General features: G+C 44.5%; 2 protein-coding genes and 1 pseudogene across 2 annotated transcripts; all 3 read right to left on the reverse strand.

Moving 5' to 3' along the window:
- Positions 1-18,313: 18,313 nt before the first annotated feature.
- LOC119302358 lies at positions 18,314-20,162 on the reverse strand (annotated as a pseudogene).
- Positions 20,163-26,162: 6,000 nt separating this feature from the next.
- LOC119302444 (cytochrome P450 71A1-like) lies at positions 26,163-31,601 on the reverse strand. Its single transcript, XM_037579510.1, has 3 exons — positions 30,413-31,601; positions 27,158-27,528; positions 26,163-27,092 (listed from the first exon to the last, which is right to left on the reverse strand). Exons 1-3 carry the CDS (start codon positions 31,352-31,354, stop codon positions 26,831-26,833), a joined length of 1,575 nt encoding a protein of 524 aa, XP_037435407.1. The 5' UTR covers positions 31,355-31,601; the 3' UTR covers positions 26,163-26,830.
- Positions 31,602-32,267: 666 nt separating this feature from the next.
- LOC119280211 (probable magnesium transporter NIPA4) lies at positions 32,268-36,408 on the reverse strand. The gene is made up of 9 exons (XM_037561143.1): positions 35,920-36,408; positions 35,122-35,178; positions 34,931-35,021; positions 34,671-34,831; positions 34,437-34,564; positions 34,184-34,321; positions 33,925-34,017; positions 32,954-33,059; positions 32,268-32,849 (listed from the first exon to the last, which is right to left on the reverse strand). Exons 1-9 carry the CDS (start codon positions 36,083-36,085, stop codon positions 32,641-32,643), a joined length of 1,149 nt encoding a protein of 382 aa, XP_037417040.1. The 5' UTR covers positions 36,086-36,408; the 3' UTR covers positions 32,268-32,640.
- Between the last annotated feature and the right edge of the window lie 35,681 nt (positions 36,409-72,089).

Raw genomic sequence — 72,089 nt, forward strand, 5'->3', positions numbered from 1 at the left:
ATAATTGTGGGTTTAGCAACATCTAGGGTTTTAATTTCTTCAATCCCACTTTTATCAAATTTAGCATCAAGATCAACAAATTCCGAATTCTTAGAACGCCTTCTAGGTAAAGGTGGATCATATTCAGACCCATCATTATCAAGATTTATATTGCAAAACAAATATTTAATAGGGGACACATCAATAACTTTTAGATCTTCATCTTTATTTTCATAGGAACAAGAAGAACACGCTCTTATAAAGGCATCCTTCTTAGCACGCATCCTAGCGGTTCTTTCTTTGCACTCATCAATGGAAATTCTCATGGCTTTGAGGGACTCACTGATATCATGCTTAGGTGGAATAGATCTAAGTTTCAAAGAATCAACATCAAGAGAAATTCTATCAACGTTCCTAGCCAAATCATCAATCTTAAGTAATTTTTCTTCAATCATAGCATTAAAATTCTTTTGCAAAGTAATAAATTCTTTAATATTAGATTCAAAATCAGAGGGCATCTTATTATAATTTTCATAAGAATTGTTGTAGGAATTACCATAATTATTAGAGGGATTACTAGGATAAGGCCTAGGATTGAAATTTCCTCTATACGCGTTGTTACCAAAATTGTTCCTACCAACAAAATTCACATCCATAGATTTATTATTATTCTCAATCAAAGTAGACAAGGGCATATCATTAGGATCATAAGAAACACTCTTATTAGCAAATAATTTCATAAGTTCATCCATTTTTGCACTCAAAACATTAATTTCTTCTATCGCATGCACCTTTTTATTAGTAGATCTTTCAGTATGCCATTGAGAATAATTAACCATAATATTATCTAGGAGTTTAGTAGCTTCTCCTAAAGTGATTTCCATCAAAGTGCCTCCCGCGGCCGAATCTAAAAGATTTCTAGAAGCAAAATTCAATTCGGCATAATAATTCTGAACAATCATCCACAAATTTAAACCATGAGTAGGGCAATTATGTATCATTAATTTCATTCTCTCCCAAGCTTGCGCAACATGTTCATGATCAAGTTGCTTAAAGTTCAGAATATCGTTTCTAAGAGAGATGATCTTAGTGGGAGGAAAATACTTAGAGATAAAAGCATCTTTGCACTTATTCCATGAATCAATACTATTTTTAGGCAAAGATGAAAACCAAGCTTTAGCATGATCTCTAAGCTAAAAAGGAAATAGCTTCAATTTAACAATATCATTATCCACATCTTTCTTCTTTTGCATGTCACACAAATCAACGAAGCTATTTAGATGGGTAGCGGCATCTTCACTAGGAAGGCCGGAAAACGGATCTTTCATGACAAGATTCAGCAAAGCAATATTAATTTCACAAGATTCAGCATCGGTAAGAGGAGCAATCGGCGTGCTAATAAAATCATTGTTGTTGGTATTGGTGAAGTCACACAATTTAGTATTATCTTGAGCCATCGTGACAAGCAAGCAAACTAACACACGAGCAAACAAAAAGCAAGCGGGCAAATAGAGGCAGATAGAGAAAGAGAGGGAGGATAGAGAGAGAGAGGGCAAATAAAATGGCAAGGGTGAAGTGGGCGAGAGGAAAATGAGAGGCAAATGGCAAATAATGTAATGCGGGAGATAAGGGTATGTGATGGGTATTTGGTATGTTGACTTTTGTGCAGACCTCCCCGGTAACGGCGCCAGAAATCCTTCTTGCTACCTCTTGAGCACTGCGTTGGTTTTCCCCGAAGAGTAAGGGATGATGCAGCAAAGTAGCATAAGTATCCCCCTCAGTTTTTTAGAACAAAGGTATCAATCCAGTAGGAGGTGATGTCTACTACACAACCTTCTTCTTGTAGACGTTGTTGGGCCTCCAAGTGCAAAGGTTTGTAGGACAGTAGCAAATTTCCCTCAAGTGGATGACCTAAGGTTTATCAATCCGTAGGAGGCGTAGGATGAAGATGGTCTCTCTCAAGCAACCCTGCAACCAAATAACAAAGAGTCTCTTGTGTCCCCACCACACCCAATACAATGGTAAATTGTATAGGTGCACTAGTTCGGCGAAGAGATGGTGATACACGTGGTATATGGATAGTAGATAAAGGTATTTGTAATCTGAAATTATAAAAACAGCAAGGTAACTAATGATAAAAGTGAGCGTAAATGGTATTGCAATGATAGTAAATAAGGCCTAGGGTTCATACTTTCACTAGTGCAAGTTCTCTCAACAATAATAACATAGATAGATCATATAACGAGCCCTCAACATGCAACAAAGAGTCACTCCGAAGCCACTAATAGTGGAGAACAAAGGTAGAGATTATGGTAGGGTACGAAACCACCTCAAAGTTATTCTTTCAAATCAATCCGTTGGGCTTTTCCTATAAGTGTCACAAACAACCCTGGAGTTTTTACTAGAATAACACCTTAAGATACAAATCAACCAAAACCCTAATGTCACCTAGATACTCCATTGTCACCTCAAGTATCCGTGGGCATGATTATACGATATGCATCACACAATCTCAGATTTATCCAACCAACATAAAAGTACTTCAAATAGTGCCCCAAAGTTTCTACCGGAGAATCAAGAACGTGTGCCAACCCCTATGCATAGGTTCATGGGCAGAACCCGCAAGTTGGTCACCAAAACATACATCAAGTGGCACGTGATATCCCATTGTCACCACAGATAAGCACGGCAAGACATACATCAAGTGTTCATAAAAGACTCAATCCGATAAGATAACTTCAAAGGGGAAACTCAATTCATCACAAGAGAGTAGAGGGGAAGAAGAAACATAAGATCCAACTACAATAGCAAACCTCGGGATACATCAAGATCGTGCCATAGATGGAACACGAGAGAGAACACGAGAGAGAGAGAGAGAGAGAGAGAGAGAGAGAGAGAGAGAGAGATTAAACACATAGCTACTGGTACATACCCTCAGCCCCGAGGAGAACTACTCCCTCCTCGTCATGGAGAGCACCGGGATGATGAAGATGGCCACCGGAGAAGGATTGCCCCCTCCGGCAGGGTGCCGGAACGGGTCTAGATTGGCTTTCAGTGGCTACGGAGGCTTCTAGCGGCGGAACTCCCGATCTAATCTCTGTTTTGGAAGTTTTAGGGTACGACGGTATATATGGGTGAAAGGAGTACGTCGGTGGAGCTACGGGGGCCCCACGAGGCAGGGGGGCGCGCCCAGGGGGGAGGGCGCGCCCCCACCCTCGTGAGCAGCTCCCGTATCTTCTGACGTGGGGTCCAAGTCCATCAGGTGGGTTTCCTTCCAAAAATAACTTCTCCAGTTGATTTCGTTCCATTTTGACTCCGTCTGATATTCCTTTTCCTCGAAACACTGAAATAGGCATAAAACAGCAAATCTGAGCTGGGTCTCCGGTTAATAGGTTAGTCCCAAAAATAATATAAAAGTGGAAAATAAAGCCCAATATTGCCTAAAACAGTAGATAATATAGCATGGAGCAATCAAAAATTGTAGATACGTTGGAGACGTATCAAGCATCCCCAAGCTTAATTCCTGCTCATCCTCGAGTAGGTAAATGATAAAAAAAGATAATTTTTGATGTGGAATGCTAGTTGGCATAATTTCATTGCAATTCTTCTTACTTGTGATATGAATATTCAGATCCGAAAGATTCAAGACAAAATTTCATATTGACATAAAAATAATAATACTTCAAGCATACTAACAAAGCAATCATGTCTTCTCAAAATAACATGGCCAAAGAAAGATATCCCTACAAAATCATATAGTCTGGCTATGCTCCATCTTCCCCACACAAAATATTTAAATCATGCACAACCCCGATGACAAGCCAAGCAATTGTTTCATACTTTAACATTTTCAAAACTTTTTCAATCTTCACGCAATACATGAGCGTGAGCCATGGATATAACACTATATGTGGAATAGAATGGTGGTTGTGGAGAAGACAAAAAGAGGGAAGATAGTCTCACATCAACTAGGCGTATCAACGGGCTATGAAGATGCCCATCAATAGATATCAATGTGAGTGAGTAGGGATTGCCATGCAACGGATGCACTAGAGCTATAAGTATGTGAAAGCTCAACAAAAGAAACTAAGTGGGTCTGCATCCAACTCGCTTGCTCAAGAAGACCTAGGGCATTTTGAGGAAGCCCATCATTGGAATATACAAGCCAAGTTCTATAATAAAAAATTCCCACTAGTATATGAAAGTGACAAAATGAGAGACTCTCTATCATGAAGATCATGGTGCTACTTTGAAGAACAAGTGTGGTAAAAGGATAGTAGCATTGTCCCTTCTCTCTTTTTCTCTCATTTTTTTTGTTTGGGCCTTTTCTCTCTTTTTTATGGCCTCTTTTTTTCTCTTTTTTTATTTTTCGTCCGGAGTCTCATCCCGACTTGTGGGGGAATCATAGTCTCCATCATCCTTTCCTCACTTGGGACAATGCTCTAATAATGATGATCATCACACTTTTATTTTTCTTACAACTCAACAATTACAACTCGATACTTAGAACAAAATATGACTCTATATGAATGCCTCCAGCGGTGTACCGGGATATGCAATGACTCATGAGTGACATGTATGAAAGAATTATGAACGGTGGCTTTGCCACAAATACAATGTCAACTACATGATCATGCTAAGCAATATGACAATGATGGAGCTTGTCATAATAAACGGAACAGTGGAAAGTTGCATGGCAATATATCTCGGAATGGCTATGGAAATGCCATGATAGGTAGGTATGGTGGCTGTTTTGAGGAAGGTATATGGTGGGTTTATGGTACCAGCGAAAGTTGCGCGGTACTAGAGAGGCTAGCAATGATGGAAGGGTGAGAATGCGTATAATCCATGGACTCAACATTAGTCATTAGTCATAAAGAACTCACATACTTATTGCAAAAATCTATTAGTTGTCGAAACAAAGTACTACGCGCATGCTCCTAGGGGATAGATTGGTAGGAAAAGACCATCGCTCGTCCCCGACCGCCACTCATAAGGAAGGCAATCAATAAATAAATCATGCTCCGACTTCGTCACATAACGGTTCACCATACGTGCATGCTACGGGAATCACAAACTTCAACACAAGTATTTCTCAAATTCACAACTACTCAACTAGCATGACTCTAATATCACCATCTCCATATCTCAAAACAATTATCAAGTATCAAAGTTCTCATAGTATTCAACACACTCATAAGAGAATTTTATTATTCTTGAATACCTAGCATATTAGGATTTTAAGCAAATTACCATGCTATTTAAGACTCTCAAAATAATATAAGTGAAGCATCAGAGTTCATCTAATTCTTCAAAATAAAACTACCACCATGCTCTAGATATAAGTGAAGTACTAGAGCAAGTGACAAACTACTCCGAAAGATATAAGTGAAGATCAATGAGTAGTCGAATAATTATGCAACTATGTGAAGACTCTCTAACATTTAATATTTCAGATCTTGGCATTCTATTCAAACAGCAAGCAAAGCAAAAGAAAATGACATTCTAAGAATAGCAAACATCATGTGAAGAAGCAAAAACTTAGGATCAACCGAAACTAACCGATAGTTGTTGAAGAAGAAAGGTGGGATGCCAACCGGGGCATCCCCAAACTTAGACGCTTGAGACTTCTTGAAATATTATCTTGGGGTGCCTTGGGCATCCCCAAGCTTGAGCTTTTGTGTCTCCTTAATTCCTCTCATATCACGGTCTCCCCAAATCTCAAAAGCTTCATCCACACAAAACTCAACAAGGACTCATGAGATAAGTTAGTATAAACCATTGCAAAAACCTTATCATACTCTACTGTAGCAAACCACTAAAATTATTATTCAACATTGCATACTAAATGACTCTGCATATTTAATAGTCCTATCCTCAAATAGAATCATTAAAGAAGCAAACATATGCAAACAATGCAAACATAACAGCAATCTGCCTAAATAGGATAGTCTGTAAAGAATGCTGCAACATCCATACTTCCCTAGCTCCAAAAATTATGAAAGAAAATTCCCAATGTAGTAAATTTATCAGATCTTAATATGCAAAAGGTTTCAACATTTTATCACATTCTGAATTTTCTAGGGAATTATTGCAACAATGGTAAACTTTCTGTTTTCAAACAGCAACACGTGGACTTCTAAAATAGGCATAGTAAAGGCTATCAATGCCACTTTCATTGAAAGAAAAGATGCAAAACATTGTTCTAAATAACATCAAGAAAATCTTAACAAAATAAATTGACGCTCCAAGCAAAACACATATCATGTGGCAAATAAAAATATAGCTCCAAGTAAAGTTACCGATGAACGAAGACAAAAGAGGGGATGCCTTCCGGGGCATCCCCAAGCTTAGGCTCTTGCTTGTCCTTGAATATTAACTTGGGTGCCTTGGTCATCCCCAAGATTAGGCTCTTTCCACTCCTTATTCCATAGTCCATCGAATCTTTGCCCAAAACTTGAAAACTTCACAACACAAAACTTAACAGAAAACTCGTAAGCTCCGTTAGTATAAGAAAATAAATCACCACTTCAAGGTACTGTAATGAACTAATTATTTATTTATATTGGTGTTAAACCTACTGTATTCCAACTTATCTATGGTTTATAAACTATTTTACTAGCCATAGATTCATCAAAATAAGTAAACAACACATGAAAAACAGAATCTATCAAAAACAGAACAGTCTGTAGTAATATGAATCAAACGTATACTTATGGAACTCATAAAATTCTCAAATAAATTGCTGGACCTTAGTAATTTATCTATTAATAATCTTCAAAAATAATTAATTAAATAGCACTCTCCAAATAAAAATGGCAGCAATTCTCGTGAGCGCTAAAGTTTCTGTTTTTTACAGCATGATCAACAAGACTTCCCCCAAGTCTTCCCAAAGGTTCTACTTGGCACAAACACTAATTAAAAGCATAAAACCACATCTAAACAGAGGCTATATAGATTATTTATTACTAAACAGGAGCAAAAAGCAAGGAACAAAAATAAAATTGGGTTGCCTCCCAACAAGCGCTATCGTTTAACGCCCCTAACTAGGCATGATGATTTCAATGATGCTCACATAAAGGATAAGAATTGAAACATAAAGAGAGCATCATAAAGAATATTACGAGCACATTTAAGTCTAAAATAATTCCTATGCATAGGGATTTTGTGAGCAAACAACTTATGGGAACAAGAATCAACTTGCATAGGAAGGTAAAACAAGCATAACTTCGAAACTTTAAGCACATAGAGAGGAAACTTGATATTATTGCAACTCCTACAAGCATATATTCCTCCCTCATAATAATTTTTAGTAGCGTCATGAATGAATTCAACAATATAACCAACACCTAAAGCATTCCTTTCATGATCTACAAGCATAGAAATTTTATTACTCTCCACATAAGCAAAATTCTTCTCATGAATAATAGTGGGAGAAAACTCAACAAAATAACTATCATGTGATTGAAAATTAAGATCAAGATGACAAGTTTCATGGTTATCGTTATTCTCTAAAGCATACGTGTCATCACAATAATCATCATAGATAGGAGGCATGCTTTCATCATAATAAATTTGCTCATCAAAACTTGGGGGACAAAAAATATCATCTTCATCAAACATAGCTTCCCCAAGCTTGTGGCTTTGCATATCATTAGCATCATGGATATTCAAGGAATTCATACTAACAACATTGCAATCATGCTCATCATTCAAATATTTAGTGCCAAACATTTTATAGATTTCTTCTTCTAGCACTTGAGCACAATTATCCTTTCCATCATACTCACGAAAGATATTAAAAAGGTGAAGCGTATGAGACAAACTCAATTCCATTTTTTTGTAATTTTCTTTTATAAACTAAACTAGTGATAAAACAAGAAACTAAAAGACTCGATTGCAAGATCTAAAGATATACCTTCAAGCACTCACCTCCCCGACAACGGTGCCGGAAAAGAGCTTGATGTCTACTACACAACCTTCTTCTTGTACACGTTGTTGGGCCTCCAAGTGCAGAGGTTTGTAGGATAGTAGCAAATTTCCCTCAAGTGGATGACCTAAGGTTTATCAATCCGTAGGAGGCGTAGGATGAAGATGGTCTCTCTCAAGCAACCCCTCAACCAAATAACAAAGAGTCTCTTGTGTCCCCAACACACCCAATACAATGGTAAATTGTATAGGTGCACTAGTTCGGCGAAGAGATGGTGATACAAGTGGTATATGGATAGTAGATAAAGGTATTTGTAATCTGAAATTATAAAAACAGCAAGGTAACTAATGATAAAAGTGAGCGTAAATGGTATTGCAATGATAGGAAATAAGGCCTAGGGTTCATACTTTCACTAGTGCAAGTTCTCTCAACAATAATAACATAGATAGATCATATAACGAGCCCTCAACATGCAACAAAGAGTCACTCTGAAGCCACTAATAGCGGAGAACAAACGTAGAGATTATGGTAGGGTACGAAACCACCTCAAAGTTATTCTTTCAAATCAATCCGTTGGGCTATTCCTATAAGTGTCACAAACAACCCTGGAGTTTTTACTAGAATAACACCTTAAGATACAAATCAACCAAAACCCTAATGTCACCTAGATACTCCATTGTCACCTCAAGTATCTGTGGGCGTGATTATATGATATGCATCACACAATCTCAGATTTATCCAACCAACATAAAAGTACTTCAAATAGTGCCCCAAAGTTTCTACCGGAGAATCAAGAACGTGTGCCAACCCCTATGCATAGGTTCATGGGCGGAACCCGCAAGTTGGTCACCAAAACATACATCAAGTGGCACGTGATATTCCATTGTCACCACAGATAAGCACGGCAAGACATACATCAAGTGTTCATAAAAGACTCAATCCGATAAGATAACTTCAAAGGGGAAACTCAATTCATCACAAGAGAGTAGAGGGGGAGAAGAAACATAAGATCCAACTACAATAGCAAAGCTCGGGATACATCAAGATCGTTCCATAGATGGAACACGAGGGAGAACATGAGAGAGAGAGAGAGATCAAACACATAGCTACTGGTACATACCCTCAGCCCCGAGGGAGAACTACTCCCTCCTCGTCATGGAGAGCACCGGGATGATGAAGATGGCCACCGGAGAAGGATTGCCCCCTCTGGCAGGGTGCCGGAACGGGTCTAGATTGGCTTTCGGTGGCTACGAAGGCTTCTGGTGGCGGAACTCCCGATCTAATCTCTGTTTTGAAAGTTTTAGGGTACGACGGTATATATGGGTGAAAGGAGTACGTTGGTGGAGCTACGGGGGCCCCACGAGGCAGGGGGCGCGCCCAGGGGGGAGGGCGCGCCCCCCACCCTCGTGAGCACCTCCCGTATCTTCTGACGTGGGGTCCAAGTCCATCAGGTGGGTTTCCTTCCAAAAATAACTTCTCCAGTTGATTTCGTTCCGTTTTGACTCCGTCTGATATTCCTTTTCCTCGAAACACTGAAATAGGCATAAAACAGCAAATCTGGGCTGGGTCTCCGGTTAATAGGTTAGTCCCAAAAATAATATAAAAGTGGAAAATAAATCCCAATATTGCCTAAAACAGTAGATAATATAGCATGGAGCAATCAAAAAATATAGATATGTTGGAGACGTATCAGGAGGCTACGCGCGAGTCCCTCGTACCTGCACAAAACAAATAAATCCTCGCAACCAACGCAAATAGGGGTTGTCAATCCCTATAAGGCCACTTACGAGAGTGAGATCTGATAGATATGATAAAGATAATATTTTTGGTATTTTTATGATAAAGATGCAAAGTAAAATAAAGGCAAAGTAAATAGCAAAGGAAATAACTAAGTAGTAGGAGATTAATATGATAAAGATAGACCCGGGGGCCATAGGTTTCACTAGTGGCTTCTCTCACTAGTGCTGAACCGGGCAATAGCACCGGTTCGTAAAGCCCTTTAGTGCCGGTTTGGTAACCGACGCTAAAATGTAGGCACTAAAGTCCCCCCCCTTTAGTACCGGTTCAGCACGAACTGGTGCTAAAGGGCAACCACGTGGCACGAGCCATCTTCAGGGGCAGGGAGCCCTTTAGTACCGGTTGGTGTCACCAACCGGTATTAAAATGTTGGGCGGGGGTTGGGTTTATGATTTCTTTTTCATTTAATTTTGTGTTTTCCATTTAATTCTTTTTCGTTTGCTGGTATTTTATGATACTACATATTGTACACGTTATGCATATATATAAATAGAATTTCTAGTAGAACCGATCATAATACATATATATCATCGAATGTCTCACAACCACCATTAATTAATTCACACATATATACACACATGTATATATATATACAATTTCTCCTAATTGCTGCCTTCGGAGCCAGTGGCATTAGCCTAGCTAATTGGTGCCTTCGGAGCACGATAACAATTGGAAGTGGTTCATGGGGGCGGTAGCGGGTAATAGTATTCTCCTTTGGGATCTATGACCTGGTCGAGCAAAAATCCCGCTATTTCCTCTTGAATTGCTTTTATGCGGTCCTGTGCTAGGAGCTTGTCCCGCACCTCTTTGAACTGTTAAGAAGGAGATCAATATGCATGTGTATTAGTTGTGTGACTAGATATCGATAATGGTGTAAAAATTGTGAATAGTGTTCTGACAATCGATATCGTACCCACTCCTGTCTTTGAGATTTGCTCCTTTCGGACGCCATCATGCGAATGTTCTCGCAAACGTAGTATGCACATAGATCATTCCCTGGCGCCTGCTTCAGGGCCTTTAGGAGAATGGAATTTTGATCAGATAATAATTAATCAAGCATGATAATTAAAGAGATGGCAGCTAGCTAGTACTACTTAATTACTTACCTTGGGTCGATACCATTTCAGACTTTGTTTCCATTGGCCTGGAGTGACCCTGATGAACTTTGCCCAAGCCCTGCCCGCCGACAAAGAAAATGAATAAATGGGTTATTAAATAGTTGTTATCAGGAAATGATGAACTAATTAAATAGGCCGAGATATAGTTAATAATGATTGAAATTACCTGCCGACTATCCCCTTCATGATGCTGTAGTCACTTACTTTCTTAAGTAGCGAGTCTAGTACTTCAACTGTTCCTTCATCAACTTTAATGATTAACAAGATCCAGTGAAATCTACATGCACACACGTTTGCATGTCTTAATTAAGCGGGTATATATATGTAAGCGAAAACATGTAGCTATAGCTAGTAGGGAAAAACAGAATTTGTAGTACAAGACAGTGTGACTCACTGGAAGTTGTAAGGAAGTAGTATATCTTCATTGTATTTGAGTTCCTTGAAGAACTGTAGCATGCTTTCCTCTACACATTTTGTGTGATATGGATCTATTTTCCATGTGTATTCATTAATGGTATTTGGGTCAACGAACCCAATGCCATAGCGTCCACCTTTTTTCATTTCATAAATCTTCATCCTGCATAATACCACAGAAAAGAATATAGTGAGGATAATTACAGGTAATGATTGATCAAAATGATCAGCTAGCTTGAGACTTAAATTGCAGAAAGAAATCACTTACACACAATAGCAACTGACGATAGATTTGTCGAGTGCGTCTTTATTGTATAGCTGAAAAAGTTCTGAATACTCAATGGTCATAGCTTTTTTATGGTAGTAATGCTCCTCGTTGACATTCACCATGAGAGACTCTCAATTGGAAATCTTGGTAATGTCCATGTACCATTGATGCAATGCATACATTCTCGTTGGGAGCTTATTGACCTCCTCTGGCTCGACCAAAGGTTGGCCCCGGGCATATTTCCGTTTTATTTCCTCCTCTCTAGTCGGAGACATGGGCTCGATATCGAGGAGTTGTCCAACAGTGATCCCGATCGATTCAGCCTGCGCAATATGCTCCTCGGTTATTACCACATCGCCCAGCCCGGGAACGTTAACGGTTTGCCCACAATAATATTGGGCACGCCTACTCTCATGTGTTGTTGGCACAACAAGCGGGGGGATTAATTGCGCCGCCTGTTCTCCCAGCTGGGGAACGGTTTTACCGCATTTTTTGCCAGCTGATTTGCTCGAGCTTGATCTCGCCTCTTTCTGTAGACGTGCTCGATTTAACTTCCTGAGGTGGCACTCATAGTCTGTGTCAACGGGCTTGGGAGCTGGTGGTCTAGCCATACGAATGAAGTGGTCAATCTTTTCCACAGGCACTTTCTCCCTTGGCGGCGGTGGCGGTTTCGGTGCAAAATGGGCTTCCACCTCGGCCTTCGATATGGCTACGTTTTCCTCCTCGGACTTGTCGTAAGGCCTCTGGGGAAGAGGCGCGAGGCTTGGACCATATTGAAATCGCTTGCCTTCGTCTGTACCTGCAGTACTACCTCGACTTGTACCGCTACGCACCATAGCTGAGGCGGCTCTCTTCCGTGATTGCTGAGGCAGCGAAGACGGCTGACGTGGCTGAGTTGGAGGAGGAGGAGTGGCCTGAAGCTGTGCCGGACTTGGAGGAGGAGTGGCCTGAAGCTGTGCCGGACTTGGAGGAGGAGTGGCCTGACGCTTTGCCGGACTTGGAGGAGGAGTGGCCTGAAGCTGTGCCGGACTTGGAGGAGGAGTGGCCTGACGCGTTGGTGGACTTGGAGGAGCGGGAGTCTGCTGACTCGGTGGCGGACTGCGAGAGGAGTCGGATGATGCGGTGTCGGTGGCCTTCGAAAGATGATGCAATCCTTTCTCCATATGATGATACGATGGTTGGCCTCTCCTAGTGTGTGCTCATCGTCACCTCTAGGAATGTCAAGCTCTAGCCCCGAATATTGGTCCACCACCTCATCAACCAAGACACGAGCATAGCCCGCTGGAATCAGGTTGCAATGGAAGGTTGCCTCGGGGGGATTTGTAAAAGCAAGGGCGTCCGCCACCTTCATGGATATGTTCTTCATTTTGAAGTGTAGCTCGCAGTTAGTGTTCTCCATGATGTCATCCACTGGGTAGCTATCCAGCAATGCGTCGCCCGGGGCGGAATCCACGCTGCTTCTCGGCATGGATGGGACGGTGCTATCCATTGGTGGATCATCCGCTAGCTGCTGAGACCCCCTTTGCTAGCTAAGTGAGTCGATCTGCTCCTGCTGCCGCTGGAATTTGATTGCCAAGTCCGCGTGCGCTGATTCTAGGCCTTGAAGGCGTTCATAGTCTAGCTTCCTCTGCTCCTCCTCCACCTTCCTCTTCTTCTCCTCCGCAATCTTCTTTCTCGCACGGGTTCTGTAGTCGGCGTTCCAGTCCGAAAACCCCTCATACCACGGAATAGCGCCCATGCCTCGTGTTCTTTCCGGGTGTTCAGGATTTCCCAGAGCACGCGTAAGCTCATCGTTCTCTCTGTTGGGCTCGAACAACCCGGATCGAGCCTCTTCTATTACAACAAGTAGCTTATCTTCGGCTCCGTCCAGACATGCCTTCTTGGAAACGTTGCATGTCTTCGGGTCCAACTCCCCCCATGCGCATAGAACCAAGTCCTGCACCTGGGGGGCCAGCTCAATGTTTCTGGAGTGACACCTGCATCCAGCATCTCTTTCTCAGACTTATCCCACTTAGGCATTCCCACCGCATAGCCACCTGGCCCCAGCTTATGGAACTTATCCTTTTTTGCGTCATTGGCCTTGTTTATTCTCGACCGTTCCTTAGATAATTCCAAATCCTTGAATTTCACGAAATCGTCCCAATGAGCACTTTGGTTCTCTAGTGTTCCCTCGAATACTGGAGTCTTCCTTCCTTTGTTGACGTACTTGGCCCATTCACAAATCTTGTGGTTCTTGAATGCAACCGCCATCTTCCTAAGAGCAGCGTCCTTGACTTTCTCCACATCTGCATTTGTGAAATGATCTGGTAGGGTGAAATGTTCCATGAGCATTTCCCAAAGCAACTATTTTTGTCTGTCATCGACAAAAGTAACTCCTGGACGTGGCTTTGATGGCTCTCTCCATTCTTGAAGGGAGATCGGGAGTTGGTCCTTCACAAGAACTCCGCACTAACGAATGAACTTGTCCGCAATCTTCTTAGGCGCGAATGGTTCGCCATTAGGTCTGATTGCCTCGATATTGTACTTTACGCCCTCCTTCAACTTTTTGTTCGGGCCTCGTTTCGTCCTGTTGCCTGAAGATTTGCTCGATCCGGATGGCTGAAAGAAGAAAGATCGATTCGTTAATATATCTTCAAGTCATTTAAAACATGTGATGATCACCAGATGCCTGCTTATATAAATATATATACCTTGCCGGTCTTTGTTGTTTCAAGATCAACATTTTCTTCGTCATGTTCATAGTTCACGACTTCATCAATTCGGTCGTCGCGATCGAATATCATATCACCCTCCCCGGTGTTGTTTACATATTCGGAGCCGTCATAATCTTCTTCATTCTGATCATCATCTGGCCCGCGAGGATTGCGTATGATATTGAACAGGGCCTCTTCTCCCTCTCTGCCGGTATTGTCCGCCATAGGTTTTGTTTAACTAATCCAAAAGAAATATATTCAAATTACAATGCATCGATGCAATCAATTAATAAGGAAAAACTAAATCAATCATAGTACATAATAAGCATCATTGAATATAATCTCGAATACGTTGTCTCGAATAATAGATATAATCTCGAATACATCGTCTCGAATAATAGATATAATCTCGAATACATCGTCTCGAATAATAGATATAATCTCGAATACATCGTCTCGAATAATATATAATCTCGAATACATCGTCTCGAATATTATATATCGAGTACATCACTGGCTAGGTAGCTAATAAAGATCGAATACTACAGAAGAATCTAGGACACTCGTGGTTCCTGCGGCGCGGGCGGTGGACACCCAAAGAGAAGGAACCCTCACAGGATCATAGCTGAAGTGAGATCCCTGAAGAAACTGCCAGGTATTGGAGAACCTGCCGCTCTCTAACGCAACCATGTAGCGATGGACGTGCTCGTCCTCCTCCCTGACACGGCGACGTATCACCTCCGGCAGGGCCGGCTCCCTCCGCACCGAAACTGGCCCACGCGAACGTCACCAAACGAGATCAGGGTCGACGACGGGACCCGGGGCCAGGTTCCTCATCAAGCGGTGCGCCCCTCTAGGCAGCACCTCCCAGTGCCAGCCCGGCGGAGCCCAGTCCCGGACATGGGTCAGCCGGACGTCGTCGCGGACGGGTCGACGGCGAGGATGCAGGCCGGGCATCGTCAAGAACAAATACTAGCTATATGCCCGCAAAAAGTAACATTTATTTAATGATTGGATTTTGATAACTAAAATTTCTAACATTTCTATATAACTAACATTCCTATAACATTTCTAACAATGCTATATAACTAACATTTCTATAACATTTCTAATATTTCTATAACTAAAAAACAGAAGAAAAAAAATTATAACATTTCTATATATATAACTAACATTTGTATAACATTTCTAATATTTCTATAACTAAAAAAAAGAAAATTTTCTAACTATTTCTATAACTAAAAAACAGAAAAGTTCTAACAATTCTAACTATTTTATAACTATTTCTATAACTAAAAAACAGAAAAATTTCTAACAATTCTAACATTTCTAACAATGCTATATAACTAACTATTTCTATAACTAGAAAAAGAAAAATTTCTAACAATGCTATATGTGTGTGTGTGTGCTCACCGGTGAGGCGAGAGGCGACGGGGGGCGGCGACTGGGACGGCGACGGGCGCGGCGACGACTGGGATGGCGACGACGGGGACATGGACAGGGCGACGACGGGGACGGGCCGGGCGGCGACAACGGGGACGGGGCGGCGATGACGGGGATGGGGATGACGCGGGACGGGCCAGGACGACGCGGGACGGGCCGGGACGGCGCGGCGGTGACGACGGGGATGGGGACGACGGGGACGGGGGCGGCGACGAGGGTTATGGATATGGGGGCGGCGGGCAACAGGGCAGAGGAGAAGAATCAGAGGAGAAACTGAAATTTTTGAAGTGTTTAGTTATATAGGATGGACCTTTAGTACCGGTTGGAGCCACCAACCGGTACTAAAGGCCTGTTTTGGCCAGGCCAAGCGGCGGGAACCGCACCCCCTTTAGTGCCGGGTGGTGGCTCCAACCGGTACTAAAGGCCCCCCCTTTAGTACCGGTTGGTGCTACCACCCGGCACTAAAGGGGGTGCGCTGGCGCAGGTGCGGTGCGAAATGTTTAGTCCCACCTCGCTAGCCGAGGGGCGTCCGCACTGGTTTATAAGCCCCGGTGTGGTAGCTCCCTCGAGCTCCTCTCCAAAGCAGGCCTACTGGGCCTAAATGTTCTATGCTGCCCTGTGGGCCTACTGGGCCTTTGCGGGCCTGCATCCTGGCCCAACAACAGGTTGGGTTTCTAGTCGTATGCAGGCCGTTGTGGCACAGTAGGTGGGCTTTTTTTCTTATTTATTTTGCTTTATTTATTTTTGTTTGAGTTATTTTTTTTGCTGTATTTAGAGTTTCTTTGTGAATATTTTTGCTTTAGGTACAAAAAAATGAAATGCCTTTTGTAACGGATGAGTTTTCGTCCGAAACCCTGATACTTCGAAAGAGATTGTCCATTTAGTACACGAAGTGCATCCAGTTTTTGCGGTAACCCTCTCTACTTTTTTGCACATTCTATGTGGGTGAAATTGTGATACCATGCCAACTTTTAACCTTTTCTGAGTTCATTTGAAATGCTTTTCAATTTCAGGGTCATTTAGCTTAAAAAATCAGTAAAGGCATGAAAGAAATTGTTTGCACACAAAATTTCTTCGCGTTTTAAATGTCAAAACACATAACTACCCTAACTATTATAGAGATGCCCTCCTGGGTGTGAAACACAGAAGAAAGTGATGATAGTGAAGCCGATCACATCCCAGATCTTTGGGTGTGAAACTTTTTCTTCGCGTGTGTCCCTTTGCGCCGTAACCATGGAAAATTTTCATCATTTAACGGGATGCTCGGGTCAATATTCACTGTGAGTGGAGCAATTTCATCAAACTTTTCATAATCTTCTGACATGTCTGTCTTGTCATCCACTCCCACGATGTTTCTCTTCCTAGAAAGAACTATGTGCCGCTTTGGCTCATCGTACGATGCATTCGCTTCCTTATCTTTTCTTTTTCTTGGCTTGGTAGACATGTCCTTCACATAGAAAACATGTGCCACATCATTGGCTAGGACGAATGGTTCGTCTACATACGCAAGATTGTTGAGATCCACTGTTGTCATTCCGTACTACGGGTCTTCCGTTACCCCGCCTCGTGTCATATTGACCCATTTGCACCGAAACAAAGGGACCTTCAAACCACGTCGATAGTCAAGTTCCCATATGTCCTGTATATAACCATAATATGTTTCCTTTCCTGTCTTGGTTTCTGCATCAAAGCGGACACCATTGTTTTGGTTGGTGCTCTTCTTATCTTGGGCGATCGTGTAAAATGTATTACCATTTATCTCATACCCTTTGAAAGTCATTATATTCGAAGATGGTAACTGGGACAGCAAGTATAGGTCATCTTCAATAGAGGTGTCATGCATGGTACATGTCTGCAACTAGCTGGCGAAACTCCTGGTTTGTTCACGTGTAATCCAGTCATCAGACCGCTTCGGGTGTTTGGAGCGTAGCAAATTCTTGTGTTCATCCATATACAGAGCCACCAAGGCGGAATTCTGTAGAACTGTGTAGTGTGCCTCAGTGAGAGAATGTTTGTCCATACATATTATTTGGTCCCCTCCTAGCGTGCCTTTTCCATCCAGTCTGCCCTTATGCCACGATTCAGGAACACCAATCGGCTTAAGGTCAGGAATAAAGTCAATACAAAACTCAATGACCTCCTCATTTTCATGGCCCTTGGAGATGCTTCCTTCTGGCCTAGCACGGTTATGAACATATTTCTTTAAGACTCCCATGAACCTCTCAAAGGGGAACATATTGTGTAGAAATACAGGACCCAAAACGTTAATCTCTTCGCATAGGTGAACTAGGACGTGCGTCATGATGTTGAAGAAGGATGGTGGGAACACCAACTCAAAACTGACAAGACATTGCACCAAATCATTCTCTAACCTTGGTATGATTTCTGGATCGATTACCTTCTGAGAGATTGCATTGAGAAATGCACATAGCTTCACAATGGCTAATCGAACGTTTTCCGGTAGAAGCCCCCTCAATGCAACCGGAAGCAGTTGCGTCATAATCACATGGCAGTCATGAGACTTTAGGTTCTGGAACTTTTTCTCTGCCATGTTTATTATTCCCTTTATATTCGACGAGAAGCCAGACGGTACCTTAATACTAAGCAGGCATTCAAAGAAGATTTCCTTCTCTTCTTTGGTAAGAGCGTAGCTTGCATGACCTTGATGTATGCCGTCTTTTCCGTGCATACGTTGCTGGTCCTCCCGTGCCTTAGGTGTATCTTTTGTCTTCCCATACACGCCCAAGAAGCCAAGCAGGGTCACACAAAGATTCTTCGTCACGTGCATCACGTCGATTGCGGAGCGGACCTCTAGGTCTTTCCAATAGGGCAGGTCCCAAAATATAGATTTCTTCTTCCACATGGGTGCGCGTCCGTCAGCGTCATTCGGAACAGGTTGTCCACCAGGACCCTTTCCAAAGACCACCTTCAAATCCTTGACCATATCATGTACATCAGCACCAGTACGGTGGCGAGGCTTCGTCCGGTGATCCGCCTCACCGGAGAAATGCTTGCCTTTCTTTCTTACGGGATGCCTGCTCGGAAGAAATCGACTATGTCCCAGGTACACATTCTTCTTACAATTAGCCAAATATATACTGTCGGTATCGTCCAAACAGTGCGTGCATGCGCAGTATCCCTTGTTTGTCTGTCCTGAAAGGTTACTGAGAGCAGGCCAATCATTGATGGTCATGAACAGCAATGCCTTTAGGTCAAATTCTCCCCCCATGTGCTCATCCCACGCACGTACACCTGTTCCATTCCACAGTTGTAAGAGTTCTTCAACTAATGGCCTTAGGTACACATCAATGTCGTTGCCGGGTTGCTTAGGGCCTTGGATGAGCACTGGCATCATAATGAACTTCCGCTTCATGCACAACCAAGGAGGAAGGTTATACAAACATAGAGTCACAGGCCAGGTGCTATGGTTGCTGCTCTGCTCCCCAAAAGGATTAATGCCATCTGCGCTTAGACCAAACCATGCGTTCCTTGCGTCATCTGCAAACTCCTTCCCGTACTTTCTTTCGATTTTTCTCCACTACGACCCGTCAGCGGGTACTCTCAACTTTCCGTCTTTCTTACGGTCTTCTTTGTGCCATCGCATCACCTTGTCATGCTCTTTGTTTTGGAACAAACGTTTCAACCGTGGTATTATAAGAGCATACCACATCACCTTGGCAGGAATCTTCTTCCTGGGACGCTCGCCCTCGACATCACCAGGGTCATCGTGGCTGATCTTATAGCGCAATGCACCACATATCGGACAAGCGTTCAAATCCTCGTACTCACGGCGGTAGAGGATGCAATCATTAGGGCATGCATGTATCTTCTGCACCAGACAACCTTCTTTGCTTGGTATGTACTCTCGGGCAATTCGTTGTCCTTTGGAAGCATATCCTTTATCATTACCAGCAACTTTCCAAATCCCTTGTCAGATACACCATTCTCTGCCTTCCATTGCAGCAATTCCAGTGTGGTGCCCAACTTTTTCTTGTCACCTTCGCAATTCGGGTACAACAATTTTTTGTGATCCTCTAACATGCGCTGCAACTTCTTCTTCTCCAAATCACTTGTGCAGTTTCTCTTTGCATCGGCAATGGCCCGACATAGATCATCAACGGGCCCATCCGATGCCTCTTCTTCAGCTTCTTCCCGCATTGCCGGCTCAGCTTCTTCCCGCATTACTGGCTCAGCTTCTTCCCTCATTGTTGTATCATCGTATTCAGGGAACCCATGGCCAGGATAGCTGTCGTCGTCCTCTTCTTCTTCATTGTCTCCATCATAACCCCTCTTTCTCCATGCTTGGTCCAAACATTATAGTGGGGCATGAAACCGGACTCAAACAGGTGGACGTGAATGGTTCTTGACGTAGAGTAATTGCGACCATTCTTACAGCCAGCACATGGACAATGCATAAAACCATCCGCTCGCTTGTTTGCCTCAGCCGCAAGCAGAAAAGTACGCACGCCATTAATGAACTCGGGAGAGCATCGGTCATTGTACATCCATTGCCGGCTCATATTCAATACAGAGCACCGAAAACATCAAATTAATACAATACATAAAGTTCATACATAAAGAGCATACAACACTTCAATGCAACAAACAAATAACTCTCTAGCTAAAGAATTTCAATGCAACAACAAATGCGATCAAGATCGCAACTAAGGTAACAATTGATCCAACAGCATAATGATACCAAGCCTCACTATGAATGGCATATTTTCTAATCTTTCTAATCTTCAAGCGCATTTTATCCATCTTAATCTTGTGATCATCGACGACATCGGCAACATGCAACTCCAATTCCATCTTCTCCCCCTCAATTATTTTCAATTTTTCCTTCAAATCCTCGTTTTCTCTTTCAACTAAATTTAACCTCTCGACAATAGGGTCGGTTGGAATTTCGGGTTCAACTACCTCCTACATACAAATATCTATGTCAACTTGATGGGCATAATTTGTCATAAACACGAAATGCAATGAATAGTTTTAAAAGAGAATATACCACATCCGAATCATAACCCGGACGAGGGCCGACGGGGACGGATATCAAAACCATGGCACTATGCATAACAAACAATGTATGGGTAAGATAATTATACGAGTAACTATATATCCAAATCACACAAACATCATTTTTTATATAAAACTTCATGAACAAGAGGCTCACCACAAGGTGGTGCCGGCGACAGGACGTCGCGAGCGATCGACGGTGGTTACGACGGAGATTTAGAAGGTACTAAGTAAACCACACCTACATATGCAAAACTAAGTGTTATTTTTGACCTCAAATTGCATATAAATCAAATACTAGCACATATATATAATTCCTCCCAAATTACTAAACTCAAAAATCAATCACTATATAAAGCATTGCACGAGCTAATCTAGCAATGAGAGCTGAAATGAAAGAGTTGCTAACCTTTGTGATCATTTGAATGGATGGGGGCCTTCAAATCTTGGGCAAAATGTGTGATGAGCTTGAGAGGAAGAGGGGAAAGAACAAAGAGGAGAGGGGAAAGGGGAAGAACAGAGCGAGCTCGGGTGGACGAAGGGTCTATGTAGGACGACCTTTAGTACCAGTTCGTGATACGACCCGGTACTAAAGGTGCTGGAGGGGCCCCGGACTGACAACATCCTGCCACCACTCACTTTAGTACCGGTTCGTGGCACGAACCGATGCTAAAGGTTCGCCACGAACCGGTACTAATGAGAGCGGCCCGGCTAGCCGTTGGAACCGGCACTAATGTACACATTAGTGCCGGCTCAAATTCAAACCGGCACTAATGTGCTTCACGTTTGACCCTTTTTCTACTAGTGTCTCGAGAGCATAAGTATTCTACGGTGGGTGAACAAATTACTGTTGAGCAATTGACAGAATTGAGCATAGTTATGAGAATATCTAGGTATGATCATGTATATAGGCATCACGTCTGAGACAAGTAGACCGACTCCTGCCTCCATCTACTACTATTACTCCACTCATCGACCGCTATCCAGCATGCATCTAGAGTATTAAGTTAAAAACAGAGTAACGCCTTAAGCAAGATGACATGATGTAGAGGGATAGACTCATGCAATATGAAGAAAACCTCATCTTGTTATCCTCGATGGCAACAATACAATACGTGCCTTGCTGCCCCTACTATCACTGGGAAAGGACACCGCAAGATTGAACCCAAAGCTAAGCACTTCTCCCATTGCAAGAAAGATCAATCTAGTAGGCCAAACCAAACTAATAATTCAAAGAGACTTGCAAAGATAACCAATCATACATAAAAGAATTCAGAGAAGATTCAAATATTATTCATAGATAGACTTGATCATAAACCCACAATTCATCGGTCTCAATAGACACATGCAAAAAGAAGATTACATCGAATAGTTCTCCACAAGAGAGGGGAGAACATTGTATTGAGATCCAAAAAGAGAGAAGAAGCCATCTAGCTACTAACTATGGACCCGTAGGTCTGAGGTAAACTACTCACACTTCACCGGAGGGCTATGGTGTTGATGTAGAAGCCCTCCGTGATCGATGCCCCCTCCGACGGAGCTCCGGAACAGGCCCCAAGATGGGATCTCGTGGATACAGAAAGTTACGGCAGTGGAATTAGGGTTTTGGCTCCGTATCTGACCCTTTAGTACCGAGTTGGAAGTGTCTGCTCTTCCTTCCAACCATGCTTCCCGGCTATGTTTCGTCGTGACCAACATTCTGTATGCCGAGTGAACCGAGAAAATCCTGTTCGTCTCGTGTGTCCATGACCAAAAGTCCTCTATATGCCTGGTGCACAAAGGTATGGAGAGGATGGCCGCAACATCAACTGGTAAGAACACCTCCTGGATAGTAGTCTGATCCCAGCTAGCATCCGGTAAGATCAACTCCCCTACAAGATGTGGAGGGTTTGGGATTCTTCTTGTGATCGGGCTCATGTTGTGAGGCCGAGGGAGCCAGTTGTGTTGCCAAATTTGTGTCGTTTGGCCATCACCAATGCGATGAACCAGGCCTTGTGTCATAGTGTCGCGCCCTTCGAGGATAGCTCGCCACACCTGCGAGGGTGCCGATCCAAGTTCAGCATGCAAAAGGTCACTCGAAGGGAAGTATTTGGCTCGCAAGATCCATGCACTGAGCGACGTAGAGTCTGTCAAAATTCTCCATGCTTGCCGAGCAAGTAAGGCTAGGTTGAAGAGCTCAATATCGTGAAACCCTAGTCTTCCACAAGCCTTGGGTCTGGTCATGGTGCTCCAAGACACCCAGCTTGGTTTTCTTTTTCCTTCCTTACTCCCCCACCAAAACTTGCGAATCAACGAGTTTAGGTGCTCACAAAGGCCACGAGGAAGCTTGAAACAAGACATGGAGAACACTGGAACTGCTTGTGCAACCGATTTTATAAGTATTTCCTTCCCTCCGACAGACAATATTTTCTCCATCCACCCCTTGATTTTATTCATCACACGGTCTTTGAGGAACTTGAAGGCGCCATTCTTACTGTTACCTACATCAGAGGGCAAACCCAAGTACCGCTCCGATAAGGATTCGTTAGTGATGTTCAAGGCACCCTTCACCTCCTGCTTCAAATTGTTAGGACACCCTTTGCTAAAAAATACTGAGGATTTAGACAAATTCACACGTTGCCCTGACGCCATGCAGTAGCGATCAAGCAAGGATGACAACTCATTTGCTCCATCAACATTGGCCTTAACAAACAGCAGGCTATCATCGGCAAAAAGCAAGTGGCTTACCGGCGGGGCCGTTGGAGCTACTTGTATTCCTCTGAGGTGCGATGATTCATTTGTAGTTTTTAAGAGGCACGAAAGGCCCTCCGCTGCTATCAAGAACAAATATGGAGAAATGGGGTCCCCCTGACGGATCCCTCTTGAAGGCATGAATTCCTCAAGCTTTGTACCATTAAAAATGACAGAAAACTTTACCGAGCTCACCATTCTCATGACCAAAGCTACCCACGTTGGTGCAAACCCCAGCTTGAGCATTATAGCTTCCAAATATTCCCACTCAACTCTGTCATATGCTTTCATCATGTCAAGCTTGACTGCGCAGAATCTGTTCCTTTGAGCCTTGTTTCTCTTCATGAAGTGCAAGCATTCATAAGCAGTAATAATATTAACTGTTATCAGCCTTCCCGGCACAAAAGTTGACTGCTCCTCGGATATGATTTCTGGCAGTATAACTTTGAGTCTGTTGGACAGAACCTTGGAAGCAATCTTGTACAGCACATTACAGAGACTAATTGGCCTGAATTGAGTAAGCTGGATTGGATCCTTTACCTTGGGTATTAAGACAAGTATGGTTTAATCACCTTCGGGCTTTCCTCACCCCGTAATATGCGCAGCACCACATCCGTCACTTCGGTCCCACACAGAGCCCAGTGCCTTTGGAAAAAGTGTGTCGGGTATCCATCAGGGCCTGGAGCTTTAGTGGGGTACATTTGGAATAATGCGGTTTTCACCACCTCGGCCGTGTACGGTGCTAGCAGACCCTCATTCATATCTGGAGTCACCTTGGACGAGATAGACTAAAGTACTTCTTCAACCCCAGATGTGCCTTCCGCCGTAAACAGACTCTTATAAAAAGAGTTTGTCAGGCCCGCCATCTCAGAGGGATCATGCATTGTTGATCCATCTCCCCTCGTCAGCATTTTGATTTGGTTCTTTCGGCGTCTCATACTTGCTCTGTGCTAGAAGTACTTGGTGTTTTTGTCCCCGTCCTTGAGCCAGTCGACTCTCGATCTCTGCCGGTGTAAAATTTCCTCCATGTGATACAACTCCACAAGCTTATCAGAAATTTTGACCTCTGCATGTGAAGGCGCCACTCTCTGGGGGTCATTCTGCAAATTTCCCAGGTCTCTTCATAGCTTTTTGATTTCTTTAGTGACTTGACCGATCGTCGCCCCGCTCCACTGTGTCAAGGAGACCGACAGGTTCTGCAGCTTCTTATTTAAATCAGCGACCGTGCCAGCACCCGGCTCTCCTGTCCACAAATGATCAAGAGCCTCCTTGTACTTTGCATGCTTTTCCCAATACAACTCATATCTGAATATTTTCTTGTTGTTTTGCATGGTGGTCCGGGGCTCCAGCTGCAACCTGATCGATGCGTGATCCGATGTTGCTGCTGTCTCGTGGAAGAGCGTTGCATGGGGGAACAGTGCACTCCAGTCATTATTGACCACGGCGCGATCGAGGCGAACCCGGCAGTAGGCCCCTCCTGACGTTTTCTTTTCAAAAGTCCAAGGTCTCCCCTGGTAACCCAGATCCTCAAGCGCACACACATCCAGCGCATCTCTGAACCCGGCCATCTGAGCTTGCCTTCTTTGTCCCGGTCCAACATGCTCATGTGCATATAACACTTCGTTAAAATCACCCAGACACAACCAAGGTAAGGAGCCAAGGATTTTAGAGTATCCCAGGTTTTGTATCTTTCTCCCACTTGAGCTTCGCCATACACACACGTGAGACGCCAATCTGGGCTATTAAGTGAACTAACAGTGGCATCGATGTGGTACTCTGAATAACCTGAAATGTTTATTTTTATTGCATCATTCCAAAACAAACCAAGGCCACCACTACGGCCCGAGCTACCAATAGCATAAGAATGAGTGAACAATAATGTATCAGAAAGGTTCTCGACCCGTGCTTTAGAAATTTGATTCTCCACTATGCATAGCACGGCTGGGGCAAATTGCTTCATTACGTCATGAAGCTCTCGAACTGTCGCGGCTTTGCCCGCACCGCGACAGTTCCAGCATAAGATATTCATTGTGCCCAGCGATCCTCCTCGCGGGAGGTCGCCGATCTTGCATCGTTGGGTTTGTCGAGTGCTCCACCTTTCTTCATGGCAACTTTGTCAGAGTTCGTGCGATGTCTCTTCGGGTCTTGCTTTGGCGGAGGGCTTGTAGACACAGCCGAAGACGGAAGAGGAGGGGGGTCCTGCGAGGACTGCAACTGAACTGGCGTAGCATCGCCTTGGGGATCATCTGGAAGTCATTTGCGATTGCCATCCGCTTCCTACAAAATCCAATCACGATAATTCATGTCATCCGACTCTTGTGCCTTGTTGTTTTCCCTCTCACCGCGACTAGAGCGGCCTCCACGTCGTCCTCCACGACGGCCCCTTCCACGACCCCCTCCTGGGCCAGTCCCGACATTCGTGCTCCAGGACGCCCTAAGGTCCTTGAAGTACAGAGCGAAAGGAGGACGGATGCCATCGCCATGCTCCTTGTACACATGCCCTAGGTGCCCGCAGACCGCGCACCAGTCGGGGAGGAGTTCGTATCTCACGCGGTATATCTGCCTTTTCCCGTCTCGGATCATGGACACGGCATTTTTAGGGGCTTGTGTACATTGATCTTTACCCACACGCGGTAGAAGTTGCCAGCAAAATCTTGCGTGATTGGCTCCGAGAACAAGACTTCGCCAACCCTTGCTGCAAGTGGATTAACAAGATGTGCATACAGGTCCAGGACATCATGGATCTAAATCCATATATTGATGGTGTCTAGGGCGACTTCAGTGGGTTTTGTGATTCCATCATATGGCTCGATCACCACCGCATTACCTCTGAAATTCCACAGGCCATCCTGCATCACGCGTTCCCAGTCACCTAAACAGAAAAATTGCATAGTATAGAGGTTGTCCTCCAAAGGGCGAAACTTCACATCATGGGCCAAGTCCCAGGCAGCACGCATGTTCTTGAAGAATCAGTATTGACTGTACGGCTTGTCGATGTGAACCCTGGCCACCGCCATCCATCTCACAGCTACTGGTGGCGCTTGCTTTTCATCAAAGACGACATCGTCGAGGTCCTCCTCACGAAGCCCTAACTCAGCCATCATCTTCTCCACCTCCGATGCGGTGTTTGACCCAGACGCCTTATCCGCCTTGGATCTCATCCCGCAGCCAATCTTGAACCCTAGTCCGAAAAACAGATCGGACCTTGCGAACCAACCCTAACTCTCCTCTCACCCCTAGGTGTCGATCAAGGCCGGGCAGCGATACCAGATCGCCCCGTGATCAGCCCGAACCAACAACCGAGGGGGATCGGAGGAGGGAAGCAAAGATCTCGACGGCGGCGATAAAATCGCCTCCGGGAGGAAAAACCCTAGCGAGAGGGTGTTCTTGATTCATTCATGAACTCTAGTTTTGCACGTTGCTTGCTGGGCCTAGTCCTGTTTCATGATCCCACTCGAACGGGCCTCGCGACGAGCCGGAGGCCCACCCGCCTTGGCGTGGTCAGCCCGGGCGCGTCCGACATGTCGAGCTCCTCCGGCGCCATGCCGTCCGGCAGCTCCCAGTCGAACAGGCGCACCAGGTTGGCGAGCGCGAGCTCCACGGTCGCCAGCCCGAACTGCATCCCGGGGCAGATCCTCCGCCCGGCCCCGAAGGGTATGAACTCGAAGTGCCCGCCCCTGAAGTCCACCTCGCTCTCCAAGAACCTGAACACACGGAACGGCTAAGAAAATTGACACTTCTGACGGAATACAGTGCCGAGGTTGCTCACCTTTCGGGGAGGAATTCTTCGGGCGCGTGCCAGGAGCCTGGGTCGCGGTTGATGGCCCAGGCGTTGACGAACACCCGCGTGCCCTCGGCGACGTGGTAGCCCAGCACGGCGGCGTCCTGCATGCACTCGCGGGGCAGGAGCAGCGGCACCGGCGGGTGAAGGCGGAGCGTCTCCTTCACGACCGCCTTCAGGTAGGGCGCCGTGGCCGCGCCGAGCGCGTCGGCCTTGGCGATGCCGCCGGCCGATGCGGCGGCGGCGGCGCTGCGCACCTCCTGCTGTAGCCTCCGCATCGCCGCGGGGTTCCTCATCAGCTCCGACATGGCCCATTCCAGCGCGATGTATGTCGTTTCCGTTCCCGCCGCGAACATGTCCTGCAGCGCGTGAGCGAAATCCATAACCACATCGTAGATGATGTGTGGCACAACCATCCTGAATGTTCCCCACCGCTGGAATATGCAGCTCAGCGGCGTGAAATGCTGCTCTGGACCGGGCTCCGGGCAGCATGTGCTCAAGAGCTCCAAATTCGAGCCAAGGCTAAGGGTGTTTGTTTCCAAGGACTTATTGGTTTAGGGACTTAAAAAGGTCCTTATAAGTTCCATCTAAACCAAGCAGGAGAACTTATAGGGACTTAAAGTGGGTATTTGAAACTTATGAAATAAGACTATCAAGGAGGGACTTATAGTTGTAATATAGTCTTTTAGTTCATGTTAAGTCCAAGGAACCAAATAGATAGGGACTTTTTAGGGACTTGAGATTTATATGTTGAGACTCAAAAAGTGTTAGGACTTATGAACCAAACATGACCTAAATAAAGGTGTCTGAGTTCAGAGTTCTGTCATAGGTTCCAGTTTACCACGGGCTGAATATTTTTTGAAGAAATTGTTAGGGTGCAGGTAACTTTGCTGTTACTGTACTAATTATCAGTTACCTGAAATTTCTTTGGCCATCAGTCAAATATATGACCCTCCATGATCCATCCGTTGCTTTGGATTCGGCAAGACGGCAACTGTTGCACGGCCTGCACAGGCCCGTCGCATACTGTTGCATGGCGAACACCTAGCATCAATGGCGGCATCTTCTGCTGCAAGAGGCAACCGTCGCCGATGCTTGCGGGTGGAGCTGCGACGAGTCTGTCTACTCGGTCGTCATTGCTGAAGGTGACCGCAACACGATTCATGTTGCAATCAATGACCAAAAGCTCATGTCGCGCAAACCAGAGGTGACCACAACATGGCCCGTGTTGTAATGAGTGACCGCAACATGGGTCCAGTTGCAACAGTGACCAAAAGTCCATGCTGGAGATGATCACAACGTGGTCTATGTTACAATAGACGACCGTGACATGGTCCATGTTGCAATGATCCGATAGGCTATACGGAACATATCAAATGGCTAGCAAGTGACACTTAGCGTCATTCTAAATGTAAAGTGCGGAAAGAAACTTACATCTAAGTCTAAATAAGATGAGGCGAAGGCAAATTGGATGAAATTATTGATGGAGCTTGTGAAATTGATCGTGCTAGTGAAACTGTTATGGAATTCCTCCTACACTTGTGAGAGCAAGACTACCATGGGCCTCTAGAATACGTGTGAGATGATCGTCATTACTATTTTGTATTTGTGGTGGGAAAATGGTGCGGAAGGAGAAGATTCAAGATGCTACCCAAATTTTCATGGGCGCCGCTATGCATCGGCCGGCGAATGTATTGGAAACATCCGCCGCAAAGTGCTTCGTTCAATCAGCGCCCTGACAGCCGTCGGATCTGACCATCGTTCACGCGTGACCACCTCTTACTTCCTGCAACAACCCTTCTGTTTCGGAAACAGATTCCCCTGTCTGTCATCCTAACACAGCTTTGCCCAGCGCGACGCTTCTTTGACGTTTTCCTGCAACCGGAACTGTGTTTCTGAAACAAGCGTCATGTTGCAATGTTTGACCACTCCTTCTCTAACGTCGGGCGCTCCTACGGCGTTGCAACTCAGGCTATGTTACTGAAGCAAGACCCTTGTTACAGAAAAAAAAACCTTCATGACCGAAACATTTCTTTTCTTTCTGAAATAAAAGACATGTTGCAGAAATCTTTTGAAACAAGTCCCCAGTTGCAGAAAAAAAACCTTCACCACTGAATCGTTTTTTCTTTCTTTCCAAAACTAGTCCCGTGTTGCAGAAATCTACTGAAACAAGACCATGCAAGAAAAAGAAAAAGACTGGCCGCGCGGGCTCCTGCAACTTTAAGTTTATCATAAGCTATGAGCTTCAGAGAAAATCACAGGGAATCCTAGAGAAACTATGAGCTTCAGAGAAAATCACAGAGAATCCTAGGGAAACAATGAGCTCCGGAAATTCGGAAATAATACAAAGATCGTGCAGCTTCAAGTCCCTTTGCATGACATTACCAGTGCTGAAATTATGTAAAAAAAATCCTGCAATAGATCCAAATCCTGCAACCTAACTACACCGGCGACCACTCTCCAACAAACCAGCCATCTCCCTCCTAGTCGCACCGTTCTCGTCATCTCGGTGGTATGGATCTAGCGCCCCGGGGAGAACCGCAATGAACACCTACAGAATCACTAGAAATGCGGGGGAAAGGGAGGGGAGATCTCAGATCCATACCTGCTGGAGTCGACGTCGGCCATCGCGCTGGATAGGCCCCGTCGCCCAACGCCCTGCGCCGCTAGCCCTACCGCCCTCCCAAATCCAGAAGCGTCGCCCTCCCAGTCAATGGAGCTGTCAGTTGCAAGAATGCTGGTTCTGAAACAAGGGTTCTGTTTCATAAAAACCGACGTGCGTGACGCGGAAGCAGGGACACTCTCGTCCAGCCGATCAACAGATGATCCAACGGACAGGGAAACGGCGGACGCGGCGCGCGTGATCGGTCGGGTGAATGTAAGCTTTTCCCAATTTTCATGGGGATTCTTGCTCTCACGGCTAATTATGTTTTTTGCTTCCTCTCCAAATACTTGCATTGGGGGCTAGCGGGTGGATTCGCACACCTTTGGATTTTATGATGCTTAATTAATGTTGATGCATCTTTTGATCATGACTTGCGTAAGTCTACGACTGGGGCTGTCTTCAGGGATGAAAAAGAAATTTTCATTGCACATGGAAACTAGAGAGTTTTTTTTTTTTTTTTGAGGGAAGGAAACTAGAGAGTATATTGGTGTGCGGATGTTCTGATCTTGGGCGCTCAGATTCGCAATGTCCCTTGCGCAAAGTATGAGGTGCAGTCGACTCTGATAAGAACAACTTACCGCCAATAGCGACTTGATGATGTCCCTGCTCAGCTCGAACCCGTCCTGCCCGTGCCCGTGCCCGTCCTCCCGCAGTGCCAGCAGCACGTCCACGAAGTCCTCCTCCTCCTCCATGCCGGCACCGCTCCTCGCCCCCTCGTGTTCAACGACCACCTTTTCCAGCAGCTCGTCCCACCGCCTGAAGTTCCTCCACGCCCTCGCGCCGCCGCCGGACAGCAGCGCGTCCGCCCACGCCAGCGCCGGGAAGTAGTCGCCGACGCAGAACCCGCCCAGCAGCGCCGTGTTCTCCTCGATCAGCTCCCTGAACAGCTCGCTCCTCCCTCCTCCTCCCTCCTCCTCTCTCGACAGCCTAGCCCCCGAGACCACCCGGCAGATCACGTCGTTCGCGAATCGGTACAGCGCCCCGCTCACGTCGACCACGGCGGCGGCGGAAGAAGAAGAAGAAGCGGCGCGGTCGGCGACGGCCTGGACGAGGGCGGCCACCTCCCGCTCTCGCATGGCGCTGTGGCGGCGCGACCGGGCGGCGCTGAGGACGTGCTCGGAGCAGAGCCGGCGGACGTGGCGCCAGTGCTCGCCGTGGGGCGCGAAGACGAGGTCCCGGAAGCCGTAGGTGAGGATCTCGGCGGTGCGGAAGTAGGGGCGCGTGGCGAAGGCGTGGTCGTGCGCCCGCATGAGCTCGGCGGCCGCGGCCGGGGAGGAGGCGACCAGCGCGGGGACCTGGCCGAGGCGGAGCCGCAGGAGGTCGGGCGCGCCGTGGGCGGCGGCGAGCGCGCGCAGGGCGCGGTGTGGGAGCGCGCCCACCTGGTGCAGGTTGCCGATGACGGGCAGGCCGCAAGGAGCCGGAGGGAGGCGCCGCGCATCGGCCCCGCCGTCCTTCTTCCCGAGGCAGAGGAGGCCGGCGAGGAGGAAGGGGAGGAGCAGGAGCAGCGCGGTGAGCTCCATGGATGGTGTTTGACCCTTTCGACGAGCTCTGGAAGCTGACTGTTAATGGCGGTGGCGGTGACGGGCCGGCGGCAGTCAACGTCGCCTTCGCTTTCGGGAGTCGCTTGCTCCTAGTCCTAGGTTTGCAGTGACCTTGGATTGGAATCCCATTTGTATATGCGTCTTCTTTTGGAGCTCTGGCACAGAGGATAGACAATGGAGTATGGACATTGTCGCCATTCGGAGGTCACTGAGAGTGGACTGGCATCTACTGCTTTGTAATGGATTACAAAATGTGCCAGATTAATCGATTGTTTAACGTCAAGGTGCGTCATCTGATGATGATAGGCCGACTAGGTTGACGAGAACGAAAAGAAAAGCCGCCGGTAGGTCAAGTTCTGAGCATGTGCTCATGAGAAGTCCTTTGGAATTATTATGGGTTACGTCAAGATCTAGCAATCCCATTTGGATCTGCAATGATGCAGCTGCATGGTTCTAGTTATATGTGCTCCCTCAGTCCCGAAATACTTGTTGGAGAAATGGATATGAGGGTGTTTGTTTTTAGGAACTTATTGACTTAGAGACTTAAAAAAGTTCCTATAAGTCCCATCTAAACCAAACAGGAGGGACTTATAGGGACTTAAAGTAGGCATTTGAGACTTATGAAATAAGACTCTCAAAGAGGGACTTATAGTTGTAATATGGTCTTATAAAAACTTATAAGTCCCAGAACCAAACAGGTAAGGACTTTTTAGGGACTTGAGACTTATAAGTTGGGACTAAAAAAAGTTCTAGGACTTATGAACCAAACAGGGCCTATATGTAGATGAATTTTAGTTCTAGATACATCCATTTTATCCATTTCTGCGACAAATAATTCCAGATGAATTTTAGTTCGAGATACATTCATTTTATCCATTTCTGCGACAAGTAATTCCGGAATACAGCAGTTCCAGAGAACGACCTCTGTGGCTCACTGCTTTATGTTCAAAAAATGGAAAGAAGGAAATTGTATGTTCAAAACTTGGGTCCTTGGCCATTCTAATTATCTTGCCCAGAGACGTATATATAGTATTAACCGATGTAAGCCCCAAACTTCTTCTGTACCAAAGTCTCAACAATTACAAGGGGCGCCCAGCCGTTTTACCTTCCCAGTCCTACAGTCAAAACCTAAGGAGTTCTATCCGACGAAACAATGGAGATTCTTCCCTTCCCTTCCCAGGTATAAAGCATCGAGGCACCATGACTTGACCAATGTTGCCTTCAAGCGTCTCATGGGCTTGAACCCAGCTGCAACCATCACCAGGTCATGATGTCGAGCGGAACGATTCTGCGCCCCTCGATGATGACCTGAGCGGAATGCCATCGGCGGCAGACCTGAGAGGAATTCCTTCGGCGCCCCGGGGTGACCTGAGAGGAATCCCATCAGCAGCAGACCTGAGAGGAATTCCTTCAGATTCATACGCATCCTCGTCCGCGTGTTTCGGAATTCGGATAGGTAAATTCTGTTGGAGACCTGTCATGCCAACAAGGGATAATGAGAAATTACACATAGGTGTCATTTCAAGTGAAAGAAGAGGATGCTTAAAAAGGTCAGAAAGGGAGGAAATGTAGTCATACCATCCACCATGTCTTTTGTCTTGTGAAGCAGAAACGTCCCAGAAAGGATAGTAACAAAACCACACATTTCCGTGACAATTTGAGTCGGATTTTGACGATCCCAGTCCTGCATGCAGTTATAGTGAAACTAATAAATGATCCCCAGCATTTTCAGTGGAATCAAATAAATGATCGACTGATGCACCACTTGACAATCAGCTTAGCGGATAGAAGATGTGAGGTGTTATTATAATTCAGAAAATCATCATCGTTTAATAGATATTTCTAAATCATGTTGTCAGACATTCATACTTTATCCTATTTTGTCCTGTTGACATAACCACCTCATCCTCACAATGAAGGCAGGATTCCATGAGCATTGCAACTATAGTCCTGGCTCTTGACAACATAAGCTTACTAATTTGAGAATTTTCAAACACAATGATAGGCCGTCTAACCCTTACTATGAGTGGATCTGGTTCAAAGCCCTTACTATAACTGAATTTGGATATCAATCAGCCAGGCAACACCACAGCTAACAGGTTTACTGTAAAACAATCAGCCAGGTAAACTTGAGTGATTGTTGTAGTGATGGCTGCAAGGTTTACTGTGACAAGGCCAAAACCTGAGTGTTCTACGAAACACAAAGATTGCAAGGTTATGGATAGAATATTTTGACACGTGGTACAAAGAATAACTCAGAATTACTTCAATGCATACTAGTGCTAGAAGCTAACTCACTAAAGTACAGATTGACATCTACTCCCTCTGTTCCTAAATATAATAAGTATGTTTTAGCATTTTTCTGATTCGCATGTATCTAGACCCATTTTAATGTGTATGTTCACCCACTACATTGAAATTATCTAAAACATTCCCAAAATAACTAAGATCCCTGGATCGATTTATTTAGTCAATATCGTTGTTTAAGACGGAGAGTAAAGCAAAGCTTGCTGACAATTACATAAGTATATGGAGCTCCAAAGCATTACCTTGAACATTATTACACTAGCCAAAATGGTCAACGAAGTAAACATTGTATAATAAATGGGCGAAACAACTGCAGTATTGAATGTGTCAAGGGCCTGCAGAAGTAAACAATACCAAGCTGAACATAATGTATAACATAATACACACATATAAGATATCAAGTTATCAACATAGCAACAATGCTCTTCAGTCTATGCTACCTGTGGAAATTATTCTCTTAGAACACCCATAACTGCCAACGAACATAAACATCGATCATACCTTGTTCAGATAGTTCATCTGTGTTACTATGCATGCAACCACAACAAGTGTGAAGAACCATGTTTGTGGATAGACTAGCTGATTCATCCCTGAAAACGTCAGCTTCAAGGCTATCCCAAGAGCTTTGACACTCATGACCTGCCAAACCAAACAGAATAGACAGAAACATTAGAATCATGACGGAGTTTTTTTCTACCAACTATCTAAGTATTAAGTGAATACAAAACAAAAATTCATGAGGTGAAAAGCATACCGACAGAGACCCAAAAAGAGAACAGATACCAATATACACCATAATATGTGTCTGACCATACTGTGGGACAAAATGGAATATGAGCACGAAAGCTGCTGTGAGCACAATGGCTGCATAAAGTAGAAATCCTGCAACATAGAAGTTTAAGCCTTAGTATTGTTGATAAATAGTACTCCCTCCGATCCAAATAATGATTCACAGTACTATGCAAGCATATAGAATGCAGAATAAAACCTGGTTCGGTAGCAAGATCCCATACTTCTGCCACAGACTCAATTTCACGTTCCGCAGGGGCATGTAGCACAATTGTTGTCGAACCCACAACACAAAGAATACACCCGAGTACACCAAACATGTGCAGCTTCTCCCGCAAAATGATACGTGCAAGAACAGCACTGTAAGAGAACGTGCCAAAAGTATCAGAACTACTGAAATATAAGCAATACAAGATTTCAGTGTATCAAGTTGTAAATCATATCAAATTTAGTCCGTACCTAATAATTATGCTAAGTGCGCCAAGTGGAGTGACCAAGATAGCAGGGGCAAAAGCGTACGCAGCAAAGTTAGCGATTTCCCCAACAACCACTGGAAATTGTACATCGTTAGTACCACCACATACAGTAATGGAAGCAAAAGACTATGCCGGAACCAAATGTCTCTCCACTGTTTCAAAGGAAATACCTACTTGTTATCAGTCCTATCCACCACAGTGGCTCAAGCAGGTAAGAGTAGCCACCAACACCTGTTCAAATCAACAAAGTAAGCATAGACACTGGAAAAGGTTGAAATGTAGCTGGATGACAGAAGCAACATTTTCAGCACGACATTTGCACGATACGCCACAGATGAAACAAGGAAAATTTAACCTAGGACAGGGCATATGATCATCAACATATGCTGAATTTTATCATTGTTATTTTTGAAGAAAAAAGATATACACTGAAGGTTTAAGGGATTCAAGCTAACAGAAGGGAGTCTATTGCACACATTTTCCCGTTGCTTGCAACAAATAACATGAGTGAGTGAGAATTCATCTCCCTTGTACAGTCAATGACTGTCATATTTCCGAGACACGGATGCTGAACGTGACATTAAAGGTGCAGGAGCAAGGAAGAAATGCAAGGTACATCAAGCCATCAGCCCATCACCACCGTGTCATCTGTTGTGCTAATCATTGATATTGGTGGAACAACATCAAGCAAAGCTCAGGAACCGTCTCAATCGGAGCTCAACAACCAGCCCGATCCCCAATGCGCCTACTGCCCCAAAGTCCTACCTATCCAGGGTCCAGCACAGGCCCCCACCGACAGCGAAAGCGAGATCCGAACCTCGCGCGGCTCCGCGCGGATCTAGGCTAGAGACCCGGCCGGCAGCGCGGCGAGGCGGCGGCGGCACGGGGAAGGCACCGCGCTGCTCGCCAGGCAGCGTGAAAGGAGGCGGGAGCGTGCGGGGCGGAGAGAGAGGGGGGAGGGAAGAGAGGCACCTGCGCGGACGCCGGAGGCGCCGGCCTTCTTGAGGCCCTTCTTCTTGACGATGAAGCTGGCCCCGATGAAGAGGCTGGAGGAGACCGCGAGCAGCAGGCCCTTGATGTTGTCGGCCGACATCCCGGTGTAGGACACCACCCAGCTCCCCAGCCGCTCCCCGCGCATCTCGGAAACGCCGGCGACACCCTAGCCCGTCCTCCTCCTCCTCCCCCTCCTGCGGCGGCCGCGCATGCGAGATCTGGAGAGGCCGCTGCCCGGTCGGTGGGACTGGACTGGGATGGCTTGGCTTGGCTTTCCGCCGCTGTGCTGCTGCTCGGCTGCTTCTGGCCTATGTGAGCTCTACGCGGGGCGGGGGAGTGGGGAGGAGAGGGGAAGGTATCGCGCGCGGGCGGCAGAGGCCGCGGGACAAAAACCACCAAAAGACTGCGGCGACGACGTCGTCGAGAAGGAAGCGGGGGCGAGGGGGAGGGGAACGGGCGGGCGGTCAGTCAGCCAGTCCAGGAGGCGGGCGGGCGTGCGTGGCTCGTGCCGTGCGAGCGAGCTACTCGGTTTTTTGTCCGGAGCGTTGCTATACACACGATCCTTTTCAGCCGATGTTCGCACGATGTGGCAAATCCAACCATCCATGGGTATAACAAAGCAAAGCTTGCCCATCAGATTGTCCATCGTCTCAACGTCGGGCATTTAGTATCGTGCGTCCAGTAGTTCCGTTTTGTCCGCTGCGGGTGCTGCCGTGCTGTGCTGCGGTGTGGCTGGCAGCGGCCGACGGATGTGCGCCGCACGGCTTTTCTTGGGAGCCAAAACGCGACGGATTTCGCAGCTTCTGCTGCCCGGACGGACGGACGGACCGGACACGCGGTCCAGTTCGCTGCACGATTGATTTGCAAAGTAGACGTAAGGTTGGTTTGTGGCGGCCCTAATGCGATTTGCTTTTCCGAGGAAAACACTTTCTTTGGCGCAACGGCGTACCGCAAATAGTTTGGTCACACGCGCCCTGTCATCTTGATTTGATCTGACACGTGTGTTAGAGCACCACTACAGGGACAACGTTTTGGGCTAGTGATTTTTCTTTAAAAGGCTAGTGTTCCACTGTCTTCTTCAATACTATGCGTACAAAAAAATGTTGCAGCACGCTTGCTCTTGCTCCTTTGAAACTGCGCCATGCATCTTGGTGACTAACTTCACTGATTTGATTTTCCAATTTATAGTACAACGGTTTGGCTCCATTGTTTAATCTTTTCACCTCCTGCCAATAGATCTTGGACTTTAATACATCCGTTATAATTTCCTTTTATTTCCCTAATCGGCGCACACTTCTTTGCAGGTAAGTAAATCATCTTTACTGGAGATCAAGCTATTAGGCTATAGGGGAGAACAAATGTCATTCCCTCAAAAAAAAAAAAAGAACAAATGCCATACATGCCATATTGTAACATCAAGTTTGTATAGGTTTGAAAAGTCAAAGTTCCTTTGAAAATTAAAGTATTTATGTGGTTTGTATATAAACAAGTCATTTTAACTAAAGACAATTTGGCAAAATGCGACTAGACACGATCTACAAGATGTAGTTTTTGTGCTCAGGATGAATCCATCAAACGCCTCTTTCTTGACTGCTCTTTGGCATAAAAATTGTGGCGGACGGTTCACATAGCCTTTAATATTACTCATCCGAATACTATCAGCACGTTATTTGGGACGTGGCTTGACGAGATAGATTCTTAAACAACAAGACACATTCGTGGGAGTATGTGCTTTATTATGGGCAGTCTGGAACTGCAAAAATGATTTGGTGTTTAACAGAACAACAAACATTCATTTTTTGCAGGTTATTTTCCAAGCCACTGCGTTGATCCATATGTGGTCGCTACTCACTCCGACGGAGGCCAGGGAGCGTATGGTTACTGGATCTATTTGATGGGAGATGGTAGCATGAGATATTTTCAATCGGTTTGTATGGCGGTTATGTAATAGAATAGACAATTAGTTTTCCTATCTTTCTTATGCCAGCCGGTTGTGTCTTTATTTCTCTTTCTCTGCTCTTTGTGAGCATTTTTCTTTCTTTTGTTTGAGACATGATGACTTGTGTTGAACCTTTTTGCTTATCAATAAGTATGGTTGATACGTCTCCAACGTATCTACTTTTTCAAATATTTTTGCCCTTGTTTCGGACTCTAACTTGCATGATTTGAATGAAACTAATCCGGACTGACGCTGTTTTTAGCAGAATTGCCATGGTGTTATTTTTGTGCAGAAATAAAAGTTTTCGGAATGACCTGAAAATCAACGAAGAATATTTTTGGAATATATAAAAAATACTGATGAAAGAATCAAGGCCAGGGGGCCACACCCTGTCCACGGGGGTGGGGGGTGCGCCTACCCCCTGGGCGCGCCCCCTGCCTCATGGGCCCCCTGGTGCTCCACCGACCTTAACTCCAACTCTGTATATTCACGTTCAGGGAGAAAAAAATCAGAGAGAAGGATTCATCGTGTTTTACGATACGGAGCCACCGCCAAGCCCTAATCTCTCTCGGGAGGGCTGATCTAGAGTCCGTTCGGGCTCCAGAGAGGGGAATCCGTCGCCATCGTCACCATCAACCTTCCTCCATCACCAATTTCATGATGCTCACCGTCGTGCGTGAGTAATATCATTGTAGGCTTGCTGGACGGTGATGGGTTGGATTAGATTTATCATGTAATCGAGTTAGTTTTGTTAGGATTTGATCCCTAGTATCTACTATGTTCTGAGATTGATGTTGCTATGACTTTGCTATGCTTAATGCTTGTCACTAGGGCCCGAGTGACATGATTTCAAATCTGAACCTATTATGCTTTCATGAATATATGTGAGTTCTTGATCCTATCTTGCAAGTCTATAGTCACCTATTATGTGTTATGATCCGTTAACCCCGAAGTGACAATAATCGGGATACTTATCGGTGATGACCGTAGTTTGAGGAGTTCATGTATTCACTAAGTGTTAATGCTTTGTTTCGGTACTCTATTAAAAGTAGGCCTTAATATCCCTTAGTTTCCGATAGGCCCCCGCTGCCATGGGAGGGTAGGACAAAAGATGGCATGCGTGTTCTTTTCCATAAGCACGTATGACTATATTCGGAATACATGCCTACATTACATTGATGAACTGGAGCTAGTTCTGTGTCATCCTATGTTATAACCATTGCATGAGGAATCGCATCCGACATAATTATCCATCACTAATCCATTACCTACGAGCTTTTCACATATTGATCTTTGCTTAATTAGTTTTCCGTTGCCACTGTTACAATCACTACAAAACTACTACCGTTATTTTTGCCACCGTTACCGCTACTATCATATTACTTTGCTACTAAATACTTTGCCGCAGATATTAAGTCTTTCAGGTGCGGTTGAATTGACAACTTAACTGTTAATACTTGAGAATATTTTTTGGCTCCCCTTGTGTCGAATCAATAAATTTGGGTTGAATACTCTATCCTCGAAAACTGTTGCGATCCCCTATACTTGTGGGTTATCAAGACTATTTTCAAGCGCCGTTGCCGGGGAGCATAGCTCTATTCTTTGCGTCACTTGGGATTTATATCTGCTGATCATTATGAAGAACTTGAAAGACAAAAGAACCAAGATTTTTCCCTCAACTACGAGGGGAGGTAAGGAACTGCCATCTAGCTCCGCACTTGATTCACCTTCTGTTTTGAGTAAACTTGCGACACCTACTCCTGCTATTCATTCCGATATGTCGCATGTTATTGATGATGCCACTTCTGCTTTGCATGATACTTATGATGAAACTAGTTCTATGCTTGATAATACTGTGGCACTAGGTGAATTTCTTGATGAACAACTTGCTAGGGCTAGAGAGAATGAAATTATTGAAACTGATAATATTGATGAAAGTGATGATGAAGATTCTCCCCCTAGATATGAATTGCATGTTGTTCCTGAGGGTTATGTTATGGATGAAGAAACTGCTAGAGACTTCTTAGCTTGCAATGATAGATATGATCTTAAGAAATTATTAGCTAAGCTTAAAGAAAAGTCTTTGAATGCTAGAATGAAATATGACCCTGCTTTTGCTACTTCACCTATCTTTATTTCCGATAAGGATTATGATTTCTCTGTTGACCCTAAGTTAATTACTTTGGTTGAATCTAATCCTTTTTATGGCTATGAGTCTAAAACTGTTGTGGCACATCTTACTAAATTAAATGATATAGCCACCCTATTCACTAATGATGAGAAAACTCGCTCTTAATTTATCCTTAAGTTGTTTCCATTCTCATTAAAGTGTGATGCTAAAACATGGTTTAATTCTCTTGATCCTGATTGTGTGCATAGTCCCCAGGATATGATTTATTACTTCTCTGCTAAATATTTCCCTGCTCATAAGAAACAAGCTGCCTTAAGGGAAATATATAATTTTGTGCAAATTGAAGAAGAGAGTCTCCCACAAGCTTGGGGGAGGCTTCTCCAGTTACTTAATGCTTTGCCTGATCATCCTCTCAAGAAAAATGAAATACTTGATTGGACTAACCGATGCTTCCAGAGACCACCTGGATAGTTTTGCTGGTTGTGTTTTCAGGGAAATAATTGTTGATAAAGTTGAATTGCTATTGACTAATATGTTGAGTAATGAAATGATTGGACACTTCCTGAACCAACTCCGAAGAAAAGGGGTATTCTGTTTCTCAGTCCTGAAGATATGCAAGAGGCAAAGAAATCTATGAAAGAAAAAGGTATTAAAGCTGAATATGTTAAGAATTTACCACCTATTGAAGAAATACATGGTATTGATAACCCGACACGGGTAGTAAAGGTAAATTCTCTCTATAGATTTGATAAATGTGAAATCCCATCTACTAAGTTTGCTAGCCAATGCTTGGACGAGTTTGATAATTTTATGGTTAAATAAGAAGACTTCAATGCTTATGTTGGTAGACAATTGAAACGTAATACTTATATGATTGAACACTTGAGTGATTATATGTCTAGAGTTAAAGGTGAACTTAAACTTATTAGTAAACATGCTTCTATGGTTACCACTCAAGTAGAACAAGTACTTAAAGCTCAGAATGATTTGCTCAATTAATTGAATAATAAGAAAAATGATAATGTTGTTAGAGTTATGACTAGAGGGGGTAAAATGACTCAGAAACCTTTGTATCCTGAGGGCCACCCTAAGAGAATTGAGCAAGATTCTCAGAGAACTAATGTTGATGCACCTAGTTCTTCTAAGAAGAAGAAAAAGAAAAATGATAGAACCTTGCATGCTTCTAGTGAACCTGCTGTTGACACACCTGAGAATCCCAATGATATTTCTATTTCTGATGGCGAAACATAATCTGGCAATGAGACTAGGAGTACCAACTATACCATGCTCCATTAAAAGAAACTATGTTAAAACTGCCTTATGTGATCTTGGAGCCGGTGTTAGTGTTATACCTCTCTCTTTATATCGTAGACTTGATTTGAATAAGTTGACACCTACTGAAATATCTTTGCAAATGGCTAATAAATCGACTGCTATACCTGTCGGTATTTGTGAGGATGTGCCTGTTGTGGTTGCAAACATTACTATTTTAATGGACTTTGTTATTCCTGATATTCCCGAGGACGATAATATGTCTATTATTCTTGGTAGACCCTTTTTAAATACTGCAGGGGCTGTTATTGATTGCAACAAAGGCAATGCCACTTTTCATGTTAATGGTAAAGAGCATGCGGTACACTTTCCAAGGAAACAACCTCAAGTCCACAATATCAATTCTATTGGAAAAATTTCAACAATTACTATTGGAGGTTTTGAATTTCCTCTTCCTACTGTCAGAAGAAATATGATATTCTTATTGTTGGGGATGTGCATATTCCATTGAGGTAACCTAGTGTTATTCGAAAATTCTCCGGTTTCATATTATTCGAAATGAGTTTGTTAACAAGACTTGATCAACCTTATTAGTGGATTCCTTTTCATGAGCATGAGATGGATGAAGTTAGAAAGCACAACTCTCTGTACCCTCCATTTACTTTCTGTTATTTAGTTTAAATAAAGCAAAAATAGTATTTTCTGTCTGTTTTCTGAATTATCCTTGCAATAAAAAATACCCCGAAAATAAAAGTTCTCCAAATGTCCTGAAAATTTAATATGATTTTTTTGAAATATTTAAGAATTATTGGCACTGAGAACACACCAGGGGACCTCACCATGTGCCCACGAGGGTGGAGGGCGCGCCCTGCCTCGTGGACCCCATGTGGGCCCCCTCCACTTATTCTTGCACCCAAACACTTTGCCTTCCTCCAGAAAAAATCATCCACCAGCTCAAACCCGAGTTCTAGCTCATCTTGCTGCCATTTTCGATCTCCTTGCTTAAAGCTCCATTCACAAAACTTCTTTGGGGGATTGTTCTTCGGTATGTGACTCCTTCAATGATCCAATTAGTTTTTGTTCTAGTGCTTTATTTGCTGTAAATTTTTGCTGCTTAGCTGACCCAGTTCTTGAGCTTGCATGTCAAATTTATGTGGTCAAAAGCAGTTTTAATGCATGATATGGCCTCTAGGCACTTGTGGGAGTAGTTGCTATCAATTTTGTTGAGTTTGGTTCACTTTTATTTTGAGTCACTAAAAATCTTAGAATTTTTCAGAGGAAGAAATATGTTTAGGAAAATGTACCAAGGTGGTTCCTCAAGGAAGCAAGGACCCAGGCCCGCGATACGTGAGCCGGACTAAGAACTACCAAGAGAAGCTCAAGTGCGGCCTTGTGAATGGTCGTCAGAAGATTTTATTGTCCAAGCAGGAATTAAGGAGGAATTTGACGTGTATGTGCGTAACGCTGAACTTGAGGGCTTCGTGTTAGATAAGTGCCCCCAATATTATCACTTAACTGATTTTTTTGTGAGAAGATTTAAATTTACATTATCACGCAATGCTCACACTGTCCTATTTGATCTCTATGATAAATCTTATACCATGGACTTAGAAGATTTTAATACTACTTGTAAACTCCCGCAGTGGGGTAGTGTTAGTGAACCTCACAAATTTGAATTTAAAGAATTTCTTGCTAGTATCATTACGGGGGAATCTAGAGAAATAACACAAGCTATCACAGGGAGCATTCATTTTCCTGCCATACATTATTTTGCTCTCTTCGTGAGAAGATGCATTAACGTTAAAGATGAGGCTTGCCACATGTGCGTTCCAGATCTTAGTGTCCTCAAGAGTGCGGTATTGGGTGATAGGCAATACAACTTGGGGGCTATTGTTGCACGTAGGTTGCATCTTAATAGTTTAACTAGAGACTTGTTTGGCGGAATTTATGCAACTCGTGTAGCTAATTTTCTTGAGATGCCCATACATGAGAATGATATTGACACTACAAAAAAATACACTTCCATGATGATACGTGTTTGTCACAGTAGGTCGCGTTTTTTGTCATGCATGTACATCCAGGATAAATTTATGACAGAATCAAGATAGTCATACATGTGCTGTCATAGAAGTGTTCCATGACATTACCAAAATTATCATCACGGAAGTGTCCACTTCCATGACGATAAATCGCGTGTCACAGAAGTGCTTTCGTCAAGGGTGACCGACACATGGCATCCACCGTAACGGAACGCCGTTAAGCTATCAGGGCGGGTTTTGGATCCGATAACCCGTTAACAGCCCCGACCAATGGGGATTTTCCACGTGTAAAATCATCATTGGCTGGAGGAAACACGTGTCGGCTCACCGTTGGGACATATGTCATCCGCTCATTGGACCGAAGGCGCCTATGATACGGTGACACATGGCATGGCCCAACAGAGGCCCATTCATGTGAAAATGCCGGCCCGTTTAACTTGGTCAAAAGGTGGCGGGCCGGCCTACGGAAAGCCTGTTAACGGCATGTTCGCATATAGCCCATTTACGACCCGCTAACCCAGGGCCCGTTACGCCCTTTCCAAATTAGGCCCAGTAGCGTCATCTGGGCCGTCCAATATGATTCAGCCCGTTTTAACTTCCAACCCATGTGTGGCCCATGACTTCTTTCGGCCCATATGAGGACCTTTGTAACTCTTGGCCCATTAATGGCCCATGGTGAAACTGGACCGTAATGAAGAGTGTATCACTTTATACCCATTAACGACCCGGTATTCCATTGGGCCGTTTCCAGCCCAAGTTATCTTTCGGCCTTCTCAGGGCCCATTGATTCTTGGGCTCATTTGCAGCAATTGGTTACATACGGCCCGTTACTGTCATTTTCTGCTTGTGGGCCAAATTCAGCCCGTCGTTACAGTCGGCCTGTTTGCGGACCGTTAATACGTTGGGCCGTTTTCATGTAAAAAAAACCGTTGGGCTGTTTTCATAGAGTTATCAAATACGGCCTATTAATGACCCGTTATGGTCCACGAATAGTACGGCACATGATTGGCGAAATGATGATACGCCCCGTAGAAGGCCCATGGATCCTACGGCCCGTAGACGGCCCATGGATCGTACGACCCGTAGAAGGCCCATGGACCCTATGGCCCGTAGAAGGCCCATGGACCCTAGGCCCGTATAGAAGGCCGCTGGATCCTACGACCGGACGAAGGCCCATGGATCATACGGCCCGTAGAAGGCCCATGATTATTTTTGCCTAGTTACCAAAAATAGGCTATTGTGGCCACTAGAAAAAAACAGAAAAAGAACTACAGTGACTACAAGCAAACAACTAAACAAGACAATAAGGAAATAAATAAGCAAGCAATTAACGCTAGCCTATTACCACTATTACACATATTACATCCACTGGGCATCAAAGTTCGTCACCAGTGCAAATATAGGGAACAAAGCAGCACATTACATACACTAGCTGTCAAAATTGGCCACCAGTGCAAATAAAATGCGGCAGCAAAACAAGAGCATAACTGAAACAATTTCAGAAAAGCTCAAGAAACATTATCCTGGGTATCCACCATGCTGGCAATAAGCTTAGCAAGCTAATTAGTTTTGTCTTGTTTGGCGCTAAAATCCTCCAACGCTTGCTGTTGCACCAGAAAGTATGCATCTGAATGCTCCAGGGACTTCTGCAGTCCTTCCGCTTCTTGTCGCAGCACAACTGATCGATGTCTTTCAGCTTGTAGTTGAGACTCAAGAAACCGAACTGATTCAGACAGTGAGTTTGAATAGCTTGTGCAAGCGGTAGTGGCCAGTAACTCGAACACTAAACCAAGACAGGACTTTGGGGTTGTCTCGTTGTCTTCAAGATAGTCTTCCTTAGCTGTTTTATCAGCTTTGTTGGAGACCAACAAGGATGTGTTACTATCCTGAACCTTATCTACATTACTTCCTTTACCATTGCTTAATAAGGCACTCTTCCCCAATATTCTGTCAGCATTCTAAAAGAAGAAACAAGCAGACATATGACAAGTTTAGTATGTACTAGTATATGAAACTCATTTCGACGAACCAGTTCATTAGTAAGGTGGACAGGGTTAAACTATCAAGTCTTCTATTGCCAAGTACTAGTACATAATAAAAGCATCAAACAAACAATATCTATGTCCTATGGTCACTGCATTGTCTTGCCAAATCAAAATAGAGACACGGTTCAAATCATATCAGTTCAAGACAAAGCAGCAGTGAAAGAATACAAAGCGTGGGAAACTACATGGCACAACAAGATTTTAGATGGGTGCCACGGGTCTACATGTACAACAACACTATTGGCTCTATTGTGATGCTAGTATTGTGCATGATATGAAAGTCAACTGTATACACAATTGAAATTGAAATCAACAGAGCTATTGATAATAGCAAACCTGTTAAAGAGACATGCGTGAACATACCTGCTGTATCATTGGAGTTTCGATTGGATCCTTCAATTTAAAGATAAGTTTGTATGAGTAAATACAGTGATACAAGAGCAAAGCAATCATAGTTAAAAAAGGCGTGCATAAGCGAGCGCTTAAGCGCACCTAGGCTCTAGGCGTTGGCAAAATGCATTGCACATAACTACGCATAATCTGTGCATAACTGCGCTTAAGTATGCACTTTGGTCAGTAAAGCGCAAGGCGGTGGCAAAACGCACAATTAACGCCTAGCGCTTTTTTGAACTATGATAGCAATGGAATCTTAAATTAGAACATCTTTTCTTCAGGTTTAGGCACTTGTTCTACATGAACAGAGTACAGTAAGACGAAAGAATATAATACTTAAAAATAGAAAATGAGCTCATAGACCTTACCACATTCTTGGTTCGGGACCAGTACAAAACAAGGCGTTCCCAGTCATCGTCCAGTAAATGTGTCTCAGGAGAACGTAAGGGAATTTGATGAGTTTGTTTGCCGGTGAAGTACGTTTTCTTCAGGTAATTCCGATACTGCCACCAAGCATTCTTGAAGATAGCAGAGGTATTAGCACAGATTACCTCATCCTGAGTTTCCAAACTGGTCTTTCTCTATAGAGAAAAATGGGAAAATTTGCTATATTATAACCATCATGGAGGTAGGATGTATGGGACGAAGCAAAGTAATTGCCATGAATAACATTACTTACACATAACTCCTGGACAAACATCTGCAACTGGCATTTTCCTTCATCTTCAGTATAATATTTCCAAGATGGGAAGATACGCACATACGATTTAACAACATCAAATGCGATAGATGCTAAACTATGACTAGCTGGTTGTGCTTCCTCCACAGGAATAGGCGTACTAACTGGTGGAGTTGGGGTTCGCCGTGATAGTACTAGCCCTTTGGACACTGGAGCTACCTTACTAACTGCTTTTGTTTGGGAGCTCTGTGGTGGAGATGGTGTTGTGTCAACAGGAACTGGGTTACTATCGGCTGGGGTTGGGGTTAGATTGGGTGAAGCTGGTTCTCTGTCCATCGCAGTAGGGGTACAATCTGCGAGAGTTTGGGTTATGTGTGGTAGGGCTGGTTCTTGTGCATGTACAACCGGGGTGCTATCTCCACCAAGAGGTAGCACTATTTTATTTGAAGACCGTGTTTTTAGTCCGCTAGATACTGGCATCACCCGCTCCAATTCAAATGGCTGATAAACAGGAAACATAGTTGAATGTACAAACATTGTATGAGAGACAGATGCAATAGATAGTGTGGAAAAAAGAGGGCATGAAATAGTTGACATGTATATTGTTTAACTAAAACGGATAGCATGACATAATTTCACATATATGATGTCTATCTAAACTGGATAGCATAGCATAACATAATTCAAAGATATGATGAATAACTAAACATGATCGCATGACATAATTCACCTACACGTTATCTAAGTAATCAGGATCACATCATTTAATTCACATATGTGATTTATATGCTAAACAGAGAGCATTCGATATGATGTTTGAACTAAAAACATGGTGTTGAATATTATGTATATGATGTCTAAACCATGCAATGCAAGACACTGTATGCATGATATGAGCAGTATAACCATGCCAAGTTAGAGCATACACCTCAGTGGGGGAATATGACTGGTCATCTGTCTCTGAATCCATCTCTAAGGAGCTATCAGGACCCAACAAGAGATCTGCTTCGACAGGTAGCACTGTCTGCTCTGAAGGCCTTGTTTTCACTCCAGATTTTTCAACCTCCCACCCAAATGACTAATTCACAGGAAGAGTAGTTTAATGTACAAACATTGTCGACAAATGGAAATGTAATGAAGAAAAGGATGAGCAAGATATCATTCAAATATATGATGCCTGGTTAAACAGGATGGCATTGCACATTTCACATATATCATGGCTGGCTAAAAGACATGAGACTGCATAATTCCCATATATGATATAGAAACTAAACAAGTGAGAACATGTCTAAACTAAGCAGATGACATATATGATGTCAAAAGTAGGCACTGCAAGGCAACATATGCATGATATGACTAACATCATCATGCCAAGGTAGAGCAAACACCTTGGGGATAAATAGGAGTGGTCAACGGCGTCTAAATCCGCCTCAGAACAGATATCTTCCTCTGAATTACAATCTGGAGAGGGGTGGGGAGGGTTTGCCATTGAACCCACCATGGAGCGATGTCTGCATGACATTGTATTTCCGCGCAAAACTCTTCTTTTTTTCTCTACATGTTCAGCATGACTGTGTACAATATCTGACATGCATATGAAAAAAATATGGTGAGATTATGTAAGGAGAGCATGCAGAAATTTAGAGTGATGGTAACAACCAGTGGATCGACGTTTTTCCGTTGAACCAAAATAGCCCTAATGGATCGACGTGAATGTATAGTAATAAGTGATGCAACAAGTGTGCAACCTCTTTGCCGTAGCCGTGTCGACCTCAGCATCATTGGGTTGGTCGCTGAAGTAGTTGAGGCAGAGGTGGCTGTCGGAGGTGTGGAGGAAGATCTCAGGAATCTGTAGATGGCGTCCAGGGCACTACTCTGTTGTGATGGATCGTTCTGTCGTTGGAGCAGCTCCGGTGAGCCGTAAGACGTCAAGGCTAAAGCAGCACAAGACAGACATCATCAATCTCAAGTGGGATTCTAATAGCATCTCCAATAGATGATGTAAAATGGATGTAAAAGTAACATCACCAAAAACCACCTGACTACAACAGATGAGGTAAAAACTGTTGACTCTGAACTTAACTGTCGAAACTGAAATTTATTGTGGAATCTGAATGCTACTGTCGAAACTGAACGCAATGGTAGCAGAGAGGCACTTGACATGTAGTTTAGGGAGGGTCTGCAGTTCATCTTCAACCTGCACCCCCCTGAGCCGCCAGCCACCACCGGCCGAACCGCTGGCCCCAGCACCGCCTCGCCGCCCCGAAACAACTCGCCACCGCCGCCCCGGCCAGCCCTCTAGGCCCCCCCGCCCCCACCCTGAACCCTAAGATAGATAGTGGGGTACCTCTCCGGCGAGCCCCCGTCCCCGCTGCGGGTGGTTCTTCCTTAACTCCGACGAGCCCCCCCAACCACTGAAAATCGACTGACCTAAAAGTCGATTCAGTCGCCTGAAGTGTGGCTTAATCGGAGCAAAGCAGCAGCGCGAGCGAGGGGGAGAGCAGCAGCAGCAGCTGGGCGAGCGAGCGATCGAGCGAGAGCCGGAGCAGCAGCAGCAACGCGAGTGAGCGAGCGAGAGCCGCAACAGCAGCAGATCCGACTAGTATGGACACCGCCGCCGAAGGGGCCTCGCACTGGGGGAGAGCCGCCATGGAGATGTCGCCCGCGACGCCAGCTTCAAGGTAGCCGCTCCATGGGGGTGCGGGATGGAGCACCGTCGGCGCCGGGAGGTCGAGTTAAGGAGAAGGTGCGATGCGATGAGTGTACAACCTCTTTGGTGGCGCCGAGGAGGCCTCGGCTACATCCGAGGAGTTGGTGAGGAAGCTGCTGTTTCGGTGGAGCAGGTTAAGGCGACGCTATGGGGATGGAGCAGCTGCGATAGACGAGGCGATCGTCGGAGCAGCTCCTTGGAGGTGGAGGATGGGGCGGCTGAACCGGCGGGACGGTGAGATGGACGAGGATCCTCATCCAGGGAGGTGGACGAGGGATGTCGAGCTGTTGCGGTGGACGATGTCGTCGGGGAAGAGGCTCCGGCTAGGCAGCGGTGATGTGGCGGACGGAGGAGGGTGGGGTTTCGCGGCTGGAGCGGAGAGGTTATGGCGGCCTGGGATTTCGAATGGCGAAAAGGGGGCGATGGGAGGGGGTGAAGCATGACATAGGGACGCGCTTGTCCAAAATGTAGGGTGTGTTACAAAAGTACCCCCACCGATTTGAACTAGCGGCCCTTTCGGCTCGGGGTTAGAAGGGGGATTTCACGTGTCGGGATTTGGCAGCTGGAGGGAGTTTTCGCGCGTGTTGTAATTTCGGGATAGCAAGGCGCGGGTTGTGAAGGCACCAGTTTTGGGAGCACGATATCTGAATTTTCGGGATATAACAAGACACGGGTTGAATTTTAGGGACAAGCCTAACGTGTAGTAATATTGTACTTGTACGTATCAAATCAATTCGCACTTCCCTCAACCAAAAAGAAAACGAAAAAATAAAACTATTCACACCACACAAAGAGAGAGTCTTGCCCCGTTTTACTATACAAATGCTATTCAAAGCTACTCCCTCGTTCCATCTATATAGGGCCTAATGCGTTTTTCAATGCTAACTTTGACCAAATATTAGAGCAATGATATATGACATGCAACTTACACAAAACACACTGTTAAATTTATCTGTGAAATGTTCTTTCAATGATATAATTTTCACATTGTGCATGTCATGTACTATTAATCTTGTCAATAGTCAAAGGTGGTCTTAAAAATCTCATTATGCCCTATATAGATGGAAGGAGGGAGTATGAATCCATGTTATGTCCGATTAAATTTTTTCGCTTGCTGTATAATGCATGTAACCTACTCATACCAACATTTTAGTGCATTCCAAATGTCTATACTACCACTGCAATTCGAACTAAATTTGAATTCGTTTCTCTATTTCCATAAGGGCCTCTTTGATTCGTAGGATTTCCAAAACGCGGGAATAGTAAAAACATGGGATTAGAGTGGAATGTCGTCTTTAATCCTACAAGATTGTACGAGTGTTTGATTGTTCATAGAAAAAACGTAGGATTCTTTCAAAAAGGTTTGAGTGGATGTGAAGTTTCCCATGAAATCTAGTGCAAATGAATCCTATGGAAAAATTTCTATGGTTTACAATCCTACGAATCAAACAACCAAAATAGGAAAAATTCCTAAGGATTAGAATCCTCCTAAATTCCTTTGAGAATCCTTTGAATCAAAGAAACCCTAAGAATCTACAATCATGATTGTTGCCAACTTCAACCATCATAGTTTCCTTGCTACCCACCAGATATAAATCGGACGGCCTATAATGCAGGATAGCAGGCACACCATCATCAACAACTCCGTTTTTTATAAGAGTAGAGATAAAATATATTAAATGTAGTATAACATGTTCATAACCACACCATGTGTATCACCGTTATATATATTCACACATGCGTCAGTTTGAAACACTATGATAAATTCTTCAAATATCCAAATTCGCTTTTTATAATGAAGTATATATGATCTCTATTCGTCTTTTACACCCACACAACCCTCTTATCTTTGTAGCTAGCGCTAACTTTCTCTTGTGCATGCACACGCCTGCATCCCTCTCACCCTCCCTCAGCATTCTCTAGCTCCATCGCGCAAATTCGTCTTTTCACTTTAGGTCGTTCACCCACGGTGTGTGTAGGCCCCCCAGCTCCTTCTTTACGGCACACATCGATCGATATGCCTCTCTAGCCAGGTGTTCCTAGCACAAACACAAGCTTCCCCTCTTCTCTTGTCACAGTCCATGCCTCACTCCCACCACTCTATTCATCGTTCTCGTACTCGCACACTCCTCCCCCTCGATATAGTATGCCTCTCGTACCACCTCCTACATGCATCCCTCTCTCTCTATCCTTCTCCTCGTGCCTCATTTGCTTCTAACACACACATGCATGTATACCAACCGATCTCTCAACATATACCTAGATCGACTTTAACTACCCCCCCATCGATCGACGTACCTCACAAGTTATGTCTCTTCTTTCTCTAACAAAGGGCGATTGATCTTCCTATGTAGTTACGTCTGCTTACCACAGCCACATCGTCCCCCCTCATCATTCGTGCATGCCTCCTGACCCGTCTCTCACACGCACGTGCACAGACAACAAGCAACCATCTCCTCTCTTATTGATATTGTGGGCGTGCCCTCCATTTGTCTAGCAAGCCTATCCCACCATTTGTTAGAAGCAACTCCACTACCACCCCCTCCAACACTCTAGCTCTGTCTCTCTCCCAAGCTTATTCCTCTCCTGCACATATGCATGGATGCCGATCGATCTCCCTTAATACATGAGCCAGATCGATCTCCTTAATACATGAGGTAGGCCTCTCTCCTCCTCCACACATATACCAGCCATTGTACCTCTATAGTTAATTGGGACTCCCTCTTCCCCCACCACACACCGATAGTCGAGCGCTACAGGTAGGTATCCATGCCACAGAGACAAACTGCACATGTCCCATCTCACATTCCAGTAGGCCAGCCACTCTATATCTTTGACGTGGGCACACACAAATTCGATGGCACTCTTTATCGATCGCGCGCGCGCACACACACACACACACATCATCCCTCTCTTCGATTCTATGGACACCTCAAGATGCATTTGTATGAGTAGTTTATCTTGTGAGAGAAAAGATTGAACGAGGGAAGGACTTATTTGCGAACGTGGAGAGATGTGTGGGTATATTTTTGCAAAATTGCCATAGTTTCTTTCCTATCCGTTAGATATAAATCCGACAGCCTATATTGCAGGATGGCACGCACACCATCATCACCAACTCTGTTTTCTACTCCCTCCGTCCGAAAATACTTGTCATCAAAATGGATAAAAAGAGATGTATCTAAAACTAAAATACGTCTAGATACATTTCCTTTTATCCATTTTGATGACAAGTATTCCCGGACGGAGGGAGTATTTATCTTTTTAGAGACTTCAACAAGTGACTATGACCGGACCTTACCAACATACTCAAAAAAGTAGTCCATAATTTTGATGTTGCCCTCTTTTCTTGGCAGTGCAGTGCCATCTGGATACCTCATAAATAAATAAAGTACTACATGATACTAATATATGATACATGGCGCAGGAGTACTAAGTATTATTAATACAGTTTTGCTAGAACTCATGTAGATGAGATATAATTTGGTCTCATTCATCTTTTATAGCCATTGGATGTGATGCTATATAAGATGCGTGTGTGCTGACATGGGTTGTATTTGTTCTTGTGCAACGAACTGACCACTGCATGTCATGTTTGATAGTCTCAAGTCATTAAAAGCATACAAGCCCCACATCTCTTCTTGGTTGATTCCTCTATTTATGTCAAAAAATAAGAAACAACGTGAGAGTTAATGCACCACGCCTATGTGTTTACTATTTGGTTTTCATAAGATGACTTAATACTCACCTAGACGGAGGGAGTATTCGATTTGATAGCGGGCGGCGCAGTTCCCGATGCGGCTTTAATGCAGACGAGGGAGGGAGTAGCGGTTCCTGATATGTTGAACGACCAATGCATCCACCTTCAATTAATGCATGAGGGAAGTAATGGGAGGAGGTCCGGGAAAAGAGGCTGCACGATGTGAATGCAACACAGTTTGCCCTTATTGCCCTCATATAAAGGCGCCCCTCCATTCCAATGCATCTACCACATCGTACGCACCTAAGCATGTGCCTAAGCACCTACACTAAGCGCAAAAGAGATCACTCCAGACCCATGGCGGCGATGCTAGTGAGCGGCCAGCGGCTGCGCCAGATGGTCCACGACGCCGGCCTGTGGCATGGCGCCGAGGATCGTCTCCAGACGGTGTTGGAGACCGGCTGGTGGATGGCCGCCTTCGACGCCAACTACGACTCTCAGTTGGACCAGATGATCGTTGCCACCAGCAACAAGTTCACCATCCTCAAGAAGCTCGCAGACGAAATCGCCGTACTCCTCCAGCCCGCGTGCCCGGGCTCCTCATTGTCTGCCACCGTAATCAGCCTCCATGGCCGGAACCTCTTTCAAGCACTGGTGGCCCTGCGACTGCCCGCCGACACCACGAAGAATGTCCACCTGGAGGCCGCGCTTGCCGTGAGGCGCCTCGCCCTGCAAGAATTCGTCGACCTACACATCCACATGTACGAGGAAATCGTGTACATAGGTATCTACACGGCCAGTGAGGACGCTACGCCGTTGGCCTTCCTCAACCGGTTGGAAGCCTTGGATGCCTTTGTTGAGAAGCACCTCAGCCTCGCCACAAAAGCCGCCGCTCCTTAGCCGCCGGTTGGTGGCCCAGCGCACTAAGTTGAGGAGGAGGAGGTCGTAGGTTCGTGGATCCATCTTTCTTCTTGCCTTCTGTAACCACCACTGCGATCGCATCATCGTGGCCTTAATTCTTATTGTGCTGTTGCATTCTCGTTCCAGTCAATACCAACATGTGCGATCCCTTTGCTTAATTATATGCATCACTGTAACTAGTACTCCATCCGTCAATTTATAAGTTGCGCTTACCTTTTCCATCAACTTCGTGCAACGCGCGGGCATCTTGCTAGAAACACTAGAATATGTCTATATAATCCGTATGTGATAGTCCATTTGAAATCTCAAAAAAGACAAATATTTAGGTACGGAGGGAGTAATATATTAGGAGTATATGAAAACAATAGTGAATTCTTTCAAGTTTGTGAACAAATACTACTATTCTACTACTTTGGATCCGTCGCAACGCATGGGCACATTGCTGGTAAAAGGAAAAGGCATGTCGCATTCGCGTCGCACCCCCACACGCTCGGGAATCGGGAGTACAACACGGCCCGTCCGGCACGACACATAGCTTAGGGAAGCGTGTTGCCTAGCATTTTCACTTTCATGTGGGACCGCCGTTGAGCAAACCGACACCCCGTCCGCCGCCGGGTTGGAAAACAGAAACGAGGGGAAGATCTAGCTATAGCACGGAAGCCAAGAAATTTGGTGTCATACGGGGCTCGTTGATAGAGTAGGAGCATTCCGTACTAGTACTACTCCTACTAGTACCAAGTTTGTACTCCTAATACTATATTACTAGTACTACCACTATACAACTAGTAGGTACGTGCACGACACAATATCGTAGGAACAAAAAACGGGAAGATCTTGTTTTGGGTGATTTATCTTTTTTTCAATCAACGTAGTATGAATAATATGATGTGGGGGGCACCCATGAAGCTTATGTGGCTTGGTTGCATGGCTACAAAAGGTTAGAGAAAAATAAATAGATAATGTGTTTAGAGTGCACTCCACTAAATAGATATATATATACTTTGGATCCATTGCAATGGACCGGCACATCTATATCTATACCCCCTATATAGTGTGTGAAAAACTTTGAAAGTTGGTCATTGGATGAAGCCAATCCGACGATACAAAGATGGCAAATCCGAGCACTATTGGCCGCTGGATATCATCCACCAGATTCTGCCACATGTATAATCTAGAAGACTCCATGGTTGAACTTAATTCATGAATAAGGGCCTCTTTGATTCATAGGATTGCAGAAACACAGGAATAGGAAAAAAGTAGGATTGGAATGGCATGTTCATTGGATCCCTATAGGATTTGAGTTTGTTTGATTGTGTCACATGAAAAACAAAGAATTTCTTTCAAGAGGTTGGAGTGCATGTTAGAATTCCTGTGAAACGTAGTACAAATGAATCCTCAGGAAAATATTCTGCATGATTCAATCCTACGAATCAAACGACCAACGTAGGAAAAATTCCTAAGGATTCTAATCCTTCAAAGATCTTATGAAAATCCTTTGAATCAAACATACCTTAACTTTGCCACAACTAAGCTTAGGCAAAGTTATTAGTTCTTCAAGACGAGAGAAACAAGTTGGCAAGCCTAAGGGAATCTTGCCACATTTTTTGTGTGTATGTCATGTGGGGCCTTTATGTGGCTTGCCTAAGGTGTGGCTTGAACCAAACACTCACCCAAGTTAATCAAACTTGCCTAACCTTACATTCCACCAGATTTTTGCCACATGTTAGAATCCAGAAAGCTCCACATGTAGAAGCATAATGCACAAACCACCAGAATCTCATGCGTGCAATGCACGTGTACCTTACTAGTACTAGTAGTTGGTAGTAGTAAGAAACAAATTCTAGTTTTGGCACGAGCTCATACTGCGGGAGCACCACAAGGCCTGCCGCAGGAGTTACATTTCCCTCTCGGGGCCACGGGACTGAACTTCAGTGGCTTAGTGCCCGGCCTATGAGTCAATGACATGCGGACCTTAAATGCGGCTGGCCCACATGTCATTCTCATGGTGGTGGCGTGGTTCGTGACTCACTCGTTTGAGATGAACCGGCCGGTGGTGGCGTGGCCGTGGCGAGGGTGCCACAGCTGGGCGTAGGGGCGTTATGAGGCATAGATGGCCACACCAGCAGGTATTAGCGGCGTCGTGGGAATCGCGGGTGGCTGTGGTAGAAACTTGATGCTCGCCGCATTTTAAGTGGCCCACATGTCATGCACACAAGCTGTCATGTCTACGGACACATGCACCGCATACCGATCACTGGAAGGAGTAGCAGAGAAAGCTATATATGCGGATAAATAGTTCCTTATAGTCAAGCAGACCCGCGCTACTACTCTATTCCAAAGACATGCACACCATCGAAATAGTCCATCTATATCAATATACACCGAGAGGGAATAATTTTTTTACAAGAGAGGAAATAGTTCATCCATCCATAATGCCCTCCTGCTGGTGCAGCCTCTTCTTCTTCTTCTTCTTCTTCTTCTTCTTCTTCTTCTTCTTCTTCTTCTTCTTCTTCTTCTTCTTCTTCTTCTTCTTCTTCTTCTTCTTCTTCTTCTTCTTCTTCTTCTTCTTCTTCTTCTTCTTCTTCTTCTTCTTCTTCTTCTTCTTCTTCTTCTTCTTCTCATTCTCTGTGGGAGACGGCTTTGCAACAAGCTCTTTGGACCTTGCAGCTATCTCGAAACTCACACGGGCATCGAGGGCAACATATTTTATCCGCTCGTACGTCAAGGGATAATTCTCCCATCCAGACGATCTTAATGCCACCGTCTCGTCACCCTTCTGAAGATTTGTACTGAGCACAAAATTTGCTATGTCGAATAGGGATGGTGTCTGTTTATCACAATCTTCTACAGGAATTTTGATTCTGGTTTGTAGGTCAGTGATGCTTTTCAAATCAAGGTTGTACGGCTTTAGCTTTTGTTTGTCCCCTTCGATGGCTGCCCCACAGAAGTATACGTCCTCCCGAGACAAGAAATCGTGAAGCTCATGTGGTATGGAGGGCGAGTGTATGATGTGGTACACCAAAACATCATCTTCGTGGCACAGCTGAAGGATGGCGGTGCACTGGATCTTCCCAGGGGCACGCTCCATGTACTGTGCGTCAAGACCGATGACCCTCGTCTCTACCTTTTCGAGGGAGTTGGATACATTGTTGATCCACTGCCGAACAACCCTTGGGTGGACGGTGACGGTGGCAACTATGCGCATCGAGCCTTCGACAAGGACATGTTGGACGCTAAAAACCTGCATGTCGATCTCTTCCGCCATTTGGAACCGCTGGAACGGAGGGCTATGGTTTGGAGAATTAGGATTAGATGGCTAGTCTAACTGAAGCAATATATGATTATTTAAAGAGGTTAAAACAATGTGAACGCAGTGGGGTTTGGATGTAAATGAAGACGAAGGGGAGGTGAAGAAGCCAGGAGAATCGGTTCCCGATGGAGAAGTAAATGGGAGAAGTGGCGTGCAGGCAGTTGATTAGACGGCTAGGTAGGCTAAACGAAAAGGCTATGCGGGTAGACTGATGAGTCGTACATGTTCGTGTACGTGCCCATCCTTCCTGATAGGTGGGACCTATGCATGCAAACATATAAAAAATGTCCTGGATACATAACATGGGTAACACTGTATATTTAGTGTAGAATCTTTTTAGTACTTTGAATTTTGGCCACTACTTCTGCTGTTTAGTAACTTTTTTGAATTTTGGCCACTACTACAGTAAGTTCAAGTGAGTAACTATAGTAACTTCAAGTGAGTAACTCCATTTCTGATTTTTTTACATAACACTAACCATGATATTTGTTCCTCTGTTCTGGTCATAATTATAATCTGATTGCTGAACCCTTAATCATTCTCATAATGTTTACATGATGCACAATTATACTGCCGTCAAAACTACTCCATACACACACTGTTGAAACTGACAAGATGGTGGTGGAGGTGGGAATAAATGTTCAGTATTGGTGCATTTTCTATGCTTACAAAATTCAGATTGAATTTCACTACCAAAAGAAAAGAAGTGGAGATTAAATGTTGTTTTCCACTTACTTCACCTGTGTGTAACTCTTTTGGTGCATTTTCTGCAGAACCTATGTGTAGCTGCAGCACACAGGCCAGTTCATCAACTGCTCGAAGAATAAAAGAAGGTGGCATTTCCTTGCCTTTAGCATACATGCCAGTTCACTTAATGTCCTCTGGTGCTATATTTTTGAGAACATCCAAGTTTTTACTTATCACTTTGCTAGCATTCACAAGTCTATTGAAGCGTGCATGTCTATGTGAATCTTGTTGTCTACTCCAAGTAGATAGTGTGTAGCCTGGCAAAGGATATTAGTACTTGGTGCATTCTAAGTTTAAAACCACTCTAAATTTACAAGTGTTTACTCAAGATGACAAGTGTTTATTGAGTTCTAAATTTGAAGTAACTAGTAGACGAACAATATTCATCTTTTTCTGTATATGAAGAAGAATAAACCTAGCTAATTCAAATAATTCCAATTTTAGGGACATGTTTTTATCAACTCTTAGTTAAGGGGTTGTGGCAGTTTTCAGTTTTCAGTTTTGTGCTGCTTGAATTGATTATACATGAATATTTAGGGAAGAGTCATGGCTATGCTTAGCTCTCTGTAAAATGACTGACTGAAATTGGACAATTGGAAACTTTAGGTATGTTTGCAATTGGACAAATGGTGTATAAATCCAAATAAAGCAAATAAATTCAAATGATTCAAATAAATCCAAATAAACATGGTTGATCTTCATTTTGCATAAACCTGGTTGAGTATTACAGAATAATTGACAACAAATTGACCTGGTGGAATTCATACAGCAACAGTAACAGTTAACTGAACTTCTTTTGCGTGCATTTATCACTCCAGAAAACTTTCAGTAACAAGTGAGCAGCCTCTGCATTTTCTCAGTGAACTTTTGAGTGCATTTATCACTTGTTGAAGTATGCTATAACTTCTGCAAATCACAAACTCCTTTAGTTTACATCTAAATTTTAGCAAACACTACAGTTTCATTAAAAGAGTCATAACTGAATTACAGGCACTGTAGTTTCTCTACAGTATTGGAACATTGAACATTTTCAGTTAACTGTAGCAAGAAAAACTTCCAAAAACTAGCAGATCTCCAAGAATGCCAAGAGTATTACTCAATGAATTTGATGGCATCAAACTAAATTTTCACTATAATCTGTTCATCATTTAGCAGTAGTGTACATCCTTTGTCCTGGATTATTTCTCTAGCTTTATATCCCCTGACTGAATTTTCTCCGCCTGTACTGAGAACAACAAATTCAGACTCATAGCAACAAATTGAACAACACCAGTAGCAAAGGCGGGCGGGGCAGACTCACCAGCATAGGCGAGAGTGGCAGCAGAGGCGAGGCAGGGGAAAAGGCAAAAGCAGCATCAGGTCCACGACACCGGCGTCTTCCACCAGTAGCAGCATGAGAGGCGGGAGTGGCCGGAATTGTCCACGGCGCCGGCGGCCGAAGCGGATGAAATTGGAGGCACAGGTGGGCGGCAAAGGTGGGCGAACATGGGCGGCGACCTTCAACGGGGCCGGCGGCGTAGCTCGAGGAGGGCGCCGGCGCAGGTCGCCTTCGCGGCGGGCGGTGCAGGTGGTAAGCCGCGACACAGGTGCAAGTGGGCGGCGGCGCTGTTGTTGGTCACGGGCTGGGCCACAGTTCTGGTGTTGGTCGCGGTGCAGATCCAGGCGGGCGGCGGCGCAGGTGGGTAGCCGACGATGGCTGCAAGGCGCGGGCGACGGGGGAGGAGGAAGGAAGGAGATGGACTTCTTTGTGACGTGTTTAAAACTCTATCGGTTTTTTTGCAAAAAAACAAATACACTACCCTGTGGACAACTTTTCCCGGATGGAGGGAGTACTAGTTAAATCCGAGCTATGGGTGTGAAGCACTGATATGCCAGTACATTTGATTGTGACCTGTTCTAATTTTGTACCTGAACTTTTTTAGAAAGGGTTGTACGTCAACTTAATGTGCTAGCAGAACTTATTGTGTTGTCTGTCTGTTTCCTTTGCACAACATTCAAGATATTTCCTCGTCATTGATAAAGACGATGAACCGTTATGTACGACTTCGTTGGTTTCAACATAGCCCTTCCCGTAGCGATCCACTGCTTCCATCCTGATTGTGCCGCCTGGGTGAAATTTTTGTATGCAAGTTCAGTGTGCTATGATGTTCTATATGATTGTGTCAACTATATAAGTTTTTACTGAGCATCAGCAATGCATATGGCTGAAAGATGTATTTACGAGCATCGACCGATGGGTCTCTCTCTCTCTCTCTCACACACACACACACACACACACACGTGCAGACGCACAAGTGGGACCCGTTGAATTATTTATTTGCTCGTGACAGCTTTTAATTAGGTTCCACTGTAATCTAACTTTTTTCTTAAGTTATTAATTGAGCTCACTAACTTCAAAAAGTTGTACATAAGCCTTGTTTGGGCCTTTCCGGCGTCGCTGAATGTGGGCTGAGTAACCATGTTAGGTTGTACTGTACTACACAAGGCTTTGTTTTTCAACATCAGCAATGCAACTGGGCCGACAGTTGTACACAATATCCGGGTCAACTTGTTATTCTCCGCCCCGCTGGGCTGCAAACTTTCCTAGGAGGTATGCATTAGGCTTAACAAGAAAATGGACTTTAAGAAATAATAAATGGGATGTAATTATAATAACTGGACAGTTACTATGCACCAAACACGTAATTAGTTTGAAAAATATATTATTTTTGGAATTTGAAAATTTTAATTTCATTACTTGTTGCGCGCGCAATATTTCATTGGATTTTAACATAATACAACTTTATTTTGAAATTATATTTGACATGACTAGAAATTTCGGATCCCATCAAAATGTGGGAATTTTATTTGAATTCTGTTTTGAGCGGTTGTTTGAAATTATTAATCGTTATCCTAGCTAGAAGTTGGGCTGTACTTTTAACAAACTGTAAATGGGATATAGTAAATTCCATTCGAATTAAAAAATGGGCTGTACATTCTTACAAATCGCAAATGGGCTATATGTTCTCTGCCAAATCCGAGCTGTGGGCCTACTAAGTTGACGCGTATCAAGGGCTTTGTCAACTTAGTCAATATAAACGATTCTAGCTGCAGTTATCGTACGATGTCCATCCAACGGCCGTAGTGCTTCTTTAACCTCTGGTCTTCTTGCTCTAGCTGCCCAAAGCAGCGCCGGTCGTGTCGCGTGCTCCTGCCTCCCGTGGCCGGCTGTGATGCCGCGGAGGCCTCACCGCCCCGTACTACTCCCACCGCTGGCCAGGCCATCCCTCTACTCACCCACACCCCCTGTTATTCTGCGGCGATGACAACCTCACACCGCAGCCGAACCAGTGAACCCTCGTACTCCTCTCCGCGCGGGCTTCCGCTGTTGCGTCTTCCCTGGGTCCGTGTCGTCCCCTTCCTAGGCCTCGCCGCCGTCCAGACCACCTCCCCGGTGCTCTCAGCGCGGCGTGGTCAACGTGGTCAACGACCGACTTCCATCGGAAGAATACTGTACATGGAGAGGCTGACAGCTGGGTCCAGGCGGCCGCAAGGAAGTGCCTCCTTATTACGTGCAAAATAATTATTCCTCCACCTGACAGCAGGGACCCACCGGACGAGCCACCTTATTTCGCGAAAAATACGTTTCCCCCCTAACTGCTAGGACCCACCGGACGGGCCAGCGTATTTCGTGAAAAAACGTTGCCCCCGTTGTCAGCTCGGACCCACCGGAAGTTCCTCCTTATTACGCACAAAAAAATGAATACCCCCTGCTAGCTGGGACCCACCATGGTGGGAGGCTGACTTGTGGGCCTACTAAGTTGACTGGTACGGGGGCCTTTGTCAACTTTAGTCAATATGAACGAGTCTAGCTTCAGTGACTGTACGATGTCCATCCAACGGCCGTAGTGCTTCTTCAACCTCTGGTATTCTTGCTCTAGCCGCCCAAAGCAGCGCCGGTCGTGCCGCATGCTCCTGCCTCCCGTGGCCGGTTGTGCTGCCGCGGAGGCCTCACCGCCCCTACTATTCCCACCGCTGGACAGGCCCTGCGACGACGACAACCTCAGTAAAAGCAAAACAATATTAAAGTGATGGAGATTGATATGATGAGAATAGACCCGGGGGCCATAGGTTTCACTAGTGGCTTCTCTCAAGAGCATAAGTATTCTACGGTGGGTGAACAAATTACTGTTGAGCAATTGACAGAATTGAGCATAGTTATGAGAATATCTAGGCATGATCATGTATATAGGCATCACGTCCGTGACAAGTAGATCGAAATGATTCTGCATCTACTACTATTACTCCACTCATCGACCACTATCCAACATGCATCTAGAGTATTAAGTTAAAAACAGAGTAACGTCTTAAGCAAGATGACATGATGTAGAGAGATAAATTCATGCAATATGAAATAAACCCCATCTTGTTATCCTCGATGGCAATGATACAATACGTGCCTTGCTGCCCCTTCTGTCACTGGGTAAGGACACCGCAAGATCGAACCCAAAGCTAAGCACTTCTCCCATGGCAAGAACTACCAATCTAGTTGGCCAAACCAAAAGGATAATTCGAAGAGACTTGCAAAGATAACCAATCATACATAAAAGAATTCAGAGAAGATTCAAATATTATTCATAGATAGACTTGATCATAAACCCACAATTCATCGGTCTCAACAAACACACCGCAAAAAGAAGATTACATCGAATAGATCTCCACAAGAGAGGGGGAGAACTTTGTATTGAGATTCAAAGGGAGAGAAGAAGCCATCTAGCTACTAACTATGGACCCGAAGGTCTGAGGTAAACTACTCACACTTCATCGGAGGGGCTAGGATGATGTAGAAGCCCTCCATGCTGACGGCCCTCTTCCGGCGGAGCTCCGGAACAGGCCCCAAGATGGGATCTCGTGGATACAGAAAGTTGCGGTGGTGGAATTAGGTTTTTGGCTCCTCTTCTGATCGTTTGGGGGTACATGTGTATATATAGGAGGAAGAAGTACGCCGGAGGAGCAATGAGGGGCCCACGAGGCAGGGGGCGCGCCCTAGGGGGGCGCCCCCCATCCTCGTGACCGCCTCTTTTGTTCCTTGGAGCAGGGTCCAAGTCTCGTGGATCACGTTCGGTGAGAAAATCACATTCCCGAAGATTTTATTCTGTTTGGACTCCGTTTTATATTCCGTTTATCCAAAACACTGAAATAGGCAAAAAACAGCAATTCTGGGCTGGGCCTTCGGTTAATAGGTTAGTCCCAAAAATAATATAAAAGTGGAAAATAAAGCCCAATATAGTCCAAAACAGTAGATAATATAGCATGGAGTAATAAAAAATTATAGATACGTTGGAGACATATCACATCTTCGCAGGCAAGAAAGTGCTTGACAGTCGGGACCCACCTGGTCGAAGCGTACGTAGCGTTGTCATTCTGGTCGCCAATGTGTACATACATATATACTGGTGGATGTAGATGCGCACACGTGTCGTAGTAGAGGCGCGCACATAGCATGTACACGTACATACAACGGCCAGGGTGGAAGAAAGAAAATACGGCCACGTATGTGTACATACGGGCAGGGTCTCGAACGCCTAGTCACGCATATGTACGGCTGGGTCGGAATGGAATACGCGGTCGTGTTCATCAGGAGGGCTTGGACGGAACAGGCGATGGAAATGAGGCCTGAACGGGGTCCTGTTGATCGGGAGGGGTCTGGCGTACCGCAAAACGGAGGAAACGGACTTCCTACAGTCGAAACGGGGGTCCTGTTGATCGGGAGGGGTGTGGCGTACTGCAAAACGGATGAAACAGACCTCCTACGGTCGAAACGGGGGTCCTGTTGATCGGGAGGGGTGTGGCGTACCGCAAAACGGACGAAACGGACCTCCTACGGTCGAAACGGGGGTCCTATTCATCGGGAGGGGTGTGGCATACCGCAAAAGGGGACTCCATGAGATACTGTTTATCTCCACCGTCGACCTCCTCCAGCCTCCACGGGCTCCTGTTCATCCAACCTCCACCGCGCGCTACTCCACTGGTTACGGTTCAACCACCCCTCCACGGGCACCCCTCACTGTCTACTGTTCATCCAGCTCTCCACACCACGGGGTCCTGTTCAACCACCCCTCCACGGGCACCCCTCCATCGTCTATTGTTCATCCATCCCTCCACCACACCACGGGGTACTGTTCATCCAGAGGCAACGCCACCGCTCACTGTTCACCCAAACCCCCCGCAACGCTCACTGTTCATCCCAGAGGCAGTATCGATCGGCTTTAGTTAGTAGCAGTAGTGAAGGAATCGCTCGATCAGGTTCAGTTAACATCCATCGATCGATCGCTCGGGTTCAGTAACGTGTAGCCTGCAGTGCAATCACTCGGGTTCAGTTAGGCAACGCCTTGCTCGGGTTCAGTTAGAGCCAACGCCTCACACACACGCGCGTACGTGTATGAGAGAAACGCGCATCACTCGGCCCCCGACCTCCCACCGTAACCGGGAACTCCCCGAATTTTCCTCCCCCTCGCTTCTACCACGGTTTTTTTTCCGTCATGGACGACCCAAAGAATGTTATGCAGCTGCGTCTCCGGCCCGCCCAGGATGAAAAGCCCATTTTCTGTCATGATTTTTTGTCATAGAAGTAGGAGCCCACCACATCTATGATGATACCGGGTTTTGTCACAATTATCGTCATAGAAGTGTCATATGTATGACAGAAAACTTTTTCGTTTGGCCCAAAATGTCACGAATGTGTCTTTTTTTGTAGTGTGAATTGCCTCCTACTTATCTAGATTATAATGCTATGGTTCTTCATCAGTTTGTTGAGAGGAACGATCAGTTCCTCCAGTACCAACTAATTTTTGACAGGCATCGCACTGTCCATGTTGCTCTTCCTGCTCCTGCTTTCTTTGACTTTCAGACAAAAGGGAGATATGTTATAACCAGGGAGGAGGCGAACGAGTACGAGAGGAGGACGGAGGCAGCCCGCCTCCAAGCTGCAGCTCGTGAGGCAATAGCTGCTGCATCTCAGTATGACCCCAGTTACAACTTTGGATTTCCACCAGGCCATCTGTGCGCATAGACCAACTTAGGCCAAAAGCCTAAGCTTGGGGGAGTACGTATTTCTCACCGACATTACATTCATGTTCACACACTCATGCCAGTTGTCGGTGCTCATACTTTTTCATTGTAATATCCATGCTGGTTTATTTTCTTTTTAAGCTTTCTTCTTGTCTGTTTGAAAACCCTTAATAAAAACCAAAAAAATCAGTTATAGCTTTTAGCTAGTTTAGTTTTCATGCCTGTAGTAGTAGTAATTAAAAAGAAAACCCAAAAAGATTTCTCGTTCTTCTTTTGCTTGTTGGGAGCTTTCCTGTGTAAATAGTTTTATTTCTTTTCCTTTGGGGGTCGAGAGGAGAAGACCATGATGAAAATGTGGAGTGGCTCTCTTATGCATTATTGTTGATCTAACAAAGAGCCCATATTACCTTGTCTTCTCCCTTGAATTGAATGCTTGCAGATTCTAGCTTATCAACACTATTCGGTTGTGCAAGTGAAAGGAAATAATGATGATATATGACGGACTGATTGAGATGAGAGAAGCTGGTATGAACTTGACCTCTCTTGTTTTTGTAAATATGATTAGTTCATCATTCCTGATTCAGCCTATTATGAATGAAACATGTTTGCAATGACAATTAGAGATTATAGTTGCTCATGCCATGCTTAATTTGCTAGGAGTTTATAATGGTTTACCTTGCGTGCCAACATGCTATTAAAATGGTTGTGATGTGGTATGATAGGATGGTATCCTCCTTTGAACGATTCGAGTGGCTTGACTTGGCACATGTTCACGCATGTAGTTGAAACAAAATCAACATAGCCTCCACGATATTTATGTTCATGGTGAATTATATCCTACTCATGCTTGCATTCAGTGTTGATTAATTTTAATGCATGTTATGACTATTGTCGCTCTCTAGCTGGTTGCTTCCTAGTCTCTTTCTAGCCTTCACTTGTACTAAGCGTGAATACTTCTTGTGCATCCAATTCCATAAACCCCAAAAGTTATTCCATATGAGTCCACCATACCTTCCTATATGCGCTATCTACCTGCCATTCCAAGTAAATTTGTATGTGCCAAACTCTAAACCTTCAAATGAAATTCCATTTTGTATGCTCGAATAGCTCATGTATCAACTAGGGTTGTCTGTATCTTCCATGCTAGGCGGGTTATTCTCAAGAGGAGTGGACTCCGCTCCTCACTCACGAGAAAATGCCTGGTCACTCGGTTGTTATGTTGACAATGAAAGTATACCGCTCAAAATATTATTCATCTCTATTTCAAAACCGAGCTCTGGCACCTCTACAAATCCCTGCTTCCCTCTGCGAAGGTCCTATCTATTTACTTTTATGTTGAATCATCACCCTCTTATTAAAAAGCACCAGTTGGAGAGCACCGCTCTCATTTGCATGCATTACTATTAGTTTACATTGAGTATGACTGTGACTGGATCTCTTTTACCATGAATTACAATTTCCAGTCAGCCCTTGATCTTCAGGGGTGCTCTGCATTTATGTTTTGCGGTCTCAGAAAGGGCTAGTGAGATACCATCTTGTTATATCATATTATGATTGTTTTGAGAAATTGTTGTCATCCGAGATTTATTATTATTGCTCGCTAGATGATTATGCCATTGATATGAGTAAACATGAGACCTAAATGTTATTGGGAATATGGTTAGTTCATAATCTTTGCCGAAAACTTGAATGCTGGCTTTACATATTTACAACAATAAGAGCAAACAGAGTTTGTAAAAGTTTTTCCTTATCACTTTTAGTTTGCAACTGAATTGCTTGAGGACAAGCAAAGGTTTAAGCTTGAGGGAGTTGATACGTCTCCAACTTATCTACTTTTCCAAACACTTTTGCCCTTGTTTTGGACTCTAACTTGCCTGATTTGAATGGAACTAACCCGGACTGACGTTGTTTTCAGCAGAATTGCCATGGTGTTATTTTTGTGCAGAAATAAAAGTTCTCGGAATGACCTGAAAATCAGCGAAGAATATTTTTGGAATATATAAAAAATACTGGCGAAAGAATCATGGCCAGGGGGCCCACACCCTGTCCACAAGGGTGGGGGCGCGCCCCTGCCCTGTGGGCCCCCTGATGCTCCACCGACCTCAACTCCAACTCTATATATTCACGTTCGGGGAGAAAAAAATCAAAGAGAAGGATTCATCGCGTTTTACGATACGGAGCCGCTGCCAAGCCCTAATCTCTCTCGGGAGGGCTGATCTGGAGTCGGTTCGGGCTCCAGAGGGGGGAATCCGTCGCCATCGTCATCATCAACCTTCCTCCATCACCAATTTCATGATGCTCACCGTCGTGCGTGAGTAATTCCATCGTAGTCTTGCTGGACGGTGATGGGTTGGATGAGATTTATCATTTAATCGAGTTAGTTTTGTTAGGGTTTGATCCCTAGTATCCACTATGTTCTGAGATTGATGTTGCTATGACTTTGCTATGCTTAATGCTTGTCACTAGGGCCCGAGTGCCATGATTTCAGATCTGAACCTGTTATGTTTTCATGAATATATGTGAGTTCTTAATCCTATCTTGCAAGTCTATAGTCACCTATTATGTGTTATGATCCGTTAACCCCGAAGTGACAATAATCGGGATACTTACCGGTGATGACCGTAGTTTGAGGAGTTCATGTATTCACTAAGTGTTAATGCTTTGTTCCGGTACTCTATTAAAAGGAGGCCTTAATATCCCTTAGTTTCCAATAGTACCCCGCTGCCACGGGAGGGTAGGACAAAAGATGTCATGCAAGTTCTTTTCCATAAGCACATATGACTATATTCGGAATACATGCCTACATTACATTGATGAACTGGAGCTAGTTCTGTGTCATCCTATGTTATAACCATTGCATGAGGAATCGCATCCGACATAATTATCCATCACTGATCCATTGCCTACGAGCTTTTTACATATTGATCTTTGCTTAGTTACTTTTCCATTGCCACTGTTACAATCACTACAAAACTGCTACCATTACTTTTGCCATCGTTACCGCTACTATCATATTACTTTGCTACTAAATACTTTGCCCCAGATATTAAGTCTTTTAGGTGCGGTTGAATTGACAACTCAACTGTTAGTACTTGAGAATATTTTTTGGCTCCCCTTGTGTCGAATCAATAAATTTGGGTTGAATACTCTACCCTCGAAAACTGTTGCGATCCCCTATACTTGTGGGTTATCAATGGCCTTATGCATCGTTCTGATGCAGAGGCCAGGGAGCTCCCCCTTTTCAAAAAATAAATAAATTTTGTATAGGTTGGAGAACTAACTAAATGCTTCATTTGGTTTTGCATATTATTAAGTTGGGTTGTGCGGGTTTTTTCTCGTGTCGCAACGCACGGGCATGTTTGCTAGTCATTTACAAAATTAAAATGGATTCTATTTTAATAATTATTATGATTTAATTGGGTTCATCGCTTTAAATAAGGAACTGAGCAAAGAATTAAATCGACAAGAAAAAAGATAATAAAAATGAATTAAGTAGATAAGCTGTAAAAATAAATTATATCCTCTTTAATAATAATTGGGTTTGTAACTTTAAATAAGGAATTGAGCAACAAATTTCGACAAAGGCGCAACATGATTAAAATTTTGGTATCACTAATATCTCCTTTGATTTAGAAAATGTGTAATATATTTTTTAATTAACTATAAAAATAATCTAGTGGATAAAAATGTGTACTTTGACTAACTTTGCACTATATATTTATCTCTAATTTTAATGTATATAATCAACATTATAATTTTATTATGGTTTTTTACATCTGTGCCCTTGGTTCCTTAGCTCTACTCATTCATCCCCGCGCTCTTAACTTTTGCTCAATTTTCCCCACTCCCTTGCCAGAAACCCTCATAACTGGTCACAACGGACATTGCCGTTGGGTCAAAGGCTTGACCGTTAACTCTGATGAGTGGAGCCGCACTAGACTATGTCGTCCGTTGGACCTGACAAGTGGGGTCGCGTTGGGTGGAGTTGTTGTTCGACCGTTGGGCCGAGGTTTTGTTGGGTCGTCCCTTGTATTAAACGCCTGGGCACGCCGCCAGGAGAGAAACCTACTATGCATGCACCCAACAAAGCCTGCCTGCATGCATCGATCGAGCCTGCATGCACCGATGCCACGATGCCATGATGCGCCGACCAAGCCTGCATGCGCCGATGCGTCCGCCACGATAGACTGACCGAGCAACTTTCTTGCATGCCAGCCGCCACGGATGCAGCGACGGTCACAACCGCTGGTTCCTCTCTTCTAGCTAGGTGGCTACATATTCATCCCTACTAACAAAGCTTGTGTAAGAAAAGAGCCACTCCCTTGCTTAGCTCTACTCATTCATCTCTACTAACAAAGCTTGCTTGCATGCACTAGGTGGTTACTAATAAGGCAACCCTACTAACAAACCGAGCTCTCTAAGAAAACAATCAACAAATATGTAGTCCCAATATGTAGATAGTGTTGGGGAACGTAGTAATTTCAAAAAAAATCCTACACACACAGAAGATCATGGTGATGCACATCAACAAGAGGGGAGAGTATCGTCTACGTACCCTCGTAGACCGTAAGTGGAAGCGTTATGAGAACGCGGTTGATGTAGTCGAACGTCTTCACGATCCGACTGATCCAAGTACCGAACACAGGGCACCTCCGAGTTCAGCACACGTTCATCTCAATGACGTCCCATGAACTCCAATCTAGCAGAGCTTCACGGGAGAGTTCCATCAGCACGACGGTGTGATGACAGTGATGATGTTGCTACTGACGCAGGGCTTTGCCTAAGCACCGCTACTATATGATCGAGGTGGATTATGGTGGAGGGGGGCACCGCACACGGCTTGGAACAATCAACTTGTGTGTTCTAGGGTGCCCTCCTGCCCCTGTATATAAAGGAGCAAGGGGGGAGGATGGCCGGCCCTTACAGGGCGCGCCAGGAGGAGGAGTCCTCCTCCTAGTAGGAGTAGGACTCATCTTTCCTACTCCTACTAGGAGGGGGAAAGGATGGAGGAGAGGGAGAAGGTAGGAGAGGAAGGAAAGGAGGAAAGGGGGGCTGCCCCCCTAGTCCAATTCGGTTTGGGCTAGGGGGGCCGCGCGCCATGCCTCCTCTCTCCCACCACTTGGCCCATGAGGCCCAATACTTCTTCCCCGTATTCCTGTAACTCCCGGGTACTCCGAAAAATACCCGAATCACTCGGAACCTTTCCGATGTCCGAATATAGTCGTCCAATATATCAATTTTTACGTCTCGACCATTTCGAGACTCCTCGTCATGTCCCCGATCTCATCCGGGACTCCAAACTACCTTCGGTACATCAAAATCACATAAACTCATAATACCGATCGTCACCGAACGTTAAGCATGCGGACCCTACGGGTTCGAGAACTATGTATACATGACCGAGACACGTCTCCGGTCACTAACCAATAGCGGAACCTGGATGTTCATATTGGCTCCTACATATTCTATGAAGATCTTTATCGGTTAAACCGCATAACAACATACATTGTTCCCTTTGTCATCGGTATATTACTTACCAGAGATTCGATCATCGGTATCTCAATACCTAGTTCAATATTGTTACTGGCAAGTCTCTTTACTCGTTTCCGTAATACATCATCCTGCAACTAACTCATAAGTTACAATGCTTGCAAGGCTTATAGTGATGTGCATTACCGAGAGGGCCCGGAGATACCTCTCCGACAATCGGAGTGACAAATCCTAATCTCGATCTATGCCAACTCAACAAGTACCATCGGAGACACCTATAGAGCACCTTTATAATCACCCAGTTACTTTGTGACGTTTGGTAGCACACAAAGTGTTCCTTCGGTGATCGGGAGTTGCATAATCTCATAGTCATAGGAACGTGTATAAGTCATGAAGAAAGCAATAGCAGTAAACTAAAACAATCAATTGCTAAGCTAATGGAATGGGTCAAGTCAATCACATCATTCTATAATGATGTGATCCCGTTAATCAAATGACAACTCATGTCTATGGCTAGGAAACTTAACCATCTTTGATTCAATGAGCTAGTCAAGTAGAGGCATACTAGTGACACTTTGTTTGTCTATGTATTCACACATGTACTAAGTTTCCGGTTAATACAATTCTAGCATGAATAATAAACATTTATCATGATATAAGGAAATAAATAATAACTTTATTATTGCCTCTAGGGCATATTTCCTTCAGTCTCCCACTTGCACTAGAGTCAATAATCTAGTTCACATCTTTATGTGATTAGTTCACATCTCCATGTGACTAATACCCAAAAGGTTTACTAGAGTCAATAATCTAGTTCACATCTCTATGTGATTAACACCCAAGGAGTGATCATGTTTTGCTTGTGAGAGAAGTTTAGTCTACGGGTCTGCAACATTCAGATCCATATGTATTTCACAAATTTCTATGTCTACAATGCTCTGCACGGAGCTACTCTAACTAATTGCTCCCACTTTCAATATGTATCCAGATCGAGACTTAGAGTCATCTAGATCGATGTAAAAAGCTTGCATCGACGTAACGCTTTACGACGAACTCCTTTATCACCTTCATAACCAAGAAATATTTCCTTAGTCCTCTAAGGATAATTTTGACCGTTGTCCAGTGATCTACTCCTAGATCACTATTGTACTCCCTTGCCAGAATCATGATAAGGTATACAATAGGACTGGTAAACAACATAGCATACTTTATAGCACCTATGACTGAGGCATAGGGAACGATTTTTCATTCTCTTTCTATTTTCTGCCGTGGTCGGGTTTTGAGCCTTTACTCAACTTCACACCTTGCAACACAGGCAAGAACTCCTTCTTTGACTGTTCCATTTTGAACTACTTCAAAATCTTGTCAAGGTATGTACTCATTGAAAAAACTTATCAAGCATTTTGATCTATCTCTATAGATCTTGATGCTCAATGTGTAAGCAGCTTCATCGAGGTTTTTCTTTGGAAAAACTCTTTTCAAACACTCCTTTATGCTTTCCAGAAAATTCTACATTATTTCCGATCAACAATATGTCATTCACATATACTTTTCAGAAATGTTGTAGTGCTCCCACTCACTTTCTTGTAAATACAGGCTTCACCGCAAGTCTGTATAAAACCATATGTTTTGATCACTTTATCAAAGCATATATTCCAACTCCGAGATGCTTGCACCAGTCCATAGATGGATCGCTGGAGCTTGCTCACTTTGTTAGCACCTT

Source organism: Triticum dicoccoides, chromosome 1A, assembly GCF_002162155.2.
Source record: "Triticum dicoccoides isolate Atlit2015 ecotype Zavitan chromosome 1A, WEW_v2.0, whole genome shotgun sequence".
In the NCBI taxonomy this organism is placed as follows: domain Eukaryota; kingdom Viridiplantae; phylum Streptophyta; class Magnoliopsida; order Poales; family Poaceae; genus Triticum; species Triticum dicoccoides.

Coding starts and splice junctions, on each gene's coding strand:
- LOC119302444 (XM_037579510.1), bottom strand. CDS start 31,354: ATGGAGCTCACCGCGCTGCTCCTGCTCCTCCCCTTCCTCCTCGCCGGC. Junction 27,529..30,412: donor TCATCAAGTCGCTATTGGCG/GTAAGTTGTTCT, acceptor CACGCGCTGCAG/GACATGTTCGCGGCGGGAAC. Junction 27,093..27,157: donor GAAGAATTCCTCCCCGAAAG/GTGAGCAACCTC, acceptor CCGTGTGTTCAG/GTTCTTGGAGAGCGAGGTGG.
- LOC119280211 (XM_037561143.1), bottom strand. CDS start 36,085: ATGCGCGGGGAGCGGCTGGGGAGCTGGGTGGTGTCCTACACCGGGATG. Junction 34,832..34,930: donor GCACTTAGCATAATTATTAG/GTACGGACTAAA, acceptor GTTCTCTTACAG/TGCTGTTCTTGCACGTATCA. Junction 34,018..34,183: donor AGATGAACTATCTGAACAAG/GTATGATCGATG, acceptor TTACTTCTGCAG/GCCCTTGACACATTCAATAC.